At 44.1% G+C, this 72,089-nt stretch overlaps 1 long non-coding RNA gene across 1 annotated transcript; it reads left to right on the top strand.

Annotated features, from left to right (window-relative positions):
- The first annotated feature begins 21,996 nt into the window (after positions 1–21,996).
- LOC307137044 lies at positions 21,997–43,014 on the top strand. Its single transcript, XR_013817865.1, has 3 exons — positions 21,997–22,122; positions 36,244–36,510; positions 40,809–43,014. It is a non-coding gene; the product is annotated as an uncharacterized lncRNA (long non-coding RNA).
- The last annotated feature ends 29,075 nt before the right edge of the window (positions 43,015–72,089 follow it).

The raw sequence follows: 72,089 nt of genomic DNA, 5'->3' as shown, positions 1-72,089 counted from the left end.
CAATTATTGGTTCATTTGTCACACCAGCTTTTTTCCCATTACCTGCCTGATTTGTCACCCTTTATATTCTTGGTGTTTCCACAGTCCAGTGCTGGATCGTTGTCTTTAGTCGTTGGTATGTTTTCCTGTTCTCTGGCTCCCTGTTCCCGACCCTGGTAATCTGTCTTTGTTATGTTTGGTTTTCCCCATTGTGGGCTTTGTTTTGTGCTTATTTTTATTTTGTATTTATTAAACACTAATTTTCTCCTGCACTTGAGTCCTCGTCCCTTTTGCTCATGCCGATCATGACACCCAGTATATCAAATTGGGTTTTGAACATAATAAAACAAGGATACTCGCTACAGTTCGCTTGCAGACCCCCGCGCTTTTGCACCGTGGTCGAGACCTCGGTGAAAAGCAGCGTCATTCACGCGCTTCGCACCGAGGTGTCGAAACTGTTAGAGAAGGGAGCGGTGGAATCCGTTCACCCGTCACTAAGCGAGTCAGGCTTTTACAGTCGCTACTTCCTCATCCCAAAAAAGGATGGAGGCCTCAGGCCCATCCTAGATCTCAGACATCTGAACAAAGCACTCATGTTTCATTCATTCAAGATGCTGACGGTGAAACAAATCCTTGCGCACATTCGCCCGGCGGATTGGTTTTTCACGATCGACCTGAAAGATGCCTACTTTCACAAGATGCCTACTTTCACGTGTCCCACCAAGAATGTCTCCTTTCTGGGTATAGTTATAGACTCAATACACATACACTTACGTCGCATCGCTCTCTGTCTGGAGCATGACAGCGTCATTCAAGGCCAGGGCTTGCGCTCCCCTAAAGCGTTTTCAGAGGATGCTGGGCCTTATGGCCTCGGCATCGGCAGTACTCAAACTGGGTCTGTTACACGTGCGTTGTGTAACAGCATGTAACAACATCAACGTTGGCTGTATTCCCGCGTTCCGGCTCATGCATGGAAATCTGGCCAACTTCGCATCAAAGTGAACCACAGCTGTGTCAAAGCTCTGGCTCATTGGAAGGTGACCGCCTGGTACCAGAAGTGTGTGTCTATGGGCACAGTCACGAAGTTGAAAGTGGTCTCGACAGATGCCTGGGGTGGGGTGCCCTACATGAGTGCAAGCCAATCTCTGGAAGGTGGGCAGAATCAGAGAAACAGCTGCACATAAACTGTCTAGAGATGAGAGCGATTATTCTATCGCTGAGAGCTTTCCTTCCACACAAAAGGGGTCACCACGTTTTGGTCCGATCAGACAATATGTCAGTGGTATCACATATAAATCGCCAGGGCAGTCTGAAATCAGACGATCTGCACTCCATGGCGAAACACCTCCTTTTATGGGCAGAGAGCAACTTGAGCTCCCTTAGAGCGGCTCACGTGCCAGGTATCCTGAATCAGGGCCCGGATATGTTATCCAGGGGCGGGATTTCCCCAGGGGAATGGTCCCTACACCCACAAACGATTCAGTGTATACGGAGCACTTTAGGCAAAGCGGAAGTAGACCTCTTCGCCTCAGAAGACAATGCTCACTGCCCAATATTTTTCTCCAAACGCAGGGATGCGCTGGCCCACGTTTGGCCCAGACTCCCTCTGTATGCCTTTCCTCCGATCGCGATGCTGCCACAGGCCATCAAAAAGATCAGAGAGACAGTTTCCATAGTGCTTTTAATAGCCCCGCTATGGAAGATCCGGATTTGGTTCTCCGAGCTGATTCAGCTCTTAGACACAGCCCCATGGCCTATTCCGCAGAGGAGGGACCTCCTCATGCAGGCGAGAGGAAAAATCTGGCATCCAAGTCCGGAACTATGGGCCCTCCACGTATGGCCCATCAACAGATACCCGGGAACCTCTCTCAAAGAGTTCTGAATACCATTTCTGAAGCCAGAGCCCCCGCAACCAGGCGGCTCTATGCTCTGAAATGGTCAGTATTTTCTAACTGGTGTACAGCACGAAACCTCGACGCACATTTGTGCGAGGTGGCAGAAGTGCTCGTCTTCCTTCAAGAGCTAATGGACGCATGTCGTTCCCCCTCCACGCTCAAAGTATACGTTGCCGCCCTAGCAGCTTATCACACTCAAGTCGCGGGACAATCACTGGGGAAAAGTGAGCTTATCGTACGCTTTCTTAAAGTGGCCAGGAGAATGAACCCGCATCGCCCCCGCCTTTCTAAAAATGTTAGAAAAAGTCAGTCATGTATTACTTTAGGCCATAACAACGCTGGCGTTGAGTCGTCTCTTCACAGGCGTCGAGTCGTCTCATCACAGGTGTTGGGGCATCTGAAGTCTCCATGAGAGGCTGGATACAAACTGGAACTAGTGTCCCGAGATAACAACAGAAAAGCAGATGGGAAATAATTAGCATAGCTGCTGTTCAGAATATTAATGCTTTTGATCTGATTTAACTGTAGTATAAAAGGTAATTATGATGTGAATGCTTGGCTAAAGAGATGCGTGTTTAATCTAGTTTTAAACTGGGACAGCGAGCAGAGGCGTAGCAAGCTTTTCAAAAGTGTGGGGGATGGATGTGTTTTTTTTGTTAAGAATAAAAACGATGAATACAATGACAGAAGGGTACAAAAGGTATAACATACAAGATATATAAAATATATATTATACATAACTCAGGTTTTTTTAACCACGGTGTTCGGTTGGGTTCTGATGGCTAGTCACATCAGTTTTTTGCTATTCTATTCTTAGGTGACGGGAACAGAAAGAGGTTAAGGAGAAAAAAAATTCACATTTTTTATTTTACTTAGACTTGAAAAACCTTACTTAAACTTAAAACTTTACTTAAAAAAAAATTGTACACATTCCTAGTGTACAACCCCAAATCAGAAAAAGTTGGGACAGTATGGAAAATGCAAATAAAAGTGATTTCTAAATTTACTTTGACTTGTATTTCATTGTAGACAATATGAACACAAAATATTTCATGTTTTGTCTGGTCAACTTCATGTCATTTGTAAATATGCATCCTTTCCTGTCATTCAGACCTGCAACACATTTAAAAAAAAAGTTGGGAAAGGAGCAATTTAGGGCTAGTAATGAGGTAAAATGGTTAAATAATTATGTGATTTGAAACAGGTGATTGTAATTATGATTTGGTACAAAAGCAGCATCCAAGAAAGGTCTAATCCTTTAGGAGCAAAGATGGGCCGAGGATCGCCAGTTTGCCAACAAATACGTGAGAAAATTATTGAAATGTTTAAAAACAATATACCTCAAAGAAAAATAGGAAGAGATTTGGATATTTCACATTCAACAGTGCATAACATAATTAAAAGATTCAAGGAATCTGGAGGAATTTCAGTGCGTAAAGGACAAGGGCGCAAGGCTAAGCTGAACAACCGTGATCTCCGATCCCTCAGGCGGCACTGCATCAAGAATCGTCATTCATCTATAAGCGATATCACCACATGGGCTCAGGACTACTTTGGCAAACCTTTGTCAAGTACCACAATACGTAGTTCCATCCACAAATGCCAGTTAAAACTGTACTGTGCCAAAAGGAAGCCCTATGTTAACAGTGTCCAGAAGCGCCGTCGACTTCTCTGGGCTCGGAGGCATCTGGGATGGACCATCACACAGTGGAAACGTGTACTATGGTCAGATGAATCAGTATTTGAGGTATTTTTTGGGAGGAATGGACGCCGTGTGCCAAAGAAGAAAAGGATCATCCAGACTGTTACCAGCAACAAATCCAAAAGCCAGGGTCTGTCATGGTATGGGGTTGTGTCAGTGCCCTTGGCAAAGGTAACTTGCACTTCTGTGAAGGCACCATTAATGCTGAAAAGTACATAGAGATTTTGGAGCATAATATGCTGCCTTGAAGAAGACATCTTTTCCAGGGACGTCCATGCATATTTCAACAAGACAATGCAAAACCACATTCTGCACACATTACAAAGTCCTGGCTGCAGAGGAAGAGGGTACGGGTACTTGACTGGCCTGCCTGCAGTCCCGACCTGTCTCCAATAGAGAATGTGTGGCAACGAAGACCCCGTACTGTTGCCCACCTTAAGACTTGTTTGCAGGAAGAATGGGACAAAATTACACCTGAAACACTTCATCACTTGGTGTCTTCCGTCCCTAAACGTCTTTTAAGTGTTGTGAAAAGGAATGGCAACATTACAAAGTGGTAAATGCTTTACTGTCCCAACTTTTTTTGAAATGTGTTGCAGGTCTGAATGACAGGAAAGGATGCATATTTACAAATGACATGAAGTTGACCAGACAAAACATGAAATATTTTGTGTTCATATTGTCTGCAATGAAATACAAGTCAAAGTAAATTTAGAAATCACTTTTTTTTTGTTTTATTTGCGTTTTCCATACTGTCCCAACTTTTTCTGATTTGGGGTTGTAGTTAAATATAAAATAAATATATATAAAGATTCACTTTGGCAGCTCAGAGCTGTACAGCAGCATTTAAGTATGAAATTTAATTAATAAATGTAAAAATAAAACACTACATAGACTTCACTATAAAATATATATTGATTCTTATTAAAGCTACTGTATTAATGTTTTTCCGTCAAGAACAGAGAGTGCTTTTCTATGTCTTTTTTAGTTTTATTAACATTAAAGTCCCCATAGTAGGAAATAATATGGAAGTCAATGGCTACCATCAGCTGTCTGTGTTCAACAGGAGAAATTAATACAGGTTTGGAACAATATTAGAGTGAGTAAATAATGACATAATTTTAGAGGTGAACTGTCCCTTTAAGGACAGCGTGTTCACTGTGTTCTATTTAAGACGTGCATCTAATATACAGACACACACGATTTTACTTTCACTTTAGACATAACCGACTGTGTTTATGTTAACCTTGTGTGTATTTGACAGTATTAGCGCAGTAAGACGACTACTTAGTTCAGTAATCACTTGTTTGACAGGCGTTTAGTGCGCGCGCTCTGCACTTTAAAACGGCGCATAAGCACGCAAATAACCAGCAAGGCTTTAAAACGCATGCAAATAATGAACTTTCGTGATTGTGAATAACTACTGTTCTGTGATTATAACTCTCTGACACCAGCATTGCAAGCGTGTCTAGCACTGTGTATAGTGATTGGATATTTGCTCATATCAGCGCGTAGACTCACAGGCACACTGCAAAAACAAAACAACAAAAACAACGCAATTCACAAGCGCTTATTGAACCGTGAATGCCGTACCAAACGGTTTAATATTATAATGAGAATTGTGGCATCCCTAAAGCGTTTGTGCAAAACTGCGGGAAAACTACAGAAAAAGTGTGGGTGTTGAACCCTCTCACCGGGAAAAGTGTGGGTGTTAAAACACCCACATCCCCCATGGGTGCGACGCCCCTGACAGCGAGTCTGAACCTCGAATAATATCAGGAAGACTATTCCAGAGTTTAGGAGCTAAATGTGAAAATGCCCTCCCTCCTTTAGTGGACTTAGATATCCTAGGAATGACCAGAAGCCTCGAGTTTAGTGATCTTAAAGAGCGCGATGGATTGTAGGGCGATAGAAGATCCGTTAAATACACTGGAGCTAAACCATTTAGGGCTTTAAAGGTCAGTAGCAATACTTTGTAACTGATACGGAACTTAATAGGTAACCAGTGTAGAGATGATAAAATTGGTGTTATATGATCATATTTTCTTGACCTAGTAAGAACTCTAGCAGCTGCGTTTTACACAGATGTTCATTTCTTTGTCCATGATCTGCTTTACTCCTCCATGGACTGCCACCTTAACGTGGTGGAGGGGTTTGAGTACCCGAATGACCCTAGGAGCTATGTTGTCCGGGGCTATATGCCCCTGGTAGGGTCTCCCAAGGCAAACAGGTCCTAGGTGACGGGTCAGACTAAGAGCAGTTCAAAAACCCCTTATGATGACAAAAAGAAGGAGGACCGTGACGTCGCCCGGTATGGCGCAGCCGGGGCCCCACCCTGGAGCCAGGCCTGGGGTTGGGGCTCGTATGCGAGCGCCTGGTGGCCGGGCCTTCCCCCACGGGGTCCGGCCGGGCTCAGCCCGAAGGAGCGACGTGGGGACACCTTCCCGTGGGCCCACCACTCACGGGAGGGACCGTAAGGGGCCGGTGCAAAGCGAATCGGGCAGCAGTCGAAGGCGGGGGCCTAGACGACCCGATCCCTGGACACGGAAACTGGCTCTTGGGACATGGAATGTCACCTCGCTGACGGGGAAAGAGCCTGAGCTTGTGCGTGAGGTTGAGAGGTTCCGACTAGAGATAGTCGGAATCACCTCCACGCATGGCTTGGGCTCTGGAACCACACTCCTCGAGAGGGGATGGACTCTTTACCACTCTGGAGTTGCCCATGGTGAGAGGCGGCGGGCTGGTGTGGGTTTGCTTATAGCCCCCCAGCTCTGCTGCCATGTGTTGGAGTTTACCCCGGTGAACGAGAGGGTCGTTTCCCTGCGGCTTCGGCTCGGGGATAGGTCTCTCACTGTTGTGTGTGCCTACGGGCCGAACGGCAGTGCAGAGTACCCGACCTTCTTGGGGTCTCTGGGAGGGGTGCTGGAGAGTGCTCCGACTGGGGACTCCGTCGTTCTACTGGGGGACTTCAACGCCCACGTGGGCAATGACAGTGAAACCTGGAGGGGCGTGATTGGGAGGAACGGCCCCCCTGATCTGAACCCGAGTGGTGTTCAGTTATTGGACTTCTGTGCTAGTTACAGTTTGTCCATAACGAACACCATGTTCAAGCATAAGGGTGTCCATCAGTGCACATGGCACCAGGACACCCTAGGTCGTAGGTTAATGATCGACTTTGTGGTCGTTTCATCTGATCTGCGGCCGTATGTCTTGGACACTCGGGTGAAGAGAGGGGCGGAGCTGTCAACTGATCACCACCTGGTGGTGAGTTGGATCCGATGGCGGGGGAGGAAGCTGGATAGACTCGGTAGACCCAAACGTACTGTGAGGGTCTGCTGGGAACGTTTGGCCGAGTCTCCTGTCAGAGAGATCTTCAACTCCTGCCTCCGGCAGAGCTTCGACCGGATCCCGAGGGAGGCTGGAGATATTGAGTCCGAGTGGACCATGTTCTCCACCTCCATTGTCAAAGCGGCTGCTCAGAGCTGTGGACGCAAGGTCTCCGGTGCCTGTCGAGGCGGCAATCCCCGAACCCGGTGGTGGACACCGGAAGTAAGGGATGCCGTCAAGCTGAAGAAGGAGTCCTATCGGGCCTGGCTGGCTTGTGGGACTCCTGAGGCAGCTGACAGGTACCGACAGGCTAAACGGACTGCAGCCCGGGTGGTCGTGGAGGCAAAAACTCGGGCCTGGGAGGAGTTCGGTGAGGCCATGGAAAAAGACTATCGGCTGGCCTCGAAGAGATTCTGGCAAACCGTCCGGCGCCTCAGGAGGGGGAAGCAGTGCCCTACCAACGCTGTTTACAGTGGCGATGGGCGGCTGTTGACCTCGACTGGGGATGTTGTCGGACGGTGGAAGGAATACTTCGAGGATCTCCTCAATCCCGCCGTCACGTCTTCCATTGAGGAAGCAGAGGATGGGGGCTCAGAGGAGGACTCGTCCATCACCCGGGCTGAAGTCACCGAGGTGGTCAAGAAACTCCTCGGTGGCAAGGCACCGGGGGTGGATGAGATCCGCCCTGAGTACCTCAAGTCTCTGGATGTTGTGGGGCTGTCTTGGCTGACACGCCTCTGCAGCATCGCGTGGCGGTCGGGGACAGTGCCTCTGGGATGGCAGACCGGGGTGGTGGTCCCTCTTTTTAAGAAGGGGGACCGGAGGGTGTGTTCCAACTATAGGGGGATCACACTTCTCAGCCTCCCCGGGAAAGTCTATGCCAGGGTACTGGAGAGGAGAATCCGGCCGATAGTGGAACCTCGGATTCAGGAGGAACAGTGTGGTTTTCGTCCTGGTCGCGGAACACTGGACCAGCTCTATACCCTCTACAGGGTGCTGGAGGGTTCATGGGAGTTTGCCCAACCAGTCCACATTTGTTTTGTGGATTTGGAGAAGGCATTCGACTGTGTCCCTCGCGGCGTCCTGTGGAGGGTGCTGGGGGAATATGGGGTCCGGGGTCCTTTACTGAGGGCTGTCCGGTCCCTGTATGACCGAAGCAGGAGTTTGGTCCGCATTGCCGACAGTAAGTCAGACTTGTTCCCGGTGCATGTTGGACTCCGGCAAGGCTGCCCTTTGTCGCCGGTTCTGTTCATAATTTTTATGGACAGAATTTCTAGGCGCAGCCAAGGGCCGGAGGGTGTCAGGTTTGGGGACCACACGGTTTCGTCTCTGCTCTTTGCGGATGACGTTGTCGTGTTGGCCCCTTCTAACCAGGACATTCGGCATGCATTGGGACGGTTTGCAGCCGAGTGTGAAGCGGCTGGGATGGGGATCAGCACCTCCAAATCCGAGGCCATGGTCCTCAGTCGGAAAAGGGTGGCTTGCCCACTCCAGGTTGGTGGAGAGTTCCTGCCCCAAGTGGAGGAGTTTAAGTATCTAGGGGTCTTGTTCACGAGTGAGGGGAGGATGGAACGGGAGATTGACAGACGGATCGGTGCAGCTTCTGCAGTAATGCGGTCGATGTACCGGTCTGTCGTGGTGAAGAAAGAGCTAAGCCGTAAGGCGAAGCTCTCGATTTACCGGTCAATCTACGTTCCTACTCTCACCTATGGTCATGAGCTTTGGGTCATGACCGAAAGGACAAGATCCCGGATACAGGCGGCCGAAATGAGCTTTCTCCGCAGGGTGGCTGGGCGCTCCCTTAGAGATAGGGTGAGAAGCTCAGTCACTCGGGAGGAACTCGGAGTAGAGCCGCTGCTCCTCCACATCGAGAGGGGACAGCTGAGGTGGCTCGGGCATCTGTTCCGGATGCCTCCTGAACGCCTTCCCGGGAAGGTGTTTCGGGCATGTCCAACCGGGAGGAGCCCCCGGGGAAGACCAAGGACACGCTGGAGGGACTATGTCTCCCGGCTGGCCTTGGAACGCCTCGGTGTCCCCCCGGAAGAGCTAGAGGAAGTGTCTAGGGAGAGGGAAGTCTGGGCATCTCTGCTTAGACTGCTGCCCCCGCGACCCGGCCCCGGATAAGCGGAAGAAGATGGATGGATGGATGGATGGATGATCTGCTTTGGTCACACAAAATAAACGTTCAACTAATTTAGTGATTTGCTTGTTTGCAGAATGTAGTAAGTTTATGTGTGTTTTTTTGTATGAGTCTTGTTAATACATTGTAACTTTTATTTATTGCAAATTTGGTCATAGCTGTATTGTCTGAACATTAATGCATGAGGGGCCATTCATAACAATAACTAATGGTATTTGGATAAACCGTTATGAATGGCCCATTAACGTTTACATGGCCCATCATGACCCATACACGTGATAATGAAGTGTAAAGTGCATGATACTTAACAGGTGATTTTAGTGAAAAGCTGATAACCTTAAGATATGCTAGACAAAGTTATGCACAGCTGCAGTTATTGATCAAATTGGTATTGTGATGTTTCACTGTTTAAATTAAATATTTGTATTGAGCTTGCATATGCAAATAAGTGTGTTGCTAAAAATCATTGTATTGCTCTTTAATTGTTACAGAGGACATTGGAGACCAAGAGCAAGAGCAAGGGGATTTCTGCATATTTGAAGAAGCCATGCATTTACATGAGGACCAAGATTCAGCAGATCTTCTTGATTTATCATCTATTACTGAAGGCACTAATGACCGAGAAGGCCACAACCAAGGCAGCCCAGAAAAGATGGTGCAAGATGGTCTGAAATTTTTCACCTCAAGTACTACGACGCTATACGATTTGTAGTTATTGATCCAATGCATAATCTGCTTCTTGGAACAGCCAGGCACATATTCAGGTTGTGGATTGAGCACCCAAAAACTTGATGAAATACAAAGAAGAATAGACTCTTTGAAGGTGCCTCAGGATGTAGGGAGGATTCCTCTGAAAATTGCCTCTGGATTTAGTGGATTTACTGCACATCAGTGGAATAAGAGGTAAAATGATAGCATAAATACTGCTCTGTTTCTCGCAGAAACTGATTGTTTCGCTAGATAAGACCGATATTCATCGTCTGGAATCGTCTGAAATAACGTATATGGGTCGCTCACTTCCTGTTCTGTGGACGCGGTTCTGGAAATGCGGTTCTGAAACTGGCTGCTGCTGGATACTATAGGTTGTTAGCAATCACGTGGTTCTGATGACGCGCAAAATTCAGATGAAGGGCAGGAAGTGAAAACAGAATGGATGAGATGGAGGAAAGTCCGTATTGTGCTGGTTTAGAAAGCTATAAACAGAAAATCACAACATATGTTGGACGTGATCCTTATGTTATGAAGAGGACCAATTTTTCTACTTGCCTGTGTAACACTTCCCAGTGTGCAGTCAATAAAACACACCGGATGGTTGCACATTTAAAGTAGATTTATTCTGTAACACAGAGATTAGAGGGTTTCAGTTGCAGCGCAAACCACCACACTATAATTCGCGAGGAAATCTCACTTTCAAACTCATGAGAGACTCACGCGAGAGCACAGTATCATAACATTGCTTTTTAACATGCAAATATCCTCATTGCAGCATTAAATAATTGTAACAGTATCTGTTTTAGTCTCTTTAAACAACATTCGTGTTATAATGAACATCTAAACACCAGGGCCGTGCAGAGAGTTTGTCAGGGGCAGGGGCTCAAATGTAAAAAAGGGGCAATATATAAATATATATAAATATAAATATATATATACCCTGTTCGGGCGAACCAGCCTCTTACTGCATTTCGTTGCCTTGTACCTGTACTTGTGTAATGACAATAAAGTTGAATCTAATCTAATCTAATACACACACATATACATACATACATATATATATATATATATATATATCCTTATGCTCATCAAGCCTGCATTTATTTAATCAAAAATACAGAAAAAACAGTAGCCTAATATTGTGAAATATTATTACATTGTGTTCTTTTTAACTTTTTATTAATTAAAGAATCTTGAAAAGAGTATCACAGTTTCCATCATTGACATTAAATCCTCATATTAGAATGATTTCTGAATGATCATGTGACACTGAAGAGTGAAGCAATGATGCTGGAAATCCAGCTGTGATCACAGGAATAAATTATATTTTAAATTATTTTAAAAAAGAAAACCATTATTTTTATATATTTCGCAATATTGCTGTTTTTTATCAAATAAATGCAGGCTTGATGAACATAAGAGACTTTCATAATGCTGCATAATATTCAAAAATGGGAATCAGTCCTTTCATGTAACCATTTCGCCAGCCTATACTTCGCTTAATAGGCCTGTAGGTGCCGGTGGCACTTGGGTTTTGTTAACTTTGATAGTTTCATGAAATGGTAAACGGTGTACCGTGTATCAATATACATAAGTACAAGTGAATTTAACACCATTAATGCGACGTTTGCTGCTGTGGTTTTGTGCAGGGATTTGTTTGTTGTCTTTTAAAATCCATTTTGTCAGTGATGCAATTTATAAAATGAGACAAACCGCAGGAAATCGTTCCACAAACGTTAGTTCGTCTGTCCATGTATTTTTCAACCGGTTTATGAATAAGAACAGAAAATTACCGTTTCACATCGCCCAATGGACTTTGAACTTGCTTTGGCAGATCACGATTGGTTGTTGTATAGCCTATACATGACAAACGGGCATTGGTGAATGTAACGAGGTTATCCACTGGAGGCAAGTTGAGAACCCAAGTGCAGTTTATTTACAAGGTGAATGATCACAGGACTTTGACTTGACGTGACATGACTTGAACTGAAACAGACCTGACTTAAAAACATGACAGACACTCACCAACAGCGGTTACACATAGTAATACTCGACCAAGACACATGGCAAACATGAGGGCTTAAATAAACACACTAATGACAAGACAAGTGACACCTGTGAACAGTGATTAAACAATGAACCAATGACAGGACAAGACACAAGATCACGTGAGGGCATGGGAGTCACATGACAATGAAACACATGACAAAACCAGGAAGCTGACAGAACAAGACAAACTTAGAACCATGACAGTAAACATGAACTAAAAACATGAAACATGAACTAACACCAAAACACCCTGTGACAGATCCCCCCCTCTATGGGCGGCCCCTGACGCCCAAACAATACCACAACACCAATGGCCTAACAACAGAGAGTCTCAACAAAAAGTCTTGGGGGGCGGTCTTGGGGGAGGGATGGTGGGCCAGGCCCGTGCAGGGGCACCGGACCCAGACATGACCTGGACGGGCCTGGGAGCATGGGCGGACCTGGACCCTGTGGCGTGGGCGGACCTGGACCCTGAGGCGTGGGCGGACCTGGACCCTGAGGCGTGGGCGGACCTGGACCCTGAGGCGTGGGCGGACCTGGACCCTGAGGCGTGGGCGGACCTGGACCCTGAGGCGTGGGCGGACCTGGACCCTCAGGCGTGGGCGGACCTGGACCCTCAGGCGTGGGCGGACCTGGACCCTCAGGCGTGGGCGGACCTGGACCCTCAGGCGTGGGCGGACCTGGACCCTCAGGCGTGGGCGGACCTGGACCCTCAGGCGTGGGCGGACCTGGACCCTCAGGCGTGGGAGGACCTGGACCCTCAGGCGTGGGAGGACCTGGACCCTCAGGCGTGGGAGGACCTGGACCCTCAGGCGTGGGAGGACCTGGACCCTCAGGCGTGGGAGGACCTGGACCCTCAGGCGTGGGAGGACCTGGACCCTCAGGCGTGGGAGGACCTGGACCCTCAGGCGTGGGCGGACCTGGACCCTCAGGCGTGGGCGGACCTGGACCCTCAGGCGTGGGAGGACCTGGACCCTCAGGCGTGGGCGGACCTGGACCCTCAGGCGTGGGCGGACCTGGACCCTCAGGCGTGGGTGGCCATGGCGGCAACGGCAGTTCACCGGGCCATGGCGGCAACGGGAGTTCATCAGGCCATGGCGGTAACGGGAGTTCATCAGGCCATGGCGGTAACGGGAGTTCATCAGGCCACAGAGGCGGGGCCTTCATGGCCTCCATGTACCCCTTGCCCCCCCCCAAAATTTTCTTGGGCGGGACAGCGGGGCCGTGGGCTGGAGCCTGGACGGGGCCTTGGGCTGGAGCCTGGACGGGGCCTTGGGCTGGAGCCTGGACGGGGCCTTGGGCTGGAGCCTGGACGGGGCCTTGGGCTGGAGCCTGGACGGGGCCTTGGGCTGGAGCCTGGACGGGGCCTTGGGCTGGAGCCAGGACGGGGCCTTGGGCTGGAGCCTGGACGGGGCCTTGGGCTGGAGCCTGGACGGGGCCGTGGGCTGGAGCCTGGACGGGGCCGTGGGCTGGAGCCTGGACGGGGCCGTGGGCTGGAGCCTGGACGGGGCCGTGGGCTGGAGCCTGGACGGGGCCGTGGGCTGGAGCCTGGACGGGGCCGTGGGCTGGAGCCTGGACGGGGCCGTGGGCTGGAGCCTGGACGGGGCCTTGGGCTGGAGCCTGGACGGGGCCTTGGGCTGGAGCCTGGACGGGGCCTTGGGCTGGAGCCTGGACGGGGCCTTGGGCTGGAGCCTGGACGGGGCCTTGGGCTGGAGCCTGGACGGGGCCTTGGGCTGGAGCCTGGGCGTGGGCTGGAGCATGGACGTGGGCTGGAGCATGGACGTGGGCTGGAGCCTGGACGTGGGCTGGAGCCTGGACGTGGGCTGGAGCCTGGACGTGGGCTGGAGCCTGGACGTGGGCTGGAGCCTGGACGTGGGCTGGAGCGGATGACTCTGGCTGGGTTGTGGTGGGTACTGTGGGGTTGTGGGGCCCCTCCTCCACAGTCCCCACCGTAAAAGAAGACCCAGCCAGCAGAAGAGCAAAGTCAATATATTGGGCCAGGGAAAAATGGATCTTCCCCCCTGGCATCTGTGAGCGGATAGGGTCGTTTAGCCCAAACCTAAAAATGTCCTTGAGGGCCACGTCATTAAAGTCTACCTCATGGCATAGTCCACAAAAGTCCACAACATAGTCCTCAATGGGACGCTGGTCTTGGCGTAGACGTAGCAGAGAAACTGCTGGGTTCATGGTTGAAGGTCGAGTATTCTGTAACGTGGGATCCACTGGTAGCAAGTTGAAGGACCCATGTGCAGTTTATTTACAAGGTGAAACACAGAATCCAAATGGTGACTTTGACTTGACGTGACATGACTTGAACTGAAACAGACCTGACTTAAAAACATGACAGACACTCACCAACAGCGGTTACACATAGTAATACTCGACCAAGACACATGGCAAACATGAGGGCTTAAATACACACACTAATGACAAGACAAGTGACACCTGTGAACAGTGATTAAACAATGAACCAATGACAGGACAAGACACAAGATCACGTGAGGGCATGGGAGTCACATGACAATGAAACACATGACAAAACCAGGAAGCTGACAGAACAAGACAAACTTAGAACCATGACAGTAAACATGAACTAAAAACATGAAACATGAACTAACACCAAAACACCCTGTGACAGTGAATTGTGTAATACTTTAAAATATATAGCTAATATATAGATTTGTAATTAAATCAACACATTAGCTCTGATTATGGATGAAAAAAAAAACATTGGCTTACTTTTTTCCCGTGAGGCCACACACTCTTTGAAAGGACCATATTTGGCTCGAGAGCCGTTTCCGAACAGTGGAAAATCAGCTGTCAATCAAAACGCACGCAACCCATAGCAACGCGTTATGGCAACGCCTCAACAGAAATTATCCGACTTTTGAGCCGTTCGTTACTATTGTATACATTGTCATGTTATAATAATCACATTTATTTAGTTTTATTGACCACGATATTATCATTGATATTTGTCTGAGAGGGGCACTTTTGATTCATTTTGAAAAAGGGCAGGGGCTCGAGCACCCAAAGCCCCCCCCCCTCTGCACGTGCCTGCTAAACACACAGTTAAACTCAAATAAACGCATAGCACGGTTAAGAGAACACATACACGGTTAAGAGAACACATACACGGTTAAGAGAACACATACACGGTTTACACGCTATGCAAACGCTTCAGGAAAATACATACGATAACAACATAAGCATTCATACACCAGTCTCACACCAGCCTACCTGTAACACAGAGATTAGAGGGTTTCAGTTGCAGCGCAAACCACCACACTATAATTCGCGAGGAAATCTCACTTTCAAACTCACGCGAGACTCAAGCGAGAGCACAGTGTCATCACCCCTCCATGCAGCATTGCCGCCACCTACTGGCGTTCTATGAGACTAACATTTTAACACTACAGTTAACTATAGAGCTATGGTATGGTCTTTCAAGGCTCATATCACTGGAGTGCAATATTTAATATATCAATTTATCATTGCGCTACACCTGCCATCTAGACGGCTGATATAGAGAATGTGAAGCTGCTGCCACGCCGTGTTGAGTTCTGGGCTGGTTTGTTTATATCGCGCTGCCTTTCTGCAAGTGAGTTTAGGTTATTTTACATTTACATTTATGCATTTGGCAGACGCTTTTATCCAAAGCGACTTACAGTGCCCTTATTACAGGGACAATCCCCCTGGAGCAAAATGGAGTAAAGTGCCTTGCTCAAGGACACACTGGTGACCGCTGGGACTGAACCAGCAACCTTCTGTGTATCATTTCCATGGTTTAACCCACTGGACCACCATCTCACATTTTGATTTTCTGTCGACTCGTAATTGTGAAATTGTAGGTCATTCATGCTGCATCGACTATTTCCATATGAACTCACACCATCGTTCAGGTGGAAAACAGCGTGAGGAGGTGACAGTAAGATGCTGGATAGCAAATCTAGTAATAATGTCACTGATTAAACCCACTGCCAGTCACTCAATAAAAAATCACATTGCTTTTGAAAGGTCTGTATTTTATTTGGTTTAATTAACATTACATTTGCGAGTATGATTCTCACTCGGCTTGTGAATTAACAAAACTTGCCACAGCCACTTCAAAACTGTTCAGAAGCTTCCATAGATGTGATTTTGGTTGTAATTTGTTTAAATAAATATTTACAAAAGAATACAGTTTTTGTGTCTGTCCGCTGAATGTGATCCTCTCAGATTATCCTGTGCGGCCATATGGGAAAGTGAATATTTACAATGACAACAATAAGCTTCAGTTACATTGACACCTTTCCAACAAAGAAATAGATCGACTTCTATCAGCTTGTTGAACACATTTTTATTTCTACCATATAATTGAAGCAGCAGCGAGAGCACAGCATGTGACACTGTTTTCACGGTAACATTAACCAGATCAACATTGTGAACCAAATTCTTCAAAACGTCAGTGAAAACCTCAAATGAACATGCAATAAAATAAAATATGTTCTTCCCTGCAAACGATACCAAGAAGAATGTGAATATTTAACCAAGTCAAAAACAAAGGTAAGCCGGTATCTGTATTAAGTCCAGTATCAGCAGATGCAAAACGCCATTAAAGGCAGCACATTTTAAAGTAAAAAAAAAAGTGATAAAAGTTACGTAAACAGTAAAAGCTCTTTGTGGTTTCTCGGTTTGATCCATTTGAGCAACAATAAACCACACAAAACATAGGCGTTTGTGTTAGTGTGTTAGTGATTTTGAGTTTGTGTAAAGCCGCGTTTCCACCGCAGGAACTTTACCCCGGAACCAGGAACTTTGGGGGGGAACTCGGTGCGTTTCGACCGCAGGAACCAGGGTCTAAATGAAGTTCCGGGTAAATATTTCCCCCTCCAAACGGCCCTGCTTGCGAGGTGGGACTTTTCAAAAGTTCGCGAACTTTCGGGGGTGGGACTTGGGCGCTGAACATGCTGATTGGTTGAGCTCTCGCAGCGATTTTTTTTTTCCACCGCCATATTTACAAGTCTTTTGCGAGGTGGGTTCCGTGGGTTTTGCGTTCAGTAAATATTTTTTTTGCAACAATGGAGTTCAACAAAAAATTCGACCGATGGACCGACGACGAGGTTCAGGCTTTATTGAGCATATATGCGGAGGAGGACATCCAGCGGGAACTGGAAACGGCGACCCGTAATGAAAAGGTATACCTGAAGATATCGACTCGGTTCCAGTCACACTGGAAAACAGTGCAGAGAGAAGTTGAAGAAATTAAGACAAGATTACAAGAAATTAAAGGATCATAACAACCGGAGCGGTTCCGACCGGCGTATCAACAAGTGGTATGACCGCTTGGACGAGTTGTTGGGACAGACCGTCCTTTTCTAGGGCAGCGGTAACGAAAGACTCGGCTAGTGCGTTGTTGGAAACCATCCAGGAATCCGAGTGGGTTGAAGGTAAATATCTCATCTTGTTATCATCTATTAAACTCGTTGCAGTGTTTAAACACGTTGCAGTAACTTTTTTCAACGTGCTTTTCCAGACGTAACGAGTGGCCCTGATGAATCGCAGGCAACGGAGACCAGCGTATTTTCCCCCGCGGTCACCAGTACGTTATAAAGCTGACAAAAATGTGTATATATTTAAAAACTGATGTGTAATCCTTAATCAATCAATCAATCAATTTTTATTTATATAGCGCCTTACAGCAGCCAAAAGGTGCACAAAGCGCTTTCCAAAACATGCATCAAACGACAACATAAAAACAAGTCCAACCAAGCAAGTCCAGCGCTAAGAGTCAAAAGCTTGGTTAAAAAAGTGTGTTTTCAGATGAGTTGAAAACACTCAGCACCGTGATGTTTCGGAGGTGCGCAGGGAGTGCATTCCACAACTTAGGTCCTTGAACACTAAATGACCGGCCTCCAAACTTTTTATACCTGTATGTTGGGGTAACCAGAGAAATTTGATCAGAGGAACGGAGTGTTCTGGCTGGCTTATATGTTTTTACTAGATCAGTGAGGTGTACTGGGGCCAAACCATGGATGGCTTTAAACACAAACAACAGAATTTTATACTCCACCCTAAACTGCACTGGAAGCCAGTGAAGCGAGCGGAGGACAGGGGTGATGTGTGACCATTTCGAACTATTAGAGAGAAGACGAGCGGCTGCGTTTTGTACCAGTTGAAGGCGACTGATGAGTGATGTATTTAGACCAGTATAGAGGGCATTACAGTAGTCGATCCTCGAGCTGATGAAGGCGTGAATTGCTTTTTCAAGGTCGGCTCTGGACAAAAAATATTTGACCTTACTAAGAAGTCGTAGCTGGTAAAAACTCGCCTTCACTACTGCACCAATCTGTTTATCATACTGCATGTTTTTGTCCAAAATAACACCCAGGTTACGTACAAACGGAGCAAACTGAGGTGTCATAGGACCAAAGCTACAAGCACTATTAGATGAATCCGGGCTGAACAGGATGTACTCAGTCTTTTCTTCATTTAAATGAAGGAAATTCTGGGAAAGCCACTGTTTGATGTCCTGAAGACAATTATAGAGAGGATCCAGTGACGAACGATTACTCAGAATCACAGGGAGGTAAATCTGGAGGTCGTCGGCATAGAAATGAAAATGAACGTTGTGTCCGGAGATGAGTTGCCCAAGTGGCAATATGTAGAGTGAAAACAGAATAGGACCGAGAATGGAACCCTGCGGTACTCCAGATGACATAGGGGCAACTGACGAGGCAAAGTCATTGATTATTACTGAAAAGGTTCTATTAGTGAGGTATGAGAAGAACCAATTCAGCACCACTTTCTGCAGACCAGCAACATGTTGTAGACGAGAAATGAGAATTGCATGATCCACAGTGTCAAATGCAGCGGTAAGGTCCAGTAAAACTAGAACCATAGAGTTTTTTCTGTCAAGTGCTTCAAGAATATCATTATGTACCCTCAGTAACGCAGATTCAGTACTATGCCTGGTCCTGAAACCAGATTGGAATGTATCCCCAATGCTGTGTAACTGCAGATGAGCCTGTAGCTGGGAGTAAACAAGCTTCTCCATCAACTTTGACAGAAAGGATAGGTGAGAAATAGGGCGGAAGTTTGATAGAATGGAGGGGTCAAGGTTGGGTTTCTTAAGCAACGGTCTAATGATGGCATGTTTGAGAACTGTAGGAACAGTACCCAAAGTAAGACAGCTGTTTATGAAGGAGACAAGGCAGGGACCAGTGATGTCAACAGCCTCCTTCAGAATCCTTGCAGGAACAATGTCTAAAGGGCAGGTGGTAGGTTTCAACTCAAGGACAGCTTTTTTGAGCTCCCCAAGAGTAACTGCCTCAAAGTTCTCCAGCACACATTGCGCAGCACGAGATGGCATGACAACAGTAGAGTCTTGAATAATGGATTGCCTAACAGCCACGACCTTGTCCACAAAATACTTCTTGAATGCATTACATGTTCTTTCAGATACATCAATCAAGGCTACAGACACCGGATTAATAACAGAATTAATAGTATTGAATAATATTCCAGGGCGGTGGCTATTGCTGTTGATGAGATGTGAGAGGTATTGTCCTTTAGCTTCTTTCAGTGCTCTCTGATATGTGGCCAGACTGGCTCTAAACATCTCCAATGACACCTGCAACCTATCCTTCTTCCATTTTCGCTCGAACTGTCTGCATTGGCGCCTAAGGGACCTAGTTGCATCATTGAGCCACGGGTCCAGAGGACCATTAGTCGACTTCACCTTAAAGGGTGCAACAGAGTCCATAATCTGGGAGCAGACGGTGTTGAAGGAAGAAATGAAATGGTCCGGGCATTAATGGTTTTGTTGTTTTTAATTGTAAACTTAAATTGCCCATGATAAAAATTGCACACTGGGCATTGTTCAAGCTGGGCAAACAATTGTTCATTATTTGTAGTGAAAACACTTTAAATTAGATTAGATTAGATTAGATTAGATTCAACTTTATTGTCATTACACAAGTACAAGTACAAGGCAACGAAATGCAGTTTAGCTCTAACCAGAAGTGCAATAGCAGCAAGTGCAGGATATACAATGGATGCGTAAGTGCAGGACATGGATATGTACTGAATATGTATAAATATGTATAAATAGAGAGACGTTATTACTATAAACAGAACTGAATTTACAGGTGAATATGTACAGTGAATAAATATACAGATGGCTATTACTATAAACAGAATTTACAGGTGAATATGTTCTATGAATACAATATACAGATGGCTATTACTATAAACAGAATTTTACAGATAGAGGTATACAATAATATGTTAGGCTAATATGAGGAATAGCAGTGGATTAGGGTAGTGCAATAAATTATGGACAGAGCTATCCGGAAAAAAAAAAAAAAAAAAAGTGTAAAGTGCAGTGGAAAGTGGTTGCATATTACAGTTAGAAGTACAGTGCAAAATGCAAATGTAAACATTGGTACTATAAATACAGTCGGCAGTGCAAATGAGCATAATCCAGTTAAGATATGGCAGTGTAAGATGCATATGTAAACAGTTGTTACTGTGATAAACAGTCGGTAGTGCAAATAACAAAGTGAAGGAAGATGTGAGGTAGGAGAGTTATCAGTTTATGAGGGAAGTGGATCAATTAATTAAATAATTAATTGATGGTTTCTATTGTTTCATGGTTGCCTTGTGTATTAATTTCCATGTGTTTCTGTGCAATTTTTCTACTTAGAGAAAAGGAAAAGGGACTGTGACTTTTCTTGATGCACTGAGGGACATGGAGGATGCTAACCGGGCCGTCCTGCAGCATGGACAAGAACAGCGAGACCAATATATTCAGCTGTTACTGGATAGCCAGGGCGAGGAGAGATGAGGAGGCAAGAGCTGGCATTCCACCAGTCAGAAGCGGAAGGAAGCAGACGGCAGCAGAGGGACTTTCAGACCGGGTTTCTGTCTGTTCTTGGACAGTTTGTCCAGTCGTTCAAGAAGTAGCCACAATGACCAGCCGCTTGAATGAAGCATTTGCACTACCACATTTGTACTTTATATATTGTACGTGTTGGCACAGCTCTTGGAAAGGTTACTGAAAAATACACTTTTTTTATATTGTTGTTTTCACATTTTATATTTTCATTTTATTGTTCTAGTAATTTATTTGTCTTTGCACACTTTTATTTTAATTTTGTAAGAACTAATCTGTCTAAAATAAAGTCAAATGTGTAAAATGTCACTGTGTCTTTAATTTCCACATTCTAACTATATAACCACATTCTAATTGTATTCATATAGTGTAGGAAGCAAATAAAAGGGCTGCTGCTCGCAAGTCTTTCTGAATATGCACATAAACATATCTAGAAAACCCAAATATTATATTTTTAAATGTATAACTATGTGAATGTAGTATAATAACTTATAACCACAACTTAAGTGAAGCCATAAGTGTGGTCCTGCTTCATTTCAAATTTGAGGAAGAAGTCTCTAAAATTATGCATTTAATGAAGCATATTGTAATACTAGTCATGTGATTTTTTTTTTTGTGAATGTTAAGAGATGTTATTGTGATAAAAAATAAAATACTTGCAGTCTAGTACCTAATCTTTCAACTGCTTAATTCAGTCTATTGTTTTCATTCAATTAACTTTTCACACATCTGTCATGACTGACTGACCTCATTATCCTTTTATAGAAAATGTTTTGTTTTGGAATTGAGCTATTACAACACATTCAGATTCTGGATTGCCCATCATCCCATTTTGCATTAAAATGGTCAAACCAGGTGAAAGTGCACGTTTAAATAAACAGTGTTGGTAATGTGTGTACATAATCAGCAAAAGCAGCGCTGCTTGCATCACCTACACTTGTTATTGTTGCAGACAGTATCGCGCAAAAGTGATTACTGTCCGTCAGTACCTGGGAGAAGCAGTCGCGCGCATTCCCACGTCACCGGACTAATTTGCCTAATCTCCCCGGTACTTTAGACCGCGGTGGAAACGCAGATTGTAGCAGGTCTGGGGGAGAAAAAGTTCCTGGGAAAAAAGTTCCTGGTACAAATAGTTCCAGGTAATTTCGGTGGAAACGCGGCTTTAGTGATTCCTATATAGAAAATCGCTCCCCGCTACAGCAGTGACGTCACGTGCAAACAACCTATTGAGGTTTTCAGGCGCGTGATTTGATTCTGGAACCGGGCCTGTTTAAGAATATGCGGCCCCTTTAAGAAAAATGACGCGCACTGAGCATGCGCAGAAGAGAGAAGCGCGAGAGACGAGCTGAGATCAGTTGAAGCTGAAAGCGACGCTGTTAACGATCGTGAATGAAGGACAAAAGTGTAATATTTTCTCCGGATGCCTTATATTTCCAGTCTGCAGGTGAGAGATGTTTCTCAGATTACAGAGTTTAACATTAATCAGCTCCAGAGTTTACATGTTTAAGGACCAATGTAATGAAATGCGTTGTGTGTCCTGGTTTATTATGAGTGTAATAATATGTTGGCAGAGAGTTTTTCACAGACTCTGGCTCTATTACACCAATAAAATGTGCTTAATGTGCCACTTTACAGAAGATCTCAGACATCAGCATAATGAATGAGGGGAAAACAGGGAACTTTAGGAGACAAAGAGGCTTTTCAGCAGCTCAGATAAACATGATGGTCCTGTTGTTTCTCTCAGACTTTGGACAGGAGTTCAACAAACCTTGTTTTAATGCAATTAATATCTAACTTGTATCAAAATACTCCATATTCCTAACAGAAAACGTGTTCACTTCATTTAAATGGTCATTCCATGTCAAATCAACAATTTTACCCATTGAAAAAAAAATAAGAATAGAAGGATATCAATATATCTTTCATATTTTTAGAGTGACAGGCACATAAACTTTGGAAAAATAATATTGCACTCAGGTATATTATATGCAATTGTGTTTATAGAAAAAACGAGATCCATTTCTAGTTTCAACATTATTTGTTGTTCAGATATTCCTCTGTAAAAGACAAAAGTATCAGCTGTGTGTAAAGTGACCCACGTTTGGTTTTTGGCCACTGAAAATGTGAACAATTGACCAATTTACTCATGAAACCACATTAAGATCTCCAGATTTTACTAATAGTCCTACCAATCTCTGTTTAAAAGTAAAATAAAGCTGCCATCTTTTTTTAAAGTCGTTTTTACCCTCCTGTAATTTGGCTCTGAATCTCAGGTGAAAATTGTCATATTGACCCCTCTAAAGAATTGTAGATTACTCAGTAAATATACATCCATGACATTTAATATTTTGGCTTTCATTAATATTTATGTTTTTCTTTCTTCATAATAAAATATTAACAAAATAAAAATTAAGCCAGGTCTGGTCAACTCAGAATAAATTCAGTAACTTGTCTTTGATTTTTCCAGATCTGGTTCTGTGGGCGTCAGTATCTTGATTCTTCATTATTGACTGCTTTAGTAGCTGTGAAATAATAACCAGTATATGGATGATAAATTATAGAGAAATGCATCTAAATGATCATATTCAATCAGTTTTAATCGTAGTGAATGACAGAACTGACCTTTGCACATTAAAGATACTTTAACACTTTACAATAAGGTCTCATTTGTTAACATTAGTTAATACATTAACTAACAATCAACAATACATTTGTTTTAATATTTTTTTCAATCCTTGTTAATGTTAGTTAATATAAATCCAGCTGTTCATTGTTGGTTCACGTTACTTGTAACAAATGTTAACAAATACAACTTTTGTAAATGTTGAAATTAACAATAAGTAAGATTTAGAGATGCACCGATGTATGATTTTTGATCGATTTACAACCATCGGCATATCGGCTATAGGATGAATGGTTTATTAATGAACTGCGGGAAGGCACTGAGCTGTATAATTTTTGCTGCATAATCCAAGATCATAATGTAATATTCCTGCTGCGCTGCTGTCTGTGTTTTAATGCTAAAGGGTTAGTTCACCCAAAAATGAAAATTCTGTCATTAATTACTTACCCTCATGTCGTTGGACATGAGGGTAAGTAATTAATGACAAAATGTGCACAGAGACACATTTTCTCCCAGCGCGCGCAACTTCTCATTGGCGTCTTCTGGCTCTACACCCGAGTGATGACGGAGAAAACGACTGGTCATATTCCAACATACGGCAGCACTCGCATGCATTGAACAAAGTTTACAAAGAGAGAATTATTTGAAAATTTTGAAAGGAAAAAAAATGGTCCTGGTTGGGAAACACTGCAGAGACTACAAAGACAGTGAGCGAGTGTGTGTGTGTGTGTGTGTGTGTGTATGCGCGCGCATGCGCCCGCTCATCTGTGCATCGGACGGCCGAACCAAGTCCAAACAATGGATGTTGCAGCGGGTTTTTTTTACCAGCTCCTCTGTTTCGCTTTCAGCTATGTTTACTCAAGATGACCAATACGATGATGCATTGCTGCAGTTGCAGCTCGTGGCTCTAAATTTCGCGGGTAGATTCTGTCATTAACGTGCATTATCGCGATTGTAGGCCAATTTTGTATTGTTTATATCGCATATCGTTTATATTGCCCATTACTATTGTACAGTAGAATTTAGCTACGTCTCAATGTAATAATAATATATGTATTTAATTTATACAGTGAAGGATATGCAGTGTTATTTAACATTTGTTTACTTTATTTCTGTACCTGGAAACTGTTAAACCTACTTAAAAAGCACTGTTTATTTCATATGTATCTTACATTCATATGCCTGCTGAATGTTAAATGGATCCAGTCTATGTTCACTAGAAATTATTTTTGATAATGCAGCCAGGGGCGTAGCCAGAACATTTTTTCAGGGGTGGCCAGGTAAGACCCAGTGATTTTATTGGGGTGGCCAAAAAAATTACTACTGACCATGACATGCTGTACCAAAGCAAATTCTACAGAAAATATAATCACAAACGAACAAAAATAATTTCAAATTATCAATTTATTTACAATGTCATACAAAATAAGTCAAATATGTACTGTATGTTGATAATTTTAGGGAAAAAGATGAACAAAATGAACAAGTCGTTCACACATGAACAAAATTCTCAAACTTTTTATGCTTACTTCTTTGTCCTTTGCTAACCAAAATGTTGCCCTAAGAAAACAGATAAAGTATCATTACAAAAAGAGAAAAGTTACAAAATTGAAACAACATATATATATAGTTTTCTATGAACAAATGCTAAATTAATTATTAAATAAAGTAAATTAATTAATTAAACTATTAATTAAATCCAATGTCTCCTTGTAAAGAAAAAAACTATATGTTAGTATTAAATCTCTAGATACTGACAGGCAACACTTTAATAGAGAGTATGCACATATGGGTATTCGCTTTGGTGAGTAATGAAGCCAATCACAGTCACAGACATGTTTGTTGATTTCTAAAACTCAATGGCCAATCACAGGTGTTGAAGATAGAATCCACTCACCACCTGAGTTTTTGTCCAGCGACGAGGTCTGTACATGCACTAATAGACCTATAATAGACCTTGTTCACAGCAGCGCCTTCTTTATGAAAGAAATTAGTATAAAAGTGAGGCTGTGGGGATAGACATACATCTCTTCAGTGGGTTGTACTGTTATTTAATGTATTTTTGGATTGTTCTGCTTATGAAACACTGCAAAAATATCTTTCAAAGATGTTTCAGTAGACAAAAAAGCTGTGGAAAATGATAAGTGATGTAGGAGCTTTATACAGCCGATGCCATTGAAATGCTACGTCTTACCCTCATAGCCTCACTTTCAAACCTGGAAATTTTCCATTTTCCAGATGTTCAAACCTGTCATGGCACTGCTCTGAATAAGGTCTATACTTCAAGTGTAGACATGTAAGAAACTGATTGATTAATATAACAGAACTTGAGATCACGTTCATTGAATGACTGACAGCTTTTAGTGATTATAAAGGGAATGCTCTTTGCACACTATCTAGGCGATATAACAAAATGTTAATAGGCCTATGATATATTCAGAATTTGAATAAAACTATTATTTTCCATTCATGACAATATTTATGTATCGAAATCAGGCTCATATAAATGTCAGGAAAACATGATTCCTGGCTGCATGTCAATATCCATGGATCGCTGGATCTTGTTAAGTTGTAAGGAACACTATATCGAGTCCAAAACCTTTAGTTTAAACTGATAACTTTTGTTTTTTTTACTTGCGTTTCCCAAATCAAAATCCATTCATGCAGCAGTCCCACTGAGTCCCGACTAACAACGATGCATACCCTCTATTCTATTGTAAGCTAACGTGTTTCTGCTAAGGAAACATTCGCAGTACCTCAACTTTAACAAATTTCACCGAAAAGGTAGGAAAACCTATGTAAATAACATTGACTTTACTAACCTGATCATCACCGTATCCTCTTGCGTAAGGTTTTGCTCACTCGGCTTGTGCTGAACTTAGTTGAAACATTACCGCTCGCTTATACGTCACACAGAACCTCAGTGCGCAAGAGAACCCCTTCACCAGAAACCCCGCCCTGCAGCTTATTTCACTGGTTAAGGTACCAGTGACAGGTGGTTTAGGAATCAGTGTTTGGTCATTTACATTTACATTTACATTTAGTCATTTAGCAGACGCTTTTATCCAAAGCGACTTACAAATGAGAGCAAAAGAAGCAACTAGAACAGTCAAGGGCAACAGTATGCAAGTGCTGTAGCAAGTCTCAGTTAATCTAGCTCAGAACACACAGGACAGTTTCGTTTTTTTTTTTTTTTAAATAAATTAGACAGACAGAAAATGAATAGAATGACAAGTGCTATTCTTGATTGGTCAGGTGCTGCTGGAAGAGATGTGTCTTTAGGTGTTTTTTGAAAATGGTTACAGACTCGGCCGCACGAATTGAGATCGGCAGGTCATTCCACCAGGTGGGAACAGCCCAGGAAAAACTCCGTGAGAGCGATTTCATGCCTCTCTGGTATGGCACCACAAGGCGTCGTTCACTAGCAGAACGCAAGTTCCTGGAGGGTGTGTAAGTCTGAACGAGCGAGTTTAGGTATATTGGTGCAGAGCCAGTGGTTGCTTTGAAGGCAAGCACCAGTGCCTTGAATTTGATGCGAGCGGCTATTGGCAGCCAGTGCAGACTGATGAAGAGAGGCGTGACGTGCGCTCTCTTCGGCACATTAAAGACCAACCTCGCCGCTGCATTCTGGATCAGTTGCAAGGGTTTGATAGTGCATGCCGGAAGGCCCGCTAAAAGAGCATTACAGTAGTCCAGTCTGGAGAGAACAAGAGCTAGGACCAGTAGTTGTGTGGCATGCTCTGATAGAAAGGGTCTAATCTTCCTAATGTTGTATAATGCAAATCTACAGGATCGGGTTGTTGCCGTAATGTGGTCAGTGAATTTTAGCTGATCATCAATCACAACTCCAAGGTTCCTGGCTGTCCTGGACGGAGTTATGGTTGATGAACCTAGCTGAATGGAGAGATTGTGGTGAAGTGCTGGGTTGGCAGAGACAACAAGAAGTTCTGTCTTTGCAAGGTTAAGTTGAAGGTGATGTTCCTTCATCCAGGCAGAAATGTCTGTTAGGCAGGCAGCGATACGAACACCAACCGATGGATCATCTGGTTGAAATGGGAAGTAGAGTTGTGTGTCGTCGGCATAGCAGTGATAGGAAAAGCCATGTTTCTGAATGACCGATCCCAGTGATGACATGTAGATGGAGAAGAGAAGTGGTCCAAGCACTGAGCCCTGGGGAACTCCAGTAGCTAGATGATGTGACTTAGACACTTCACCACTCCATGACACCCTGAAGGACCTACCTGAGAGGTAAGACTTGAACCACTGGAGAGCAGTTCCTGAGATGCCCATCTTCATGAGAGTTGACAGGAGGATCTGGTGGTTAACTGTGTCAAAAGCAGCAGACAAATCCAGTAAGATAAGTACTGTGGATTTGGAAGCTGCTCTTGCCTGTCTGAGTGCCTCCGTAACCGAGAGCAGGGCAGTCTCAGTTGAGTGGCCGCTTTTGAAGCCGGATTGGTTGATGTCCAGGAGGTTGTTCTGTTCAAGAAACGTAGACAGCTGGTTAAACACCACTCGCTCAAGTGTCTTTGCAATGAAAGGCAGAAGGGATACCGGTCTGTAGTTTTCTAAAAGTGCTGGGTTTAGAGAGGGTTTCTTAAGCAGTGGGGTTACCCGAGCCTGCTTAAATGCTGTGGGGAAGGTCCCGGTGTGAAGAGAGGTGTTGACAATGTGAGTGAGTGCAGGAGTAACAGAAGAAGAAATGGCCTGAAGGAGGTGGGTGGGGATAGGATCAAGCGGACAGGTAGTGGGATGATTGGATAGGATGAGTTTGGAGACATCTGCTTCAGAGAGCAGAGAGAAGGAGGGGAGCGTGTGTGTGATGGTTGTTGAGATGTGCGTGTCAGTTTGTGGTGTGGAGAATTGACTGCTGATGGAGGAGGTTTTGTTTGTGAAAAATGATGCAAAGTCATCAGATGTAAGAGTTGATGAAGGAGGGGGAGGAGGAGGAGGACAAAGGAGTGAAGAGAATGTTTTGTAAAGTGCACAAGAGTCAGAGCAGTTGTTGATTTTGTTGTGGTAGTATGTAGTTTTAGCAGTGGAGACATTAGTAGAGAATGAAGCAAAAAGAGACTGATACAGGGTTAGGTCAGTAGCGTTTTTAGTTTTGCGCCACTTCCTCTCTGCCGCCCGAAGTCCAGAGCGATGTTCGCGGAGAACATCAGACAGCCAGGGGGCAGAGGGGTTGGTGCGGGCTGGCCTGGATGAAAGGGGACAGAGGTTGTCTAAGCAGGATGTTAGAGTGGAGCAAAGAGTGTCAGTAGCACTGTTAGTGTCTATTGCAGTGGAGGGAGTGAGGATGAAACCATAGTGGATAGGCGGGAGGGAGAGAGCGAGCGTAGATTACGCTGAAAGGTGATCTGTGGGGGAGTGTGTGTTGTGTCAGGAGTCAGTATGAGGTTAAGAGTGATGAGAAAGTGATCTGAGATGTGCAGTGGAGTAACTAAAGTGTTGTTTGTGGAGCAATAGCGCGTGTAGATAAGGTCCAGATGGTTACCTGATTTGTGAGTAGCTGTAGTAGATACTCGCATGAGGTCAAATGAGGACAGAAGAGTGGTGAAGTCAGCAGCCTGGGGTTTATCAAGGTGGATGTTGAAGTCACCAAGCAGTACCAAAGGAGTGCCATCCTCAGGGAAGTGAGAAAATATCCAATTCCTCTAAGAAGTTACCCAGTTGACCTGGAGGGCGATAAATAACTACAACATGGATTTTTAGCAGGATGAGTGATAGTGATTGAGTGTGATTCAAAAGAGCGGTTGCCAGATAGAGATGTAATGGGCTCAAATTTCCAATCATTTGAGATGAGCAAACCAGTACCTCCACCCCTCCCAATCGGGCGAGGGGTGTGTGAAAAAGTGAAATTATTTGAGAGAGCTGCAGGAGTGGCAGTGTCTTCTGGTTTGATCCAGCTTTCAGTTAGAGCCATGAGACTGAGATGTGAATGAGTGGAAAAAGATGAAATAAAGTCTGCTTTGTTTACAGCAGACTGGCAGTTCCACAGACCAATTGGAATGGACATTAATGTAGTAGAGGAAATAGGTACACTACGCAGATTATTAGGATTACGGTGTCTAGAACGTGATGAGCGTGACTTGCGGGTGTTTGAGGTAATAGTAGCAATTTTGAAGCACATCGTGAATACGGGTCAGAGAACCAAACAGATAACAACAAGCAAAACAAGCAAAACACAAAAGTGGACAAAGTAGAAGGAAAGCTATACTCAAGTGCCTTGTCGTGTCCTTGCTCGAGTGGAGTCGCACAGTCAGTACTGTGATTGACGTGACCAATGAAATCGTAAGAATCCACTGCAGGGCGAAGTTACCGTCGAACTGGTTTTGGGTGGGGGGCACTTTGCACTTTGCGCAGACTGTTTGTGTGAGAGCGGCGATTTAAACGTCAACTCTTTTACCCCTTTTCCACCAAAGCGGAGCCAGAGCTAGATCGGAGCCAGAGCCACGGTTCAAATCGGTAAAGCCATGTGAATGAATAGTAACGCAACGTTTGCATTGTTGATGGAAGGCTTGTTCGCAGCGGTGCTGTGCAGAGACCGATCGCCGTATGATAACGAGTCCAGCGAGAGCACATGACTCCTTATGCTTTTGATTCACTCATGCGTTTTGTTTTATATCATACGTGGATCGGTCTGCGCAGTGACGATGCATCTCGAACAAGCCTGGTGTGTGTGTGTTTCCCGCTGCCCAGGGTTGCCAGGTTTTCACAACAAACCCGCCCAATTGCTACTCAAAACAAGCCCAATCGCGTTCCAGGGGGGATTCCCCAGTAAAAATCACATTTGGGGGTAAAATATGTGTTTTTTGGCATGGTTGCCTACTAAAATTCGCAATATGGGGCTAAATATCACATAATTGGGGTCGCTTCATCCCGCGGACATGAAAAAACTGCCTGCGGCAAAACCACATACTTGGCAACATTGCCGCTGCCTCGCTAGCGTTTGCTGAGAGAGATGAGACGTAAACAGTGACGTAGACATGGCTCTGTTGTGGCTCTCAGCCCGTGGAAAAGCAAACGGTTCTTAGAAGGCTCCTCAGTCGAACCAACTATGAACTGGGACTAGCTCTGGCTCTGAATTAGCTCTAGCACTGCCTTGGTGGAAAAGGGGTATTTGTCATTGTCAAGTGCTTTTCAGCTTGCACAACAGGGGTGGCCAAGCTTCAAACAGGGGTGGCACTGGCCACACATGGCCACCCCTTAGCTACGCCCCTGAATGCAGCAATAAAGTAGCTAGTAGGCTAGAAGTTAATGTATGTTTTTCATTTTAACTCTGCTGATTTAAAACACTTAATTTTAATGACAACATTTTGAATAAGAGGGCAAAGACAAATATCAGTATCGGCCAATAATTGTCTGTTAAAATCGGTATCTGCCCCCAAAAATCTTATCGGTGCATCCTTACTAAGATTAATAAATGCTGTTGAAAGTGCAGTTTATTATTAGTTCATGTTAACTAATGAAACCTGGTGGGTCCTCTCCCAGAAAATTTTTACTGGAGTAGATGCCATTTACATTAAGTATAGACTACCTTCCCAAGTGTATTCGTCACACTCAGGCTGTTCTTAACCCTGCCTGTTACCAACTGCGAGATCCTTCTCTCAACTTAAAAGAGTGAAGAATAAACTCAGGACAACCATGAGACAGAAGCGGCCGTCTACACTGTCCCTGCTGGCTATTGAATCCGAAACTAGTCAAGGGAATGGACTTTGAGGATTTAATTTTGCTTGCTCAAAGTCTAGAAAAAAGATGCTCTGCTAAAGGTAAGGCATTTATAATTATTTGTGGGCAAATATGTGACTGTTGTTGAATTTGAAGGTTTTTAGAGATGCTTGTGAAGTTTGGCATACATTTGCTGCTGTGCATCTCTGTGGTGCTGAATACAGCTGTTGATATGGTTGCTTGCAGACCATATCAGACCATGCAGACCAAGTCCCTGTGGTCCAAGTCAAGTCTCAAGTCTTTCAAGTCCAAGTCAAGTTTCAAGTCTCTGAGGGTCAAGTCTCAAGTCTTTCAGGTCCAAGTCCAAGTCAAGTTTCAAGTCTTTCAGGTCCAAGTCAAGTATCAAGTCTGTGAGGTCCAAGTCCAAGTCAAGTCTCAAGTCTTTCAGGTCCAAGTAAAGTCTCAAGTCTTTCAGGTCCAAGTAAAGTCTCAAGTCTTTCAGGTCCAAGTCCAAGTCGAGTTTCAAGTCTGTGAGGTCCAAGTCAAGTCAAATCAAGTCTCAAGTCTTTAGGGTCCAAGTCAAGTCAAATCAAGTCTTTGTTCTATTTTTAGAAATATTTTTTTCCAGCTAGTTGTTATAATTAACAGTGTATTGATGTCACAGGGTGTTTTGGTGTTGGTTCATGTTCATGTTTCATGTTCTTAGTTTGTCATGTTCACTGTCTTGCTTCCTGGTTTGTCATGTGACTCCCATGCCCTCATGTGATCTTGTGTCATGTCATTGGTTCATTGTCTGATCATCGTTCACAGGTGTCCCATGTCTTGTCATTAGTCCATGTGTATTTAAGCCCTCATGTTTGCCATGTGTCCTTGTCTTCCGTCTGGACCCCACCCTTCTTATTAACTGATTATTGTTTAATTGGCCCTGCTTCCCTCCTGATTTGTGCCCTTTATAGTCTCATTAGCTGTGTCCCAAAGTGAAGGCCGTGCACTTCGAAGGCCAGGCCAGGCCACGCCTTCGAAGTGCACGAAGGGCGAACCGAGGGACAGGGTTGCCAGGTCTGCACAACAAAACCCCTCCAATTGCGAATCAAAAGTAGCGGAATCACGGCCAAAATGTGACAAAATATGCCAAAATGCGGCGGGGACCCGGTAGAAATATTGCTAAATTAAAGACAACTTAAACCTGTGGACTAGGCTTAGGCTATAGGCTACAAACAACCCACATCAACAGTAAATGCAGCCCAATTCCAGACTTGGCAACACTGATCCGAGCGTTGTTGAATGGGCTAACAGGTGTGTGACGACAGCGGACGTTCGCGAGGAGATTTTAAAAAGAAAAATGGAGCAGAAAAGTAAAAAAAAAAAAAATTTTTAATACGTTTTATTGAATTTGGACATGCTTCAAAGCCTGCGACGATAGAAGACCGGACTATAAGCACATACATCGGTAGCCTATGGTTAAATATTTAATCGTTAAATTGCAACTATTGTTTATTATGTTTAATGTAACTGTTACAATATAATTTAAACATTTATACATTTATGTCCAAGTCTTTATTTAAGTAGGCTACTTATTTTTATTCAACTCACATCATCTCAGATGCATTGTACTTTTTATGACATGCCATGCCAGCCGTCGACCGATTCAGGCCCGCAAACCTGCGGACAGTGGAAATATGCACTCATCCCAGATGAAGATGATGTCCCGCTGGCACAGGCCTGGTCTCTATTGTGCATTATTCCCCATCCCGGTCCAGCTCCACCAACGTCTCCCGCTCAGCTCAATTAAAATGTACATAGGCCTACAAATGTTTTCTTCTGTTTTAGCTATTAGTTTAAACTTCTGTTGTTTCTGATGTTAAACTTAAGATATAATGTATGAATAGTTGTAAAAAGTAGCCTTCTTTAAGTAATGTATAGACCAATTTATTTTCATTTACACATTTTAATTTACATGACAAGAAAATATATGTATGAACATATATGAATTTGTTTAATGTACAAATTATAACTTGCATTACAAAAATAAACGATGTAAATAAAAACAACCACTTCTCTTTTATTTAGCCTATACACATTTCAAGTTAACGAAAATTAACAATAGACAGCAATTACTTTGTTTCATTTACAAATAACTTGCATAAAAAATAATAATAATAATATAGAGAAATTGTTCGGTGCATCCCGGCCACGACTTTACATTAAGCCTTTGGAGGAGACTTAGCAGTTTTCGTTTATTTGCATTTTGACTTATAGTTTTGAGTGACGTCGCATTTGATTTAGCGTATTTTTGTCTGTGATATTTTATACGGTGTTGACAGTATGATAAGAAAAATAAAGAAATGATTGCTTGGCCAACATAGCCTATTACTTTTGTTATCCCCAATCTCTCTCTTTCTGTAGGGGAAATTTAAAAGAGCGATCCTGGAAACGAAATATAAATTTAGCTGGATCGGTCGGGTCGGGAATAAAAAAATGTATAGCGCGTGAGCGCAGATCGAGTGAATTTGAAGCGCGAGCGGGAGGGTGCGGTGTGGAATACATCCTATTGCGGAAGTGGACGAAAAAACAGCCCCGCGCAGATCTAATTTGTAGGCTATTTAAAGAAAGTGCAGAAAAAAGAAAGATAAAAGAAAAAATAAAGAGAGCGAAAAGGGAGAAAATGGACTGATTCCTCTTCTTGAGAGAATGGTTGAGAAATAAATAACATTTAAGCAAGTTAAAATTGGGAAATTAAAGTTTTGCCAGGTTGCTCAGAGCAGGGAACTGGGGACTGTGCGAATGCACTAAACGTTTTGTTTACTTCAAGTTCAAGCTGTTGCGCTGTTGTGTTCAATAGTATCCAGGCTAGACGTGCCGACCGCTACCGTCTTTCACTGGGAAATTTAATCCCGCGCCGCAAGAAATATGATCGAGTGCCGCGGGAATGCGGACCAGTCAAATCCTGAAGTCACCAGTGTGCTATGAATTCTGGGATAGGATAGGCTGCGAAGTTGTGGTAAGCTTCCATCTGCTGTACCCTTTCTTTGCCTGAGAAACGGAGGGCGCATTTTGAAGTCGCTTAAACTTGCGGCAGCCTTCATCGCGCCGCTGTGACGCAATCGCACTTCAAATGTGGCCTTCAGAGGGTGCAGCCTTCACATTGGGACACACTTCGTAGTGCCGCAATGACGCAATCGCACTTCAAATGCGGCCTTTGAAGTGCGCGCCCTTCACTTTGGGACACAGCTCTTGTGTTTGCAGTCTTGTGTCAGATTGTTGGTCGTTTGTCTCCTGGGGCCTATACCATGAAGCCGGTTTAGCTGGCTAGCCAGTTATGTTTAAGCTTAGTTTGTGCTAATCCTGGGTTTTAGGTACCATTAAAGTGATTTGGCTTTTAGCAGTGTTCATTTCCAGTAACGCTAATGCTCCATGGGAGGTTATGTTCTGGATAAAAGCTCAAACTGAAATTGGACCAATCAGCTGTGAGCAAAGTGACACACCTCTGATGCAATAAAGTCCCTGTTTCTACTCCAAAATAAAGGTCACTACATAGCAAATGTTTTTTAAAGACTAAAGTGTCTGGCTTTTAACAATGCTTATTTAATATAATAATAATTTTGAATGACTTACGATATAATTTATGTAATTATCATACTCTTAAGGAATTACACATGTATCATTTTAGTTAATCAATCATTAATAGGCACTTAGTTGAAACTAATATAAATAGCCTATACAAAGGTCATACAAATAAGCTTTAAAATCAATAAATAAAGCTATACAAATTACTACATTACTCAATTCTCTATATATCAACTAAACTAACTTCATAACTTTTACTTGCATTGACGAAGTGAATATTTTCTATAAGTTGTACTCTTTTATAGACAGCTCTTTTCTTCTTGCTGTGTAAATTTCAGGGCTCCAGACAAAAATATCAATTAAGGAGCCATTGGCTCCTATAAGGGAAAAACGGTGCGGTGCTGAATTTCATTTTTGGCTACTTCCATTCTTTCTCATTAAGACAACAGGTTAAGTAAAAAAATTTTTTTTTTTCCTCTTTTTTGCCTGTGTAGAACTGAAACAACTTAAATCTATGCGCCTCTTAAAGGGTTAGTTCTCCCAAAAATGAAAATTCTGTCATTAATTACTTACCCTCATGTGGTTGGACACCCGTCAGACCTCCGTTCATCTTCAGACACAAATGAAGATATTTTAGTTGAAATCTGATGGCTCTGAAAGGCCTCATTGGCACAATGGCACGGTTCACTCTCAAGACCCTTAAAAGGTACTAAAGACGTCGTTACAAAGTCCATCTCACTACAGTGGTTCTAAAATAACTTTATGAATCGGCGAGAATAGTTTTTGTGCGCAAAAAAAACCTAAATAACGACTTATATAGTGATGACGATTTCAAAACATGAAGCTTCGAAGCGTTATGAATCAGTGAGTCGATTCAGCAGTTTGGATCGCCAAAGTCAGCAGTTTGGCGGTTTGACAAGCGATCCGAATCATGATTCGTATCAGATATTGTATCAAAATACTCCATATTCCAGACAGAAAACGTGTTCACTTACTTTAAATGTAATTAATGGGTCATTCAATGTCAAATCAACAATTTTACCCATTGAAAAAAATTAAGAATAGAAGGATATCAAGATATCTTTAATATTTTTAGAGTGACAGGCACATAAACTTTGGAAAAATAATATTTATGGCACTCAGGTATATTCTATGCAATTGTGTTTATAGAAAAAACGAGATCCATTTCTAGTTTCAACATTATTTGTTGTTCAGATATTCCTCTGTAAAAGACAAAAGTTTCAGCTGTGTGTAAAGTGACCCACGTTTGGTTTTCTGACCACTGAAAATGTGAACAATTGCGAACAAAGATGGCTAAAGTCGACAGATTTTACTAATAGTCCTACCAATCTCTGTTTAAAAGTAAAATAAAGCTGCCATCTTTTTTAAAGTCCTTTTTACTCTCATTTGTCTCGAGAGTAAAAAGGGTCATTTGAGTAAAAAAAGGTCATGAGAGTAAAAAGAGTCATTTACCCCCATATTGCTCCGAATCTCAGGTGAAAATTGTCATATTGACCCCCCTCTAAAGAATTGTGGATTACTCAGTAAATATACATCCATGACATTTAATATTTTGGCCTTCAATTTTTATATATATGCTTGTTTTTCTTCAGAAAAAAAATTAACAAAATATTTTTTTTAGCCAGGTCTGGTCAACTCTGGTAATTCAGTATAAATTCAGTAACTTGTCTTTGATTTTTCCAGATCTGGTCCTGTGGGCGTCAGTATCTCACAGTGATCACAGTTCACACCTGCAGTGAAGCCCCTCCCACCACTGAAGCCCCTCCCACAACAATTCACCAATAAATACTGGGAATATTCCCATCATCCTACAAGAGAAGGACAAACTCCAGGTGTAGCAGCTGAAATCTGTGTGACTGTTAAAGATGGAGTTTATTAAAGAAGAGATTGAAGACATGAGTTATCCAGAACCATCCAGAATAAAACATGAAGAGACTGAGGAACAAATAGGTTGGTGTCCATTCTTGATTCTTCATTATTGACTGCTTTAGTAGCTGTGAAATAATAAGCATTTTACATTTACATTTAGTCATTTAGCAGACGCTTTTATCCAAAGCGACTTACAAATGAGAGCAATAGAAGCAACTACAACAGTCAGAGGCTACAGTATGCAAGTGCTGTAACAAGTCTCAGTTAATCTAACACAGAACACACAGGATTTTTTTTTTTTTTTTTAATAAATTAGACAGACAGAAAAATGAATAGAATGTTAAGTGCTATTCTTGATTGGTCAGGTGCTGCTGGAAGAGATGCGTCTTTAGATGTTTTTTGAAAATGGCTACAGACTCGGCTGCTCGAATTGAGATAGGCAGGTCATTCCACCAGGTGGGGGCAGTCCAGGAAAAGGTCCGTGACAGTGATTTCATGCCTCTCTGGTATGGCACCACAAGGCGTCGTTCACTGGTAGAACGCAAACTCCTGGAGGGTGTGTATGTCTGAACAAGCGAGTTAAGGTAAATTGGTGCAGAGCCAGTGGTTGCTTTGAAGGCGAGTACCAGTGCCTTGAATTTGATGCAAGCGGCTATTGGTAGCCAGTGGAGTCTGATGAAGAGAGGCGTGACGTGCGCTCTCTTCGGCTCGTTAAAGATCACCCTCGCCGCTGCATTCTGGATCAGTTGCAAGGGTTTGATAGTGCATGCCGGAAGGCCTGCTAGAAGAGCATTACAGTAGTCCAGTCTGGAGAGAACAAGAGCTTGGACCAAGAGTTGTGTGGTCTGCTCAGATAGGAAGGCTCTAATCTTCCTAATGTTGTATAATGCAAATCTGCAGGACCGGGTTGTTGCAGTAATGTGGTCACTGAATTTTAGCTGATCATCGATCACAACTCCAAGATTCCTGGCTGTCCTGGACGGAGTTATGGTTGATGATCCTAGCTGAATGGAGAGATTGTGATGAAGTGCTGGGTTGGCTGAGACCACAAGCAGTTCAGTCTTTGCAAGGTTGAGTTGCAGGTGATGCTCCTTCATCCAGGCAGAAATGTCTGTTAGGCAGGCAGCAATACGAACACCAACCGTGGGATCATCTGGTTGAAATGAGAAGTAGAGTTGAGTGTCGTCTGCATAGCAGTGATAGGAAAAGCCATGTTTCTGAATGACCGATCCCAGTGATGACATGTAGATGGAGAAGAGAAGTGGTCCAAGCACTGAGCCCTGTGGAACTCCAGTGGCTAGATGATGTGACTTAGACACTTCACCCCTCCATGACACCCTGAAGGACCTACCTGAGAGGTAAGACTTGAGCCACTGGAGAGCAGTTCCTGAGATGCCCATCTTCATGAGAGTTGACAGGAGGATCTGGTGGTTAACTGTGTCAAAAGCAGCAGACAAATCCAGTAAGATAAGTACTGTGGATCTGGAAGCCGCTCTTGCCTTCCTCAGTGCCTCCGTAACCGAGAGCAGGGCAGTCTCAGTTGAGTGGCCGCTTTTGAAGCCTGATTGGTTGATGTCCAGGAGATTGTTCTGTTCAAGAAACGTAGAGAGCTGGTTAAAAACAACTCGCTCGAGTGTCTTTGCAATGAAAGGCAGAAGGGATACCGGTCTGTAGTTTTCTAAAAGTGCTGGGTTCATAGAGTGTTTCTTAAGCAGTGGGGTTACCCGAGCCTGCTTAAATGCTGTGGGGAAGGTCCCGGTGTGAAGAGAGGTGTTGACAATGTGAGTGAGTGCAGGAGTAACAGAAGAAGAAATGGCCTGAAGGAGGTGAGTGGGGATAGGGTCAAGCGGACAGGTAGTGGGGTGGTTGGAAAGGATGAGTTTGGAGACTTCAGCTTCAGAGAGCAGAGAAAAAGAGGGGAGTGTATGTGTTATGGTTGTTGAGATGTGCGTGTCGGTTTGTGGTGCGGAGAATTGGCTGCTGATGGAGGAGGTTTTTTGTGTGAAAAATGATGCGAAGTCATCAGCTGTAAGAGTTGATGAAGAGGGGGGGGGGGGGGGACAGAGGAGCGAAGAGAACGTTCTGAAGAGTGCACGAGAGTCAGAGCAGTTGTGTATTTTGTTGTGATAGTATGTAGTTTTAGCAGTGGAGACGTTACTAGAGAAAGAAGCGAGAAGAGACTGATACAGGGTCAGGTCAGTAGTGTTTTTAGTTTTGCGCCACTTCCTCTCTGCCGCCCGGAGCCCAGAGCGATGTTCGCGGAGAACATCAGACAGCCAGGGGGCAGAGGGAGTGGTGCGGGCTGGCCTGGATGAAACGGGACAGAAGTTGTCTAAGCAAGATGTTAGAGTGGAGCAAAGAGTGTCAGTAGCAGTCCAGTGCTGAGAACTGAGCAGGTGGAGGGAGTGAGGAGGAAACCATAGTGGATAGACGGGAGGGAGAGAGTGAGCGTAAAAAAAGGTAATCAGCGGAGGAGTGTGTGTTGTGTTAGGAGTTAGTAGGAGGTTAAGAGTGATGAGAAAGTGATCTGAGGTGTGTAAAGGAGTAACTAAAGTGACGTCTGTGGAGCAGCAGCGTGTGTAGATAAGATCAAGATGGTTACCTGATTTATGAGTAGCTGTAGTAGATACTCGCTTAAGATCAAATGAGGTCAGAAGAGTGGTGAAGTCTGCAGCCTGGGGTTTATCAAGGTGAATGTTGAAGTCACCGAGCAGTACCAGAGGAGTGCCATCCTCAGGGAAGTGAGAGCGTAACATATCCAATTCCTCCAGGAAGTTACCCAGTTGACCTGGAGGACGATAAATAACTACAACATGGATTTTAGCAGGGTGAGTGACAGTGATTGAGTGCGATTCAAATGAGCAGTTGCCAGATAGAGAAGGGATGGGCTCAAATTTCCAATCCTTTGAGATGAGCAGACCAGTACCTCCGCCCCTCCCAATCTGGCGAGAGGTGTGTGAAAAGAGAAATTATTTGAAAGGGCCGCAGGAGTGGCAGTGTCTTCTGGTTTGATCCAGGTTTCAGTTAGAGCCATGAGACTGAGATGTGAATGAGTGGAAATAGATGAAATAAAGTCTGCTTTGTTTACAGCAGACTGGCAATTCCAGAGACCAATTGGAATGAACATTAATGTAGCAGAGGAAATGGGTACACTACGCAGATTAGTAGGATTACGGCGTCTAAAATGTACAGAGCGTGATTTACGGGTGTGTGTGATAATAGTAGAGATTTGGAAGCACATTGTGAATACGGGTCAGAGAAATTAGCAGATGAAAACAAGCAAAAACACAAAAGTGGACAAAGTATATATATATAGCTATACTCAAGTGCCTTGTCGGTGTCCTTGCTCGAGTGGTCTTCACACGAGGAGTGCTTCACACGAGGGCTGCCGCTTCCGCTGCCGCGGAGTACTACTCAATTTATACTTGCATTAAATGTCGTTATTGAATACAGCTGGCTACTCCCAGTGAAACGCGTTAGTTCGCACGAGGTCAAACAATAACAAACCAGACTACAACAAACAGCCAACTACAGCAAACAGACAGCGTTCTAAAGAACAGCTGAACTACAGATCAAATGAGGAAAATGTAAACAGAACTCACACACTAGCTGTTTTCCCTGATGTTCGATGCTTCTCTCTGAAAGCAGTATAAGCAGTATATGGATGATAAATGATAGAGAAATGCATCTAAATGATCTTACTTTAACACTTTACAATAAGTTCTCATTTGTTAACATTAGTTAATGTATTAAAGGGGCTATATGCAACTTTTTCCCCAAAATAAACGTAACAATTGCCTTTTTATTTGACCATTTTTGACTCAAACATCTCCTGATGAGCATACTGACACCTTGTCCGCTCACAGTGGGTGCACCTATAAGCCTGTATCCTATTTTTCCTATTTTCTGGCGGGTCGTCTTTTCCCGCGCTGTCTGCGGATGTGACGTCACCACCGCTGCGAGAGCGAGCAGAAAATGAGAGCAGTTCTGTTTTTTGGCCACAGGTGTCAGTCGCGAGTTTAAATTTCAGAAAAACGCATATAGCCCCTTTAACTAACAATCAACAATACATTTGTTACAATATTTATTCATCTTTGTTAATGTTAGTTAATAAAAATCCAGCTGTTCATTGTTGGTTCATGTTACTTAACAAATGTTAACAAATACAACTTTTGTAAATGTTGAAATTAACATGAACTAAGATTAATAAATGCTGTAGAAGTGCAGTTCATTATTAGTTCATGTTAACTAATGAAACCTTATTGTGTTACCGATACTTTATACTCACACAGACTGTGTCTTGTTTTCTGCTCAGTGTTTTTAATTTTCACATTCAACCTCATTGAACTGATTCTGACTACTTTATATGTTTATTTTAGACCAGATGGAAGAGAAGGAGCAACAACACAAACTAAATGACATTAAGAAACTCTGTGACTTCAAAACTCAAGAAACAAAAGCCAAAAAGCGTCACACCTGCTCTCAGTGTGGAAAGAGTTTTTCTCGAGCATCAGGTCTCAGTAAACATTTGCGCATTCACTCTGGAGAAAAACCATTCAAGTGTGATCAGTGTGGCAAAGGATTTATTTTATCATCACTTCTAAAAAAACACCTGATAGTTCATTCAGGTGAGAGACCTCATGTGTGTTCTCTCTGTGGAAAGAGTTTTTCATGGCTGAAGAGTTTTAAAGATCACCAGAAAACACATGGTGGAGTGAGAGATCATGTGTGTTGTGACTGTGGGAAGAGCTTTACTACATCTGGTCAGCTGAAAGAGCACCACAGAATTCACACTGGAGAGAAACCGTATACATGCACTCAGTGTGGAAAGAGTTTTTCCCAAGCATCAAGTCTCAGGGATCATCTGCTCCGTCACTCTGGGAAAAAATCATTCAGCTGTGATCAGTGTGGTAAAGGATTTATTTTATCATCAAATCTAAAACAACACCTGACAGTTCATTCAGATGAGAAGCCTCATGTGTGTTCTCTCTGTGGAAAGAGTTTTTCACAACTGTACAGTTTTAAACTGCACCAGAAAACACATGATGAAGTGAGAGATCATGTGTGTTGTGACTGTGGGAAGAGCTTTACTACATCTAGTCAACTGAAAAAACACCAAAGAATTCACACTGGAGAAAAACCTTACAAGTGCTCATACTGTGACAAGAGTTTCACTCATTCTGGACACCTGAAAAGACATGAGCGAGTTCATACTGGAGAGAAGCCATTTAACTGTGATCTTTGTGGTAAAGATTTTATTTCATCATCAAATCTAAAACAACACCTGATGGTTCATTCAGGTGAGAAGCCTCATGTGTGTTCTCTCTGTGGAAAGAGTTTTTCACGACTGTACAGTTTTAAACTGCACCATAAAACACATGATGGAGTGAGAGATCATGTGCTGTGACTGTGGGAAGAGCTTTACTACATCTAGTCAACTGTAACAATAATGCATTATAGCTCTAGACATCTGGCCGGATGGAACTCCTCACAGCCTCTCGTGACTTTTCTAATCAGATCATACATAGACAAAGGGCCTTTGTGTTGATGTGACTCTACACTAATTAGATCCAGGTGCCACCGTGTCTCCGCAAGAGATTGGAGCGTTGAATATTATAGTCTCAAGGCATTCACGTGCCTTTACACCCTCACACGCACACCCTTTGTGCGAATGGACGCACATACTTAGACAAGACACAGGACTGTTTGTGTGACTCACACACATTCGCCTTATATGAACCATCTGGACCAAAACTGCCTCAATAACGTTTAAATATATATATTTAGTTGATTTAATGTCTTTATACGATGTATTAAAATAGCTAGGATGTTTACTGTATGTAAATCAAACTTTGTACGCCAGTAACTGTGGAAATCCTGTAAAACTGTACTCTCAAATCGCAGAATGACGGTGTGTGGTATCTTCTCAATCGCAGAAACTCGACTGTACCGAATCTCGTTCACAAATTACAACAAGATGCATTATTACAAAAGTTCCAGCTTTCTAAGAATAGAGGCTTAAAATGAGCACCCCTTTTGATTAGCCAAGAGGAGGGGAGTCCAAAAACAAAGGAAAACTCGCACCTTCTGTCTCCCGGACGTGATTGGATCCCTCCAACTGTTTGGGCGTCAGTTATCTCATCTATAAGAACGAGAACTGACCATTAACTCTTCGCATTTTCGCCACGGAGAGAAAGACCGGCAGCTTCCTCGAACGACTTTACTAAGCTTCAGAGAAATTCTCCCTGGACCCGAAGATCCTTACCGAACTTCCCTGACGATTCGAACTCAGACACTTACACACGAGAAGTGTTCACGGGATTGTTAATTTCTTGAGGTCTTTTGTGAAAGGGCTGTGAAGCTGTCTCTCTCTCTCTCTCTCTCTCTCTCTCTCTCCCTCTCCCTCGTTAATTCTCTCTTTCCATCATTCTTTCCCCCTTTATATTATTCGTTAAGTTTGATTTTTCCTTGTTTTATACCTTGTTGTTTGTTTTCTCCTACCTATATGTGCATATTTACCCTGTGTGACTCGTAGCTTTGTATACTTTAGTTGTTTTATTAAAACCCAATAATTTCATTGAATTGAATCCGTATTGTTTTGCTCACAAAGATCAAAGTCAATGAGACGTAAGATCTTAGCTACCAATCAAGCTTGATTTTCTTGTATTACTACTTCAGTAATACAAATTGTACAAACATAAGAAATATTATTTGTCCTGATCAAGCAGATTAATGTTTCTTAAAGTTTGTAAGATTGATAATTGATGAAGAAATCAATTTGGATAAAGGTTACTTTTACTTGATGAAAGGTTCCGTTATAAGATAATATTGTCTGCACAACAAGCAAATCATATTCATAGACTCATGAATATTTATACCATTTAAATTAATTATTCCCCGAAACTCAATGTTGTTACACATCTCAAATTCATACTGGAAAAAAACCTTTCAAGTGCTCATATTTTCTATCCACAAGTTTCCGGGGGGCGCTACTGTAAAAAAGAACGTGGGTACAACTTCCGGTGAGGCAATCTGTTTGTGTGCTCATTTCACTTCGTTGACAAGGAACCAACACAGGATAACCCGTACCCAACGCTTACGTTACGAGAAGCCAGTGGAGAAGAGGCGCCGACCCAGGACTCGCAATGTCACAACAAGAGCAGGTAAGTTAACATTATTGTGATGTCACGTAGGTTCCTGTTTTTGTTTATACAGAGTTTTTAATACCTTAACTACTTGAATTGCTTATTAATATAAGATAAACTGTCTGTATGGTGGTAGACGGTTGGCCTGATGTTTTTACCTTGCTTAAACTTTTATCGTGACGAGCTTGGAGGGCACAATTGTACACAGTGACTGGTGCTAATTTCATTCTCGCTTTTAGTTAACATTTAACGTTACAGAATATCTATTTGGAGAATATTAAATGCAGTCTTATGTGTCTAGATTTTAGCTCATTGTTTCTGCCTTAATTAAAGGGGCTATATTTTTCCCCAAAATAAACGTAACAATAGCCTTTTTATTTTACCATTTATGACTCAAACATCTCCTGATGAGCATACTGACACCTTGTCCGCTCACAGTGGGTGCACCTATAAGCCTGTATCCTATTTTTCCTATTTTCTGGCGGGTCATTTTTTCCTGCGCTGTCTGCGGATGTGACGTCACCACCGCTGCGAGAGCGAGCAGAAAATAAGAGCAGTTCTGTTTTTTGGCCACAGGTGTCAGTCGCGAGTTTAAATTTCTGAAAAACGCATATAGCCCCTTTAATACATTGTTTAAAATAATAATTTATTACCTAACTGCGTACATTTCTGAAATTCATACTTTGGACACTCACCTCTGATAACAGATCACTCTAAATTGTAATGTAGACGCATACTTTCTGTAAAGTTGCTTTGAAACTATATGTATTGTGAAAAGCGCTATACAAATAAATGTGAATTGAATTAGTTTTTTTTCTGTCACTAAATAAATGGTCATTGAAAGACAAACCACATACCGCCACTGCTAAATATGTACTTAATGTTTTCCCTACAGATGAGCCTGATCTGACGAAGGCTTCTTGAGAGCCAGATCCTACTTCACAGACCTTCCATGATGCCCAAACACAGAGGTCAGACCCAGCAATGGAGGACCACACCTACTCAAAAGGCACCATCACATTATGTATGACAACTGCACATCACAGTATGACAACTGCACCATCCTCTGAGAGGTCGCTGCCTGTTGCAGATGTTGTTTTGAAAGATAATGCAGACTGTCTGTTGTACACAGGGATTCCACTACTTGAATTCAAAACCCTTGTGTCTTGCTTGCAACGTTTTGCCCCCACATTATCAGCAGAGGACCAAATCCTGTTGACATTGATGAAGCTTAGACAGAACTTTGTTATAGCTGATTTAGCAAGCCGCTTCAAAATGTCACCTGGTCAGGTCAGTAAAACACTGACATTTTGGATAGATGTTATTGCTGAGCACACCCAGGATCTCATTCCATGGCTGCCTCGTGAAACAATAAAGGCCACTTTGCCGCAGGTTTTTATGGAAAATTTTCCGAACACAACATGTGTCATTGACTGAACAGAAAGTGTCTTGCAGAAGGCTAAAAATCTTGACTCAAGAAGTGAATCTTACAGTCACTACTATGCCAGCAATACTGTCAAGTATCTAGTAGCAACTGCTCCATCCAGAATTGTTATGTACATTTCAGAGGCTTATGGTGGTAAATGTAGCGATTGATTCATCACACAGAACTCTGGGTTTCTTGACCATTTGCGTGCTGGAGATGAGGTGATGGGAGACCGTGGCTTCACCATCAGGGATTTATTTAACGGAAAGTTTGTTTGATCACACCAGCCTTTACGCGCAATAAATGCCAGCTGACAAATGAGCAGGTCACCCGCACAAGACGCATTGCTAATGTCCGCATACACATTATACATAATAATATACTTAATAATAATGTTACCAGGGTAACTTACTCTGTGAACCTAACCTGGGGGGTATTGCACAAAAGCAAGATAAGGGATTAAGCTGGGATTTTCCAGTTATCCTGGCTGAATTTAGCCCTGACTCGGTTGCATGAAGGGAGGCTAAATTAATCTACATTAAGTTACTATGGAGATTTACACTTTGCAGCTAGCCTGCTCCGGAAACCAGGCTAAGATTAATCCTAGTGATTTATCGGCTAGTTCCTCCCTAAATCCTACTAGATATTAATGTGTTTTAGTCATTTCATGGTCCTGCATTTAAAAATTATGATTATTTAAAAAAAGTCATTCATCTAATTATGCGTACTGTTATTTTAGTTATTATTGAAAACTGCTGTTCATTTCACTGTCAGAGGTTTGATGAATATATATATATTATTCGAGATTTAAAGCGTTTATTGTCATACACCCAGTGAGGAAAGCAGATTTTCCTGAGCAATTATTACTTTGCTGTCCACAATGAATGCCAACACAGTGTAAAAGAACTATACTATAAAATATTAGAAATAGAATATAGAGTATGTATATCTATATATGGAAGTATAGAGTAGAAATGTACTGTTGAATGATAAAAAATATCAATATATTATATTTTATTGCAGTTGATGAGATAAGAAATGGCTCATGAAGTTGCAAATGTGGTTTCAATTAAGTCCGTAAAGAGGTCAATATGTAGTATATATAGACTAAAGATTTGTGTGTTTACTATTCACAATGGCTTGCCCTTTGTTGAATGATGTAGTTGATGAGGAAGTTTTAATTCTCAGACGAGCATTCAGGCATGAAAGAGTCTTCTGAGATAGGGCAGACCCATTGGCCTTTTCAGACGAATATCTGACTGAGAGGTACAGATTCTCAAGTGATGGCATCAGATATTTGTGTAGGCTGCTGGGTCCAAACACTGCACTGTCCCACAGATGGTCTGCGTAGCACTGCGATTCTTTGCAAGTGGCATGTTTCTGTATTCTGTCGGTGATGCAGAAAACCTCAATAAAGCCACTATTTGCCGCACAATAAGAAATGTAAGTCTGGCATTGAAATCTCTTGTGCACATATTTATCACCTTCCCTGGCCACAGAAGATTCATCCACATCAGTCAAGTCAAGTCAACTTTATTTATATAGCGCTTTTAACAATGTAGATTGTTTCAAAGCAGCTTTACAGTGTTAAACAGGAAAATAATGCAGCATAATTTTATTCAGCTGTATAGCCATTCTGGAAAAATTTCAAGTATCATACAGTGACAGTGTGGGCTTTAGATCAATAATTTGATCAGTAATTTAGTTTAAATGGTTAATTTAGTTTATTATTTAGATGTATTTCGATGTTTAGTTGAAAAATGTAGTGTCCCCAACTGAGCACGCCAAGCCAGAGGCAACAGTGGCAAGGAAACCAAAACCCCATTAGGTGACCTAATGGAGAAAAATAAACCTTGGGAGAAACCAGGCTCAGTCGGGGGGCCAGTTCTCCTCTGGCCAATTAACAAACAGCGTATTATTATTATTATTCTGGTAGTTTTACAGCTCGGAGGTCATAATAGATCAGAATATTCGAGGGACCGGGGGCAACATGCTGGAGACGGGTTTATTGAGGATGATGTTGATTAAATAATTATTAAAGTGCAATATTCGAATGATCGGAGGCAACACGCTGGAGACGGGTTTATTGAGATGCCGTGTCGATGAGGCAGTTTCAGGGGGAGTCTAATCACGGTCTCTGCAGACACTTCGGGGTCCTGTGTTGGTCTTCTCTGGGCGCAGGTCCACCATCTGAACTGGATCCGGCCTGGATCCGGCTGACTGCAGTAAACCTCGGGATAAAACAGAGAGACTAACATTAGCGTAGATGCCATTCTTCTGATGGTGTAACGAGTACATCGGGTGTTATGGGAAGTGTTCCCGGTTCCGGCTGACCTAGTTAATGCAGCCTAACAATCATTTCATTGAAAAAGTGTTGTATGTGTATGCCACAGTAAAGAGATGTGTTTTTACATCAGGGAGGAGTTCTACAAGATTGCAGGTAACACGAATAACAGATTACTACAAAATGTTACATTAGCACAGTCACAGTATGACACTCATTATTTTGTGTTACAGCTTTTCCTAATGTAATTGGTACAGTGGATTGCACCCATATTCGTATCCAACGCCCCTCAGGGGCACATGAGGGAGATTATGTGAACAGGAAATCCTTCCACAGTGTCAATGTTCAGGTAAGAATGAGTTATGGTTACTGTCAGCTACATAATTATTCTGTGCATTAAGTAAGGAATGATTGACGACGGGCCGTTCAATTATTAGAACAATAATGCACACCTCAGAACGTTCATCAGCCAATCAGATTCAAGCATTCAACGGCCCCGTAGTATAAATGACCTTAATAGGCTATATATTTTTACAGATGATCTGTGATGCTGACTGCCTTATCACAAATTTAGAGGCAAAGTGGCCTGGCTCAGTCCATGACTCCAGAATCTTTCGGGCCAGTAGAATTTACCAGAGACTCTCTCTAGGTAAGCCACCCCATTTTTTAAGCACCTTGAACATCAAGAGTACAGTACTTGTAAGAATTATGTTTTGTATTCACAGGTGAGTTCTCTGGTGTGCTGCTGGGGGACAAAGGTTATGCCTGTGAGACATTTCTGATGACTCCCCTTACAGACCCCCAAACCCCAGCACAGCAAGCTTACAACCATGCCCATGCCAAAAACAGGGCTCGACTTGAAATGACCTTTGGCCTCCTGAAATCACGATTTCAGTGCCTGCACCACCTGAGGGTCTCCCCAGACAGAGCATGCGACGTGACTGTTGCCTGCACAGTGCTGCACAATATTGCCAGCCTAAGAAAAGAAAGGGCTCCCAGAGTTGCTTTGGATGTTGATTGGGACAATGCTGCCATATTCCCAGATAACAGAAATGGTAGACTTGTTAGAGAACAATACATTGCAAATTATTTCAGTTAATTTAGTTTTGATTTAGCCCCTCCCTTAATAAAGGATAATGTAGGCTATATAACTTTTTCATGTGTACATGCATTTTATTTGGCATCAGTAGCACACACTGTGGTTATCTTCCCAAATTCTAGTTCCACTTCACTGGATCAATAACTATAAAGTGTACTTGACTTTTATTATTTTGCTGTTATCACTTGTCAGCTTGGAGCTTTGGAGAAAAGAAATTATGATGATTAATACATTGTGTTACAGTCATGGTTACAGTATGAACTGAAGTCACTTACTTCTCTTTCTAGTTTCTGGATTTCCAGTTCTAGTTTCCTCAGTGTCTTGCGTTTAATTTGCATCTCAAGGTCCATGTCCTGCAGCTTTCTTTTATTCACATCAATCTTGACTTCTGTCAGCTCGATCTGTCTCTTAAGATGTGTTGTGTAGAGATATCTGACCGTTTGTGAATTCTGTGAACACCTTTTAGTTAGCATAGCAGAATTTTTGCATAATGTAAATTTACTTTAGGCAATACTCACTATGTTACCAGGCTGCTTATCAGGCTGCCCAATGTCAGGATCCTTTAACAAATGATATTTTCTATTAGTACCACTTCCCTGACTTCTTATCTATTATAAACTTAAAAAATGTGTCTATTTCCACAAAATTGACATGATACCTCGAGCCTTCTGGAGTCCAGCGACACGGTCTCATCATCGGCAGAAGTGCACTCCACTGCTGTAGATGTGGCTTCCCTCTGCCATATTCATTACTGGTAGTGATATTTTTGACAGAACATGCAAAGCCTATGATTTAATAAAGAATACTCACCGGCGAATCATAGTCTGGTGGCTCCAAAAGTGTAAGGGTGTTACCAGCCACTGCAAGGTAAGGCAAAGTCACACAGTCCACATAACAAAATATAAATGGATTTCAATATTTTCCATGTGCAGTAGTATGGCAATAATGTACATTGTATGAAGAGGCCAGTATCCCTTGCTGGGCCAGAGTCAGTGGCTGTCCCTCCCTGGATCCCTTCAATCACTGGCTTCCCTTTATTTAAGTCCAGGGCCAGCTCCTCTGCTGGGGTGAAGTCTTGGGTTGGAGGGCCACCCCCCGTACCAGTAATATGATTTTTTTTTTTTTATTGCTAAAATCAGCACAGATAATAAAATGTCAGCAAACATGTCACCTATGTTCTCAGCAAACAAGTCACTTACCAGCCTGCAAAATATTCTTGTATTTAATCTTGACTTGCTGCCAAGTCCTTTTTTGGCCAGACATGTTTGTTCTTTAAGAGGAATAGATAGATACAAATGATAAAATAGATTAGATGGATAAAAATAGAGCAAATGATCTGATTATAGATTACACCAAATCAATTAGAAACAAAACCTACATACAAATAGATAGTAAATAGTAATAGTAAAAAGATTAAACAGATTAGAGACATAAAAGAAACTAAATATATCAAATATATGTACATAGTGGGTAAGTGTTTGCAATTATTCTTCATGTTAAATGCATGTCCACTGGACACATTTAAGGCAAAGTATACAATTATTTTTGAAAATGACAAGTAACTGAAAAAGAATTGTAAATACAAGTAAAATTAATTGTAATTATGAGGGTTTCAGTGGAGCACTGGTTATTTGGACTACTTACGCATTCAACCGGTCCGCTATTGTTTGCCAAGCATTCTCTCTTTGCTTTATTACAGCAGCTGTATTGCCTTTTTTACAAATTATATGTTTCACTTCTTCATACGTTTCCATAAACGTTTCCATAAACGATGTTCTGATCCAAGATGGCGGCGCGAGTAGATCGCGAGGCTCTGGTTCTCTCCAGATTCTGCAATTTTGCGGTATTTTTCCTGTTCTTCTCGGGTCTGTTCGTACAGAACAGTCGTGCCTTTACAACGTACACCCGCGCTGAGCTTTTGGATATCGGTTTGCGAATTTCCGACAGTTTTATGGACAATCTACAACTCCTTCCTGAGATCGCTAGGACACCCGTGAATCTGCACTCTATCCGGCCGGGCGGAAGTGCTAGACGCCGGAGGAGAGATCGTAAACAAAGGCGGGGGCAGCGTGGAGGAGCGCGAGCTAAGCTAACGCTTACTCCTCATCGGCTCTCTTTACCCAGCATTTTCCTTGCCAATGTACGGTCGCTAGTGAACAAAATGGAGGAGATTCGACTCAGCATCACACACAGTAAGAAACTTTTGAACTGTAACGTCCTAATATTCACGGAAACCTGGTTAAACAGCGGAATACCGGACACCGCTATCGAGCTAGCGGGACGCCACACACTCCGAGCAGATAGAACATTAGATGGCTCCGGGAAGAGCAGAGGGGGCGGATTGTGCATTTATATTAACAAAGCTTGGTGCACAAACTCTGCTATTGTTGGGAGTCATTGTTCAGCTAACCTGGAGTTTCTCATGGTTAAATGTAGACCGTTTTATCTACCGCGGGAATTCACCTCCACCATTATAACTGCTGCCTACATTCCACCCGATGCTGATGCTAAGCTTGCTATGAAAGAACTTCACGCAGCCATCAGTAAACAACAGACTGATCACCCGGAAGCTGCGTTTATTGTTGCAGGTGACTTTAATCACTCAAACTTAAAGTCAGTGCTACCCAAGTTTCACCAGCATGTTTCCTGCCCCACCAGAGGAAACAAAACCTTAGACCATGTTTACACAAACATGGCCGGAGCTTACGTTGCAACACCCCTCCCCCACCTGGGACAGTCAGACCACATCTCTTTGTTTCTCAGACCCAAATATTCACCCCTCATCAACCGTGTGAAGCCATCAATGAAAACCATCAAGGTGTGGCCTGCGGGGGCAGATTCCACACTCCAGGAAAGGTTTCTAAACACAGACTGGAGTATGTTTGCTTCTCAAGCCACCAGTGGCGCTCACACGGACATTAACTCCTACACCTCCTCAGTATTGGATCATATCAATACCACCATTGACAGTGTTACAACCCAGAAACAGATTACCACATACCCAAATCAGAAGCCTTGGATGAACAGGGAAGTACGACTCCTGCTGAAGTCACGCAATACTGCCTTCAGATCAGGAGATGCACAAGCCTACAGTACATCCAGAGCAAACCTGAAGAGGGGCATCAAAAAGGCCAAGCACTGCTACAAGCTTAATATAGAGGGTCACTTTTCCAACTCTGACCCTCGACGCATGTGGCAGGGCATTCAGGCCATCAGTGATTATAAACCCACATACTCCCCCCCCCCCCCCCCCCGCAGCCACTGATGTCAACTTCCTGAACGAGCTAAATTACTTTTATGCTCGTTTTGAAAGAGACAACAGAGAAACTGCCACCAAGCTCAAACCCTCAGCTGACCACCCACCAATCACACTCTCCTCCACAGATGTCTGCAAGGCACTGAGCCGGATCAGCGCACACAAGGCTGCTGGACCAGACAACATCCCTGGTCGTGTTCTCAGGGCATGTGCGGAGCAGCTCGCTGGGGTTTTCACAGACATTTTCAACCTGTCTCTTGCCCAAGCAGCTGTACCATCATGCTTTAAACGCACTTCCATTATGCCAGTGCCGAAACACTCCAGCCCGAGGTGCCCTAATGACTACCGCCCTGTAGCACTCACACCCATCGTTATGAAGTGCTTTGAGCGGCTGGTCCTGGAACACCTAAAAGACTCTATACCATCCACATTGGACTCACACCAGTTTGCCTATCGCAGCAATAGGAGCACAGAGGATGCAGTTTCCATGGCACTGCACTCTGTGCTCACTCACCTGGACCATAAGAACACTTACGCACGCATGCTGTTTGTTGACTTCAGCTCAGCATTCAACACTGTCATCCCATCCAGGTTAATTGCCAAACTTGGAGACCTGGGCATCAACACTTCAATGTGTAACTGGATTTTGGACTTCCTAACTGACAGACCCCAGAATGTTCGATCAGGATCCACCTGCTCCACATCCATCACACTCAACACTGGCGTACCACAGGGCTGTGTGCTAAGTCCGTTTCTCTACTCCCTCTTCACCGCCGACTGCAAGCCTGTGTATGGATCTAATTCCATCGTCAAGTTTGCGGACGACACTACGGTGATTGGTCTCATCAGCAACAACGATGAGACTGCCTACAGGGAGGAGATCCAGCACCTGGCCACATGGTGCGCTGATAATAACCTGCTCCTCAACACCACCAAAACGAAGGAGCTCATCGTGGACTTCAGGAAGGAGCCAAGAGGCACACACGACACCATCCACATCAATGGAATGGCTGTTGAGCGTGTCTCCTGTTTCAAGTTCCTGGGGATCCACATCTCGGCGGACATGTCGTGGACGACCAACACTTCCAGCCTGGTCAAGAAGGCTCACCAGCGCCTATTCTTCCTGAGGACACTGAGGAAGAATCAGCTCTCCTCGGCTATCCTGGTGAACTTCTATCGCTGCGCAATAGAAAGCATCCTGACCAACTGTGTGGCAGTATGGTATGGGAGCTACTCTGTTGCGGAGCGCAAGGCACTGCAGCGGGTGGTGAAAACTGCCCAGCGCATCACAGGGACTCCACTGCCTGCCATCGAACACATCCAGAGGAAACGCTGTCTGCATCGAGCTCGCAGTATCCTCAAGGACTCCTCTCACCCAGCCCACAGACTGTTTTCTCTCCTGCCCTCCGGCAGGCGTTTCAGGATCCACCGGACCAGAACCAGCAGACTAAAGAACAGTTATTTCCCCAGAGCTGTCTCTTTACTGAACTCAAACCCCCGTTGATCCACTTCCCTCATAAACTGCTAACTCTCCTACCTCACATCTGCCTTCACTTTGTTATTTGCACCACCGACTGTTTATTACAGTAACAACTGTTTACTTATGCATTCTGCACTACCACACCGTAACTGGATTATGCTCATTTGCACTGCCGACTGTATTTACAGTAACAATGTTTACATTTGTATTTTGCCCCGTACTTCTAACTGTAATATGCCACCACTTTCCACTGCACTTTTACACTTTTTTTCGGATAGCTCTGTCCATAATTTATTGCACTACCTTAATCCACTGCTATATTCCTCATATTAGCCTTACATATTATTGTATACCTCTATCTGTAAAAATTCTGTTTAAAGTAATAGCCATTTGTATATTATATTCATAGTACATATTCACCTGTAAATTCTGTTTATAGTAATAGCCATCTGTATATTTATTCACTGTATATATTCATCTGTAAATTCAGTTCTGTTTATAGTAATAACCATCTCTCTACTTATACATATTATATATATTCAGTACATTTCCATGTCCTGCACTTACGCAACCACTGTATATCCTGCACTTGCTGCTATTGCACTTCTGGTTAGACCTAAACAGCATTTCGTTGCCTTGTACTTGTACTTGTGTAATGACAATAAAGTTGAATCTAATCTAATCTAATTAGAAGCTGTTGCTCATTAGGCGAAAAGTATGCCGCACGGGTTTTGTCCATTTTTGCATCGGTGATTCTGTGATCGATTTCGTGATCTTTTTAAGAATGCCGTGAACGCGCATTTATCCAAACTATATACACCTGGCTTGACATATCCGCGCGTTCTCATCCTGGCTCAGCAAACGTGCAACGGATTAAGCCAGGATGCACTGATTAAACTAGGTCAAGCCGCGACTGTTCTGTTATCCTGGCTTTCTTAATTCTACTTTTGTGCAATACCCCTCTGGTCAGGAGCAGGTTTTCTTTGGTAAACCCAGTTTCTTTCAGTCTCCTCCCCTTTTTTAAAGCGCCAGCTGTGTTTAAATAGTTTATTCATTCATTCAAACTGCACAAATGCTTTTTTTACTGAGTATTTTGGTCGTATTTCAAGTACAAATATCAACAAATTATAAATGTAATCTAAATCTAAAGTAAGCGAAGTTTACTTAAAACTAATTAAATTATCTGCCACTTGACAAAAATACATAGTGAGAAAAGCATTCTTTGCAGTGGAGGAACATTCATTCATTGCTTATATTTTCATCATGGGGACACTGTCAAACTGACAAAAATGGCATGTCCTTTTATACAGGAAGGATCCTGACGTTCACTTGATTAACCTCTAGAAGTAACCTGATAATTAGAATTTCCTTTAGGATTTCCAGTAGTTGGATACATTGATGACACTCATATTCCCATCATCACACTTTCTGAAAACGGATTACTGTATGGAATGGAAGGATGCTGCCAGATGGTAGTACGAGATATATGCCATAACCACCACCACAGCTGTTAAATACATTTATTTACTATTTTTATGGTCATCTTTTTTTTCTTACAAATACTTTATTCTTTTTCCTGTTGGATGTTAATATTCTTCCTCCATCTCCTCTTCATCTGTCAGTGGTGCTGGAGTTTGGCTGGCCTGAGTAGAAGTAAAATGTTTAATGTCATTACCCTGATTAATAACTGTAACAGGTGGGATCAGAGAACATTTCATTTTGTGAAAAGAGCATAGACCCTTTTCACATTTCTGGGTTTCGCAGAGCAGAAGTCGTCATAGGGTTAACTTTTATAGCAGTGAATGAAAGAATAAATATATATTTTTTGTGTCCCCATTTGCTCAAATAGCAAAAGAAAAACTCCACAAAAGTGATTTAACAACTTTCAAAAAGAGGGAAAAAATAGAGTGAGTTGTTAACAGAAGTGAAAAGAGAGAAAGATGTTAATTTTCACCATCACTCCCATAGACACTGTATTAGAAACACTCTCACAGCAGCGGTAACTTGTTTTTTTGTAATTTGATGCAAAAGTAATATAATACAAAGTATTAGTGTTATAAATGTACATACATTTAAAAAAATAAATAAATACAAAAAACGTCGCAGGATTTACGATATTGATGACCATTAAAACACGTCATCACTGTGAAAAGGGTATATGTGGGAAAAGCTGCTGCACACTGGACACTGAATGATATTTAATTAATATGTCAAATGTTTGTAAAGTCATTAAACCAACACCCATGAACATTTTATGCTTAAAGCTTTACCTGATTGAATTTTTTTTTTTTTTTCATTTTTAGCTGCTGCCACATTCTTTTTTTGCCTTTTGGATACCATGAAAATTAAACTTAATTAAAATGATTAAGAATTAAACTTACGTATTGACCCGAAAGTATGCAAACATCTTTTTGTTGGGTGCTGTTGCCATGGTCAATCATAATTTCGGAGCTCCATTGATCGTGGCTTTTCATAGTTGGAGTGCATGAGCTTACTTCAGAGTCAGTCTACCAGAGTTGATTGAACTACCTCAATTCAGCTGTTCTGAAACCCAAAACTCAGAGTTTCCCATCTCAGAGTAAGTCAACTCAGAGTTCAGGTTTAAACTCAGAGTTGGTTGAACCTCCTTACTGAAACGGGCCCCAGGTGCCTCTGTTTTTGAACACAACAATGAATACTTTATTTATTTATTTATTTTTGCTGATTATATGTTACTTTTTTACTAAGGTTTTGAATTGAATTGTTCTTGTGGACATAACGTTTCGGTTACTAACGTAACCTCGGTTCCCTAAGATGAGGGAACGAGTATTGCGTTTTGCTAAAACGCTATGGGGGAATTCCTTTCCTCGAGATATTGAAGCAAATTTTTATCCAAAAATACCTTTTATACGCAGTGCAGCTGCACAACTCTCAGCAGGAAGCAGCTGCGTGCTGATTGGCTGTGCCGTTGCAACTGCAGCAACCTATAGCGAGACCTTGGGGCGGGACGGACCAATCAGGTCCTTCCAAACTCCCGCCACAAGGGGCAACATAATTTGCATAGCCTAGGGTATATAAGACCCACTCTCGCAAGGTTAGTCAGGTTAATCGACTGAAGCGACTCCTGAGCAAGTGAGCAAGCACGGCAAGCAAAACGCAATACTCGTTCCCTCATCTTAGGGAACCGAGGTTACGTTAGTAACCGAAACGTTCCCTTACGAGAGTACTCTCGTATTGCGTTTTGCTAAAACGCTATGGGGGACCAATGCAAAACGCCGTGCTTGCTTAACGGCTCTAAAGCCGACGACACCAAACCCAGGCCAACCTAGGTGGGCCTGTAGTATGATATCAATAATTCAGAATGGGCCAGACCTGAGTCGGGCCCTCATGAGAATGAACACGATATTCGTGCAATAAGTATAGACCGGACATAATCGGGTCAGGAATAAAGAGTGGCCAGACACTTCGGGCCGTAAGGAATATGCTTATGACTTATACAATATTAAACCCAGGCCGGACTTATCGAGCCTCAAGGGGTTAATCTGTTCATACAGCAAGAAGCCCAGCTTGTAAAGCCGGAACATCTAAATTATAGAATCTGATAAAAGTGGACGGGGAGGCCCAGCCTGCCGCCGCACAGATATCATTCAGAGAAATGCCAGTAGACCAAGCCCACGAAGAGGCCATGCCTCTAGTAGAATGGGCTTTAATGCCCAAAGGGCAGCCGAGATCTTTAGACTCATAGGCCAGTGAGATAGCATCCACTATCCACCGTGACAGGGTCTGCTTTGTAACCGCGCACCCTCGGGTGCGTCCGCCAAAGCATACAAAGAGCTGTTCAGTTTGCCTGTAAACAGCGGAACGCTCTATGTATATTCTCAGCGCTCTGACAGGACAGAGCAAATTAGCATCTATTTCATCTGACTGTGATGAAAGTGCCGAAAGTGAAATAACCTGTGCTCTGAACGGAGTTGAAAGCACTTTAGGTACATATCCATGTCTTGGTTTGAGGACGACTTTGGAGTCGTTTGGCCCAAATTCCAGACACGAGGCGCTCACAGAGAGCGCGTGCAGATCACCCACTCGCTTAACTGATGCAATCGCTAGCAGAAAAGCGGTCTTTAGTGACAGGAGCTTTAAGCTCACAGAATGCAGAGGCTCAAATGCAGAGCTCTTCATGGCATCCAGGACCGTGGACAGGTCCCATATAGGGACTGAAGGGGGACGAGGTGGGTGAAGCCTTCTAGCCCCTTTAAGGAAGCGAACAATGAGATCGCTCTTTCCTAGTGACAGTCCGTTCACTTTAATGTGATACGCTGCTATAGCAGCCACATTAACTTTGAGCGTGGAGGGGGAACGACCCGCGTCCAGAAGCTCTTGTAAAAATGTAAGCACCTCTGACACTGCACAATCATGTGGGGTCAGACTTCGCGCTTTACACCAGTCTGAAAAGACTGACCATTTGCCTGAATAGAGCCGCCTAGTAGTGGGGGCTCTAGCTTCAGTAATAGTGTTCATTATGCTTTCAGAAAGGTTCTCATGTACCCGTTGATGGACCAAACATGAAGCGCCCATAGATCGGGACGGGGATGCCAGATCTGCCGTTCCGCCTGCATGAGAAGATCTCTCCTCAGCGGGATCGGCCACGGAGCTGCATCTGACATCTGACTCAGCAGTGAGAACCAAGGTTGATTTCTCCAAAGCGGGGCTATTAAAAGCACAGCGCATTTGCTCTCCCTGATCCTCTCTATGACCTGAGGTAACATTGAGATTGGGGGAAACGCATAAAGAGGAAGGTTGGGCCATTCGTGGGCCAACGCATCCTCGCGCTTGGAGAAATATATTCGGCATTGAGCATTGTCTTTTGAGGCGAAAAGATCCACTTTTGCCTCTCCAAACTTGCCCCAAATTATCTGAATTATATTTGGGTGAAGAGACCACTCTGCCGGGGACACTTTGCCCCTGGACAGCATGTCCGGACCCAAATTCAGAATGCCTGGCACGTGAGTCGCTCTCAGCGAGCTCAGATTGTGCTCTGCCCATATTAGGGCTTCTTCCGCCATTGAGTGCAGATCGATAGATCTCAGACCGCCTTGGCGATTTATATAGGCTACCACCGACCTGCTGTCCGTTCGGATCAGGACATGGTGGTATTTTATGTACTGAAGGAAAGCTCTTAGCGATATCGTGACCGCTTTCATCTCTAGACAGTTTATATGAAGGCTCTTCTCCGAGTCTGACCAGAGACCGGAGATCGGCCTGCCCTCGTGAAGGGCTCCCCAACCTAGGTTGGATGCATCTGTCGAGATAACTTTCCACTTCGTAACAGTGCCCAAACTCACGCCCGTCTTGTACCAGACGGGATTTTTCCAAGGAGCCAGAGCTAACACACAGCTGTGGTCTACCTTGATTTGCAATCGGCCCGAAAGCCATGCGTGAGCTGGAACGCGGCGATTCAGCCAGTGCTGTAGGGGGCGCATGCGCAACAGACCCAGTCTGAGAACTGGCGCCGCCGAGGCCATGAAACCCAACATCCTCTGAAAGTGTTTGAGAGGAATGTGTGCACCGGACCTGAGGGAAACCGCTCGGTTCCGAACAGAGAGCGCGCGCTGTGACGTCAGCCGCCCGCTCATCTGCATTGAGTCCAATACTGTTCCCAGAAACGAAACTTTCTGTGTGGGAGACAATAAACTCTTTGCCACATTGATTCTGAGTCCCAAGCATTGTAAATGGTTGAGAAGCCAAGATCTGTGGTTTAATAACTGTATCTCTGACTGAGCTATTATGAGCCAGTCGTCGAGATAGTTGAGAATTCTCATTCCCCGAAGCCTCAGCGGGGTTAGCGCCGCTTCCATGCACTTTGTAAACGTGCGAGGGGCTAGAGATAGACCAAAAGGTAGCACCTTGTATTGGTATGCTTTCCCCTCGAAGGCGAATCTCAAGAATGGCCTGTGATGGGGGGCTATTTGTATGTGAAAATAGGCATCCTCTAGATCCACAGTGAAAAACCAATCTCCCGGGCGAATGTGCGCGAGGATTTGTTTCATTCTCAACATTCTGAACGGGCGCTTCATAAGGGCTTTGTTCAGATGTCTGAGATCTAGGATGGGTCTTAGACCACCGTCCTTTTTTGGTACAAGGAAGTAACGGCTGTAAAAGCCTGACTCGCTCTGTGAGGGGTGTACGGCTTCTACCGCTCCCTTTATTAACAGTTTTGATATCTCGGTTCGAAGCACGTGACTTTTGTCGCTTCTCACCGTTGTCTCTTCCACGGCGCGAAAGCGCGGTGGTCTGCGAGCAAACTGTAGCGAGTAACCTCGTTCTATTATGTTCAACACCCATTTCGAAATGCCGGGAATGGCCCGCCAGGCCTCGGCCTTCGAAGCCAGGGGCTGAATTAATCTGTGGGGCGAGTCGCTGAGTAACAGGGACTCGGTGGCCCGATAACCTTGCGCTAAGCTGGCGCTTATGAGGGAATTGTTTCCCGCCGCCTGAGTGCAGGGGGCCGGGGGACATAGAGGATTGGTGCTTGTGTACAGGCGAGCGCGCTTGAGTGCGGGCTCGTTGACTGTGAGAATAATGTTTCCAGCCACCTGAGTGCAGGGGGCTGGGGAACATGGGGGAGTGCTTGAGTGTAGGGGTACATGCTTTAATGCTGGCACACTGCCTACAGAGAAAAAGCTCTTTTTGTGACTCATATGGGTCGCCGTGAAAACGGCGTTTGTGTACAGGCGAGCACGCTTGCTTGCGGGCTCGTTGGCTGTGAATGTGGCGTTCCCAGCCGCCTTGAAGGGAGCTGGGGAACGTTTTGGAAGAGAGCGAGGCGGTGCACCGGCCGAAGCGGGCACTATCCGCCTTCTCTTCATACCTCTGGCTAGGACGGCTTCGGAGGCTCAGGTTTCGACACATTGCTGGGTCGTGGACCTCGACGCTCCGGCGGTCTGCTGCGGCTCGTAGAGCGGGAACGCTGACCGGGCTTGGAAGCCGCGTGAGGCTGGCGAGCTGAAGGCGGCGCCTTGGCGGGCTGGGCTGGTCCAGCCTTAGCTTGACGGCTAGCGGAGGAGCTGGAACGCTTGGGCAGGAAATGTCGCATTGCCTGCGAAGTTTTCTGTGCCTCAGTGAAGCGCTCTGTGAACCCAACCACGGCGGAACCAAACAATCCTGAAGGCGAAATGGGCGCGTCCAGGAAAGCGGTCTTGTCCGCGTCCTTCATCTCCGTTAAGTTAAGCCATAAATGGCGCTCCAACACCGTCAGGCTGGCCATGCATCTGCCGATCGCCTGAGCATTGGCCTTGGTGGCGCGCAGGGCCAAGTCAGTGGCGCCGCGCAGATCCTTCAGAGCCTCGTTATCAGGAACAGACTCGTCCAGGGAACGGAGGAGTTTGGCCTGGAAGACTTGAAGAACCGCCATGGAGTGTAGCGCTGACGCTGCCTGGCCGGCGGAGGCGAATGCTCGACCGGCGAGGCTGGACGTAGTGCGGCAGGCCTTGGAAGGGTGCACGGTCTTTGACTGCCATCCTCTGGCGGAGGGCGGGCAAAGGTGTGCAGCGACAGCCTCCTCGAGGGGAGGAAGGGCTTGATATCCTTTTTTCTGAGCGCCATCGACTACCGAGAGCGCTGGAGAAAAAGAGGATCTGGCGCGTGATGAAAATGGCGCCTTCCACGATTTTGTTAGCTCCTCGTGGACTTCTGGGAAGAAGGGAGCGGGTCTTTGAGCGGTAGGTTGACGGCGGTTCTCGAAATACCACTCATCCAGACGGCTTCTCGTGGGCTCCTCGGGCTGAGACCAGTCAATGCCGAGGTCGTCCACGGCCTTGGTGAGCAAGCGCATAAGCTCAGCGTCGACTGAGGTTATGACGCCGCTAGCCGTCCGCGTCGAAGTGGCGTGCTCCGAGGCGGCGTCCGACCACCCGCTCCCGGATGCAGCAAGGGAAAGGCTGTCATCCTCTTCCTCCTCCGGTCCGCCGAACGAAACAGCAGCAGCCGCCATGCGAGGGGAGCTGTGCTGCTCGTCGGCGAACAACACGGGCGATGGCGAGGCACGCGGGGACATGCCCGGCGTGTGCTCGTCAGAGCGCTCCGGTGGCCTCTGGTCGCGACGTTTTTTCTTCCGTGGCTCTAGAGGCTGGGAGCACGGGACGGGATCCGAGTCGAAGCTGGCGAGCCGAGCCCGAAGGGTCTGCAGCGCCAGCTCGTCGCACTCAGGGCAGCCGCCCTGGTTGAGTGCAGCCTGCGTGTGGTCTCGTCCGAGACATGACACGCAGATGATGTGCCGATCCTCGTCCGCGATGAAACCTCTGCACGAGGCGCAGGAACGAGACATTTGTATCAACGTCTCGGCTCTTTTTGAATGTTTTAGAAAAACAGAAGGTATAAAGGATATGGTGCCGGATGGCGCAGCTGGAAGGCAGGCTGAAGGCGGAGAATCCGACGTCCTCAGGCTGCGTGTTCCGCTGGGTGCGTGTCGACGGCAGGCTTCGATCCGGAGCTCAACGATTGCAAGTCGCTGAAGAAGAATTAATCTGACTAACCTTGCGAGAGTGGGTCTTATATACCCTAGGCTATGCAAATTATGTTGCCCCTTGTGGCGGGAGTTTGGAAGGACCTGATTGGTCCGTCCCGCCCCAAGGTCTCGCTATAGGTTGCTGCAGTTGCAACGGCACAGCCAATCAGCACGCAGCTGCTTCCTGCTGAGAGTTGTGCAGCTGCACTGCGTATAAAAGGTATTTTTGGATAAAAATTTGCTTCAATATCTCGAGGAAAGGAATTCCCCCATAGCGTTTTAGCAAAACGCAATACGAGAGTACTCTCGTAAGGGAACTTACGTTACATGGTTGCACCCTCATCCAGACAGACATTTCTTTGGGAACCCTGTGGAGGTGTGGAATTTGCAGGGCACACAGACTGATTCTGTAGCAGCGTTCCTACCTGTGGAATGTATTGCAGGGAGATGTGAACTAAGTACATCAACAATCAACAATAAACTTTTGCTGATAATTTACTCACCCCCATGTCATCCAAGATGTCCATGTCTTTCTTTCTTCAGTTGAAAAGAAATTAAGTTTTTTGATGAAAGCATTCCAGGATGTTTCTCCATATAATGGACTTCAATGGGCTCCAAACGATTCAAGGTCCAAATGACAGTTTCAGTGCAGCTTCAGAGGGCTTTAAACGATACCAAACGACGAATAAGGGTCTTATCTAGCGAAACAACCAGTTTCTTCGAGAAACCGAGCAGTATTTATGCTATTATTTTACCTCTTATCAGACAAACGTGATCATCTCTGATCTCCGACATAACTTCCGCTAAGTGAGGTCAAAATACGAGCCTGGTCATAGATGTATATGTAGATGCCTCATTAGCGCTTACACAGATCAGTAGAATGAGACATCTACAATTGATATATCTATGACCAGGCTCGTATTTTGACCTCACTTAGCGGAAGTTATGGCGGAGCTCAGAGATGATCACGTTCGTCTGATAAGAGGTAAAATGATAGTGTGGCAGGTCTAGGAATCACCTCCTTTCCAGCTGCATATAATTATTTCGCTCATTGATTGTCCTATCACTGTGCAGTGGACAGGTATAAATTTGGCCGTCAGGTTGTATGGCGTCACGAGTCATGCCCCCTTGCTCTGCGTCATTTCTAGTCGCCGGTCAGGTATGTTTGGTGATGTTGGCTAACTGTTATAGTGTGCTGTTTCATATTAGTATTATCCTTGTTTAGAGCTGTAGCTTGGGACAAACCTTGCGGCTGGCGCTTGGTTGATGTGGTTCCTTGTGCAGTTCAATCCATGAGGTTTCCTGACGCTACAGACTTGTCTCCCGTTGTTTGCTGTATTACCATTGAAGTGAGATCACGGATGCACGCATACGGTATGTGGTTTTAAAGTTTGTTAGTGTTTATTTATAAAAGAGTGTTTTATGTTATTGTTAATTGTATTATAGACTGCGCTGCTGCGTATCAGCGGTTCCTTGTTCCCCCCTGTGCACATATTTGACGCGGATTGATAGAACGAGCCCGCAGCTTTCTGGTTCACCTGTGCACTTAATGGTAACGTGTGCTAGACATCTGATTCTACCGATTTGTAGCGGTATGTGCTGAAAGTGACAATAAGCTGGCACTTGGGTTGGGCTGTCTGATCTGTTTTTTTATATTTTAAATTTACAGGTAGACTTGCACCTATGGGCCATTAAATCTCGTGCTGTCGGGGCTTCGTGGGAATTATCATCCAGGGGCGCTGTTGCTTTGCCTGTCATTTTATACATTTGTTGTGTTTTTCTTTGGTTTTGTTTTCTTCTGTTGTATGTTGGTTGTAAAATATTTGTTCTTATTTCTTTTGTTTAATGTTCTTGGTTCATTTATTTTGTTGGTATAACTTTTTTATAATTCTTTATTGTATATTAAGTTATTTTGTGGATGATGTGTTGTATTTATGGGTGAAAGGCATCGTTAAAAGTGCCTTTACATCCAGTGCATTGACGTGCTAGATGCAGTGTGTTCGTGAATCTACCAGTGATTTTGTGAATATCCTCAAGTGTAACACACCATCTCTTTGTTACAGGAGCTGGGTGTCGAAGGTGGTGGATTTTGGTGGTGGTGTTGCTTCACAAGTGCTGTGTGTGTGAGTGAGAGTGTTTCCACACAGGTGTTACTAAATTGTGCTGTGCTGTGGAGGCCTATTAGTGCCCTTACTCCCCGCCTGTTGCGCCTGGGCTCCTGTACTTATTCCTATAGAGGTGTCTGAGAATGCAGGTCACCCATATTACATTCTATTGAGTTTATTCATTTCTATTGTTGCTTTAGATATTTTATCTTTAATAAAATTTTCATAATTTTTACCCACGTCTTCTGCCCATTTCTTGCACACGAACCTGTGTTGCCCAAGGGCAAGTCCTTATCTCTGGCAAAGTGCCAGAGTGGCGTAGTCGCTTCATCATTTATTCCACCAGTCCTCCGTGTCATGCCACAATAGCATAAATACTGCTGGGTTTCTCGCAGAAACTGATTGTTTCGCTAGATAAGACCCTTATTCATCGTCTGGAATCGTCTGAAATAACGTATATGGGTCGCTCACTTCCTGTTCTGTGGACACGGTTCTGGAAATGCGGTTCTGAAACTGGCTGCTGCTGGATACTATAGGTTGTTTGCAATCACGTGGTTCTGATGACGTGCAAAATTCAGGTGAAGGGCAGGAAGTGAAAAACAGAATGGACGAGATGGAGGAAAGTCCGTATTGTGCTGGTTTAGAAAGCTATAAAAAGAAAATCACAACACATGTTGGACGTGATCCTTATGTTATGAAGAGGACCAATTTTTCTACTTGCCTGTTTGGCAGTTTGGATGTTTATTCCATCCCCCTAAAAACCACACACACACACACACACACACACACACACACACACACACACACACACACACACACACACACACACACACACACACTTAAAGGGTTAGTTCACCCAAAAATGAAAATTCTGTCATTAATTCCTCACGCTCATGTCGTTCGACACCCGTCAGACCTCGGTTCATCTTCAGACACAAATGAAGATATTTTAGTGTAAAGCTGATGCTGAGAAAGGCTTCAGACAGGCCTCCATTGGCATTCAGTACATTTACACATAAAAGGCACTTAAAACGTCGTTACAAAGTCCATCTCACCACAGTGACTCTACAATAATTTTACGATGCGACGACAATAGTTTTTGTGCACAAAAAAAAATCAAAATAACACCTTTATCCAACTTTTTATCCAGCTTTAGTCGTTGTTTATGCACATGTATCTTCAAAATAGACGACTAGTTATGACTATATTAAAACTATGCTGAAAGCTCCTGTATGTGAACCTTTTGGAGATAAATACAAGTGCATTTTCGTTTACTATTGACACAAATCAATAAGTAAATCATACTCAACTACTATAGTAAACAACTTTTCCTAATTAGGCCTACTCTGTATACATTTTATGATGAATAGTATCATTATATATTATGTTTAAAAAGCTTCTTGTGTTCATATATTCTATTATAAACTGGCATACTATGTACACTACCCTTCCTGAAATACAATTAATATTGTCATCATTCATTGATTTCATGTTAAAATAATATACAAATTCACTACCCTCTTTGAAATACAATAATCAGTAAAAAAGAATCATAAGATTAATCCGGAAAAATAATCGTTAGATTAGTCGACTAGTCGAAAAAAATAATCGTTAGATTAGTCGACAGAAAAAATAATCGTTAGTTGCAGCTCTACAGGAGAAGTTCATGAGTTAAAATGTTCTTTCATAAATGTTTATGCTCCAAACAATGGATCAGATCGTGTATTATTATTTAGGAAGTTACAGAGTGCATTAAGAAAATGTGATAATGATTCTTGCATAATAATGGGCGGTGATTGGAATTGCACCACAAATTTTCTTTTAGATAGAAACAGGGAGGAATGCCATCCACTGTCAAGTAATGCTCTTCTTGATATTATTAAGGAGTTTGAGCTAATGTGTGACGAAGAGGCTGAAGCGTTCGGATCCATTTGCAAGACTTTATTCACACAGGTAAGCCAACAGAGATAGGCAGTCATAAAGTTCAAACACAAGGAATAAGCCAGAGGCAGAGTAAGGGTAAATCAAGACTTCACAAATGAACAATGAGCAGAGCAGTCCAGATAAAGGTGAGCTGAGGGTCCACAGGTGATAATAATGAACTAATAATTAGCAGAGGAGCAAGGAAGGGAAATGCAGTCTTAATACGCAGGAGAGAGAGATCTGGTGAAACCAGGAGGAGGCGTGGTTGAGCGTTCCGTGACAGAGCCCCTCCCCTGCGAGCGGCTCCGGAAGCGAGGACCTGGTCGACGGCGGGGTCTACCACGGGGTCTTGGAGCCGGTCGATCTGGGTGGTGTCGGTGAAAAGCAGCAGTTAATGTAGGATCCAGGATATCATGAGACCTGACCCAGGAGCGTTCCTCGGGACCGTACCCCTCCCAGTCGATAAGGTATTGCAACACCCCGCCGTGACGCCTGGAGTTCAGGATCTCTCGCACCCGGAAAGCCTCCGAACCGTCCACTTCAATGGGAGGAGTCTGCACAGGAGCGACCTCCTCCCGGCTCCTCTCTCTCCTGGGAGCGACAGCGGGTCTGAAAAGGGACACATGAAATGTGGGTGAGATCTTGTAATGAGCAGGAAGTTCCAAACGAAAAGAAACAGGAGTTATCTGACGAAGGATCTTAAATGGTCCGACGAAACGAGGAGAAAGTTTCTTGCTTGGGAGCTTGAGCCTGAGATCTCGTGCAGAGAGCCACACCCACTGACCGGGTCGGTACCGAGGACCCTCGCGCCTCCTCCGATCTGCATGATGCTGGAAACGGCGTATGGCGTGCTGCAAGTGGACGTGAGCAGCATCCCAGGTGGCCTCACTGCGCTGAAGCCACGCATCTACTGCTGGGAGGTCGGATGGCTCCCCAGCCCACGGGAAGAGGGGAGGTTGGAACCCTAAAACACATTTGAAAGGGGTTAGACCAGTGGCAGGTTTTAACAAAGAATTCTGGGCATACTCAGCCCAGGCCAGGAAGCGACTCCAGTCCTGCTGATTCTGGTGGCAGTAAGTTCTCAGAAATCGAATCAAATCCTGGTTTAGACGTTCGACCTGCCCGTTGGCCTGAGGATGGTAACCAGAAGTTAAACTGACATTGATATTTAGTTTGCAGCACAATTCTCTCCAGACACGGGAGGTAAACTGAGGACCGCGGTCAGAGACAATGTCCTCGGGCAGACCAAAGAGACGGAACACCTGGTTGAAAAGAGCCTCGGCTGTCTGTAAAGCCGTGGGCAAACCGGTCAGAGGAATGAAACGACAGGACTTAGAGAAACGATCCACCACGGAGAGAATAGTTGTAAACCCCTGGGAAGGAGGTAGATCAGTCACAAAATCCACTGCGATGTGCGACCAGGGACGCTGTGGTACTGGCAGAGGTTGTAACAGTCCAGCTGGTTTGAGATGAGAGGATTTCACAGTGTTACAAACAGAGCATTGATGAATAAACTTTATGACATCAGACTGGAGTGAAGCCCACCAAAAGCGATTGGAAACTAACTGTATGGTAGCAGCGATACCAGGATGACCGGCGCTGGGAGTGCAGTGAACCCACTGAAGCACACGGTGGCGGAACCCGGGCGGAACAAAGAGACGATCCGCGGGACATTCTGGCGGAGCAGGGTGATTACTTAGGGATGCGGTGATCTCAGTGATAATGTCCCATTGAACAGGAGCCACGATTAGAGTAGTGGGAATAATGGGTTCAGGCTTAGATTCCTCACAAGGACCGTCGAACTGTCGAGACAGGGCGTCAGCTTTGCCATTCTGAGAACCTGGCCTGTAGGTGATCTTAAAATCAAATCTAGAGAAAAACAGAGACCAACGAGCCTGGCGAGCGTTTAAGCGCTTAGCTGATCTGATATACTCTAGATTTCTGTGATCAGTGAGTACCGTAAAAGGCTGACGAGCTCCCTCCAGCCAGTGTCTCCACTCCTCAAAGGCGGTCTTCATGGCCAGAAGTTCACGATCACCCACGTCATAGTTGCGCTCTGCAGAGTTGAGTTTGCGAGAATAAAAGGCACACGGGAACATTTTCGCAGGCTTACCACACCGCTGTGACAGGACAGCCCCCACTCCTGTGTTAGACGCATCCACCTCTATGATAAACTCCCTCTCAGGATCCGGGTGACGGAGGATAGGAGCAGAAGTGAATCTCTCCTTGAGCTGAGCAAAGGCCGCGGTGCAATCCGCTGTCCACTTAAAGAATTTCCCCCCTCCTTGAAGCAGAGAGGTGAGCGGTGCTACAATTACGCTGAAATTGCGGATAAATCTGCGGTAAAAATTGGCAAAGCCCAAAAAGCGCTGCAACTCTTTAACAGAGGAAGGTTGGGGCCAATTCACCACTGCTCTGACCTTGCTGTCATCCATCAAGACTCCGTCCGCACTGATGACATAGCCCAGAAAGGAGATACGCGTCTGGTGAAACTCACATTTGGAGAGCTTGGCATAAAGCTGGTTCTCAATCAGGCGCGTGAGGACTGCTCGCACATCTTGGACATGCTCCTCAAGGGAATCAGAGAAAATCAAAATATCATCAATATAGACAATAACTCTCTGCTGTAACATGTCTCGGAACACCTCATTTACAAAAGCTTGAAAAACTGAAGGACTGTTAGAAAGGCCGAATGGCATTACCCGATATTCGTAGTGCCCGGATGTAGTAGAGAACGCAGTTTTCCACTCGTCACCCCTCCGTATGCGAATTAGGTTGTATGCGTTCCTCAAATCCAGTCTGGTAAAGTAGCGGGCGGTACGGAGCATCTCCAGGGCGGCTGGAACTAACCGGAGAGGATAGCGATATTTCACTGTCACTTCATTAAGACCACGATAATCAATACACGGCCGAAGACCCCCATCCTTCTTCTTGACAAAAAAGAATCCGGCGGAAGCCGGAGATGTAGAGGTAGTGATGAAACCTTTCGCCAGTTGTTCGTCAATGTACGCCCTCATGGTCTCTGTTTCAGGTTGTGACAACGGGTAAACTCTTCCACGTGGAGGTACAGCTCCAGGCAAAAGCTCAATAGCACAGTCGCCAGCACGGTGAGCGGGAAGATGAGAAGCCTCAGCTTCACTGAAAGCCAGAGCTAGGTCGTGATAATCTGGGGGAATTCTCTGAAAATCCACTCCCTTGAGGGAAGCGCTGTGGTGTTCAGTACCTTGGATAGCGACCATGCAGTTGCTCTGACAGAATGCGGACCACCGGGATATCCTCCCTTCAGACCAGGAAATTTGGGGGTTATGTTTCTCCAGCCACGGAAGCCCCAAAATTATGGGATACATAGGCGAATGAATCGTGAATAACTGGATGGTCTCAGAATGCTGTGTCCCGATGCTGAGCGTTAGAGGTTGTGTGGTGTATTGCACCTCTCCTGACCCCAGGGGGCGCCCATCAAGCGCTTCCACTGTTACACCAGGCTCACATGCGAGGAGAGAAACACAAAGAGTTTTGGCGAATGCAAGATCGATGAAGTTTCCAGCAGCACCAGAATCAATCAAGGTTTTTACATTTAGAGTCTGTCCATTAAACTTCAAAGAACAATCCACATGAAATAACTTAGAAGAGGGATTCGAACTCACCGCAGTAGACCTCTTGAGCACTGGGTTAACCGGACATGTGGCCCTCAGATGTCCCGCCTCTCCGCAATACATGCAGAGATGATCTCGGCGTCTCCTCTCCCGCTCCGCCGTAGAGAGGCGTGTGTAACCAATCTGCATGGGCTCCGACTCCGCGTTAGAGGAAGCATACTCAAAGAAGCTGGTCCTGAGAGGTGTGCGTCGGGAGCGAATCAAGTTGTCGAGGCGGATAGCGAGCTCCATGATTTGATTCAAGGATTTACCGTCGTCGCGGCATGCCAGCTCTCCCTGGAGATCCGGGTTCAATCCCTTGCGATACAGGAGCTTTAGAGGTTCCTCCTCCCATCCAGTTTGGGCTGCCAGGGTCCGAAAAGAGAGTGTGTAGTCTGCTGCGGTAGACCTTCCCTGCCGTAACGTAAGCAAAAGTTCTCCTGGATCCTCTCCTCCTGCTGAGTGTTCAAATACTTCTCGAAATTGGGTCAAAAACTCATTATAAGAGGGAAAAGAGAGCTGACCTCCAGACCAGAGCGCAGTAGCCCATTCCAGAGCCCGACCAGTGAGTAGGGAACATATGAAGGAAACTCGGCTCGCATCAGTGGAATAGGACTGTGTCTGCTGGTTGAAATACAAGCTGCACTGCAACAGAAATCCCTTACAGGCAGAAGGTGAGCCATCAAATTTCTCGGGAAGGGATAATTTTGGATGGTTTGAATTGTTACTCACGGCGGGGGGAACGGCTGCAGGTGCAGATGGATTCTCAGCCGCGATCGGCGGGGTAAGGGCTCGGACCGATCTCACAAGCTCCTCGGTGAGAGCTGTTAATTTCACCAGCTGTTGTTGATGAGTGAGCAGCACCTCAGCTTGAGAGGATACCTCGGAGGCCAGTCGATGAAACTCTGCTGGATCCTGTTTTGGTGAAGTCTTCTGTGACGAAGAGGCTGAAGCGTTCGGATCCATTTGCAAGACTTTATTCACACAGGTAAGCCAACAGAGATAGGCAGTCATAAAGTTCAAACACAAGGAATAAGCCAGAGGCAGAGTAAGGGTAAATCAAGACTTCACAAATGAACAATGAGCAGAGCAGTCCAGATAAAGGTGAGCTGAGGGTCCACAGGTGATAATAATGAACTAATAATTAGCAGAGGAGCAAGGAAGGGAAATGCAGTCTTAATACGCAGGAGAGAGAGATCTGGTGAAACCAGGAGGAGGCGTGGTTGAGCGTTCCGTGACATAATGGATGTGTGGAGGAATATGAATCCAATAATTAGACAATATACATGGGTTAAAATATTAGACTCTAATGTTACTGGAGCGAGACTAGATATATATATAAGTAAAACATCTATGAATATATATAAGTAAAACATCTATGAATAGAGTATCCAATGCAAACATTTTCCCTAATGGTTTTTCTGATCATCACATTGTGACCATGGATTTTAATATTATTGCTTCAGCACGCCCCAGGTTTTATTGGCATTTTAATACTAAACTGCTGCAGGATGGGTCTTTTTGTGAGAAATTCCGTGATTTTTGGAAAAGGTGGAAATTGAATAAAGGTAATTTTGAAAAAAAGATACAGTGGTGGGAGGTGGGGAAAATGCAGATAAAGGTTTTTTGTCAGAATTTTTCCTATAGAAATACTGTGTGTGTTAAAGAGAGAATTGAGCAGTTGGAGAAGGAAATAAAAGGTATGGAAAGTGTGATGGATGTAAATGTCTTGGGTTTGCCAAATGGTTTAAGGAATAAGAAATTTGAATTAAGATCTATTTTAGAGGAAAGAGCAAAGGGTGCTCTAATTAGAGCAAGAATTTCTTCTATCAAGGACATTGACTCTCCCACTTCTTATTTTTTAATCTGGAGCAGAAAGTTGCACAACAAAAGCGAATGCTTCATCTGCGCAAGGAAAATGGAACATTAACATCAAATCCAACAGAGATGAGGAAAATGGCAATGGATTGCAACCTGGGGATAAGAAAAATCTCGATATCATGATCAACTTTAATGAACTTTCAGATGCAGTCCAACAACTTTCCACTGGGCGTGCACCAGGAATAGATGGTTTACCTGCTGAATTCTATAAGACTTTCTGGAATGTTTTAGGTGAAGATTTGTATGAAGTTTGTTGTGAGTGTTTTGAAAAAGGCACATTACCAACTAGTTGTCAGAGGGCTGTGATCTCTCTTATACCAAAAAATGGAGATCTAGGTTTATAAAAAAATTGGCGACCTACGCTTTGATGTGCTCGGACTATAAAATATTGGCTAAAGTTTTAGCCAATAGGTTAAAAAAATATTTACATATTGCGGTCAGAAGAGACCAAACATATTGTATTCCGGGTCGCACAATCATGGACAATCTGTTTTTAATTAGAGATGTTATGGATGTGTCTATTAATGAAAATTGCGATATGGGTTTTTTATCTATCGATCAGGAGAAAGCTTTTGATCGGGTGGGTCATGAGTACATTTTTAAAGTCTTGGAATCTTTTGGATTTGGGAATGGTTTTATCTCATGGATACGTTTGTTATATAATGGTGCTTCAATAATGCTCAAGATGGGGACTGGTCTAACTTATCCAGTGCCTGTAGGAAGAGGTATTCGGCAGGGGTGTCCTCTCTCAGGGCAACTTTATAGCCTAGCAATTGAGCCCCTTTTATGTAAATTAAGGAATGAATTAAGGGGTTTTATGGTTCCAGGTGACCCAAGAGATTCAAGATGCTTTTTGTCTGCTTATGCCGATGATGTAACTGTTTTTGTTACCAGCCAAAAAGATGTAAATGTAGTATGTGAGTGTTTAGATGTTTACGAGAAAGCGT

This window comes from Gobio gobio (genome assembly GCF_949357685.1).
Source record: "Gobio gobio genome assembly, chromosome: 14".
NCBI classification, from domain to species: Eukaryota; Metazoa; Chordata; class Actinopteri; order Cypriniformes; family Gobionidae; genus Gobio; species Gobio gobio.
The sequence above is the reverse complement of the archived record's forward strand: the minus strand, read 5'-3'. Positions and strand labels throughout refer to the sequence as shown.